This window comes from Varroa jacobsoni, unplaced genomic scaffold, assembly GCF_002532875.2.
Source record: "Varroa jacobsoni isolate VJ856 unplaced genomic scaffold, vjacob_1.0 contig01794, whole genome shotgun sequence".
NCBI lineage: Eukaryota > Metazoa > Arthropoda > Arachnida > Mesostigmata > Varroidae > Varroa > Varroa jacobsoni.
In genome coordinates, this window is record NW_019214695.1 from 1,178 (window position 1) to 72,114 (window position 70,937).

General features: G+C 42.6%; 1 protein-coding gene and 2 long non-coding RNA genes across 11 annotated transcripts in view; all 3 read right to left on the reverse strand.

Annotated features, from left to right (window-relative positions):
- The window catches only part of LOC147751889 (uncharacterized), a 3,318-nt gene extending 1,171 nt beyond the window's left edge, over positions 1–2,147 (reverse strand). Inside the window, exons 1-2 of the long non-coding RNA XR_015315642.1 lie at positions 1,806–2,147; positions 1–889 (exon numbers count right to left, since the gene is read on the reverse strand). The exon at positions 1–889 is cut by the window's left edge and continues 1,171 nt beyond it. This is a non-coding gene — a long non-coding RNA (uncharacterized LOC147751889). The remainder of the gene's footprint in view (positions 890–1,805) is intronic.
- Positions 2,148–9,061: 6,914 nt separating this feature from the next.
- Positions 9,062–14,116, reverse strand: LOC111272219 (oocyte-specific homeobox protein 1). Its single transcript, XM_086973203.1, has 3 exons — positions 13,903–14,116; positions 11,788–11,934; positions 9,062–11,296 (listed from the first exon to the last, which is right to left on the reverse strand). The coding sequence occupies exons 2-3, from the start codon at positions 11,918–11,920 to the stop codon at positions 11,106–11,108; spliced, it is 324 nt and encodes a 107-aa protein (XP_086829329.1). The 5' UTR covers positions 11,921–11,934; positions 13,903–14,116; the 3' UTR covers positions 9,062–11,105.
- Positions 14,117–20,470: 6,354 nt separating this feature from the next.
- Positions 20,471–55,469, reverse strand: LOC111272220 (uncharacterized). Of its 9 annotated transcripts, none has more exons than XR_015315648.1 (7): positions 54,981–55,469; positions 49,459–49,656; positions 49,042–49,206; positions 39,090–39,524; positions 38,366–38,514; positions 36,633–37,112; positions 36,201–36,419 (listed from the first exon to the last, which is right to left on the reverse strand). It is a non-coding gene; the product is annotated as an uncharacterized LOC111272220 (long non-coding RNA). The 9 variants fall into 9 exon arrangements; XR_015315645.1 differs by having other exon boundaries at positions 36,201–36,422; XR_015315644.1 differs by having other exon boundaries at positions 36,201–37,112; positions 38,366–38,452.
- Positions 55,470–70,937: the final 15,468 nt, after the last annotated feature.

A 70,937-nucleotide genomic window follows, 5' to 3' on the forward strand; every position in this document is an offset into this window, starting at 1 on the left:
GCAGTTAAACGTCGGAGAGGTGGCCGAAATCCTGCTGTCTTTTCCCGTCGTAATGTAGACACTATACAGCTTTATTATCGCAGATATCTTGTTAGAGATGCCTATATCCCGGCCGGTGCCGGTCGTCGACTAATAGGGAAGGAGCGCCTCACCTAACCGACGACGTCGACTAGGTGCTATGTTCGCTTACGTTTGCCGCTTAATGGCGTTGAGTCGCAATAGCACGTACCGCCCAAACACAGCCGTAGCAATACCGTGCCTGCGCTCCGATATCCCCGAAATGCCGTCCGGCAGAACTGAGATAGATACGTTATACCTCGCACTTTTTTCCTTATTCACGCACAGACAACTAGACACTCCGTTTTTGCACAAACGTGAATAGTAATCACTCAGTGAAAGTAGCGTAAAATAAATCGCCCTCGACCTATCGCCCTGCTACTCGCTGCTGGCACAAAGCCACCGTCGAACCAAACGAATTGCAAATGGCGGTTGAAGATCTCAGTGCGGCTGAATAACGAACGCCATCTTGGACGAATGAATGAATACTTTATTTACACATGACGCCTAAAGGGCGATTGAGCAAATGCTTGGAGAGGGAAACCCGCTCCATGTTGTCATCATCCGAGAGGGGTGTAGCTCGAAAAAACTACTACTACTACTCATTGCTGCAACGGTCACTCCTGCTTGTTTTCGGGGTGAATTGGTGGACTGGTAGGATTGGCGCGTTCATCGGGGGTGCCGCGCCACCTTTCGTCGACGGCCAGGGCCGTATTAGCCATTGGCGCTATTGTCGCTGCCGGGGGTGTTCGACTGAACAACGGTAAAAGTAGCCGTTAGCCAAGTTAGCCAGATTATTAGATATCTTGCGGTGGAAAAGAGACACCTGAAACTATGTTCAACGGCAGTATCGGACGTTTGTTAGTTGTGGGATTTGAACAATTACGGCATTATTTTTTCAAAATGTGCGACTGGGACGCTATTTGAGATAAATCGTTTATTAATATATATATATATATATATATATATATTTTTTTTTTTTTTAAGTATTTAGTTTTAGGTATTTTGTGCGAGCTTAAGGGAACTTACATAGTTCAATCTTGCTTCAAAAGTTTGTTATGATGGAATTGTTATTATTTGTTATTTTCATGCGGTCGGGAAAACAATCGTTAAGCAGGAAAATACCAGTAGTTATTTTTAAAACATTGAGCTAATTAATATGGCATCTTTAGCGTATTGACTGATGCTTGTTTTTTTATACTTTCTGTTATTATTGTATTGTAATCGACGTAATCCAGCATGTACTCTGTATACAGTGATGGACAAAGCAGGAACCAGTATAACTGAGTTTTCTACATATAGAACCATTTTGAACCACGTTCCTATTCCCTCTTTTCATTTAATTATCTATATTATTTCTTAGTGGAATTAAAAAGTTGCAAACGGTCCTCTGTTATGTTGGCTTCAAATTTAAAGAAGTATTTTTAATCAGGTTGATTTGATCATCTGTTTCCCGTTATTTCTACTCCCCAAATAAAGAAATCAACCAGCTGGAAATTGAATGGAAGCTGCGTATCCACGACCCACAGAATGCTCTATAAATATGCGGGCAAAGATTACCATCAAAAAGGTCATCACACGTTTAAGTCACGTCATGTTAGAATGAAATGCAGTTTACTTTAAAATATAGTTTGCTTTATCCATTGAGCTTCATTTGGATAGCGTGTTACAGCCAGGCAACGAACTCTAGCTCCATCTCTAGGATACATCAGGCCTCAGAATTTCTACTTCGGCGAAAATTATCCTACCTTTTATTGCTCAGGGCCACCTCCTGGCTTGTTTTGTTTTTCCTGAAATCACGATCTGAAACGCCCACTTGCATGACTTAGCTGTCTAGCAGAATATCTTATGATTCTTACGGTTGTAGTCGAAAAAGCTAGGCGTCTTATTGCAAAAATCTCTGTTAACCTTTGAAGTTGCCAATGGTGTTAGCGAGATTCGTAGATGACGAAATCTGAGGAGCACTCGGTAATACTTTATAGAGAAATGCACGATAACATTAGAGGGACCATCGAAAAAGCAGTTTGTGCTGCTGCTGCTGATTGTATTCGTCAAGGTTATGCGTGTTTATTGCCGTTTGCAGTAACGGCGTGACGTGCCTTCGTAATAATCACCAAAAAGCTAAGCGGAATTAAGCAGTCGACAGAGCAGTGTTTACATGTGTTATACAAGTGTTTGACTGAGAAGTTCGCCTTCCGTTCAATGGCGGCAAACTGCATTACGAGTGAGTGTAATCCTGGCTGTGTTGCAAAACCCTGTCAAACCTCATTCAAAGCCATCCTCGGGTCGGAAATTCACTCTCTACGCTACGTTCCTGTTCCTAACTGCTGTTTTTTTTTAATCGCACGAACCATAGCATATTCCCTAGAGAGCTAAAAGTCTCTTAGTGAGTTTAAATCATCAATGAGCAAAGCATCAATAACTGACAAGTAGGTAGCTCAAGTATATACAATATCTAAATAAAACAGTTCAAACAAGAAACAAGCAACGGTAGGACTGCATGATTCCTACTTAGCAAAACATACTACATAAACATCTGAAGCGACAGGAGGCCTTTATGAAGTCGGGAAGACAAAAAATCGATTTTTACATTGGCCCAGTTCTGTCTGCCTACTCTCTGTTTCTGTTGGCCCCAAATAACCCATTTTAACCACTATATGCACCCAGCATATGACAACGAAGGGTACATTTGAAAACCATGTACTATAGTCATGCTACATCATGCCGATGCGTGCACGACGTCCTAGAATATTAATGGAGTATAACCAACATCGACACATTCACAATAACCACTGCGTATGAATGAACAGTACATGTAGTGATCTTTATATTGATGAGTTACGTGTAAAGGTCGAGGTTAGTGAGGTTTTTGTATGCTTCACTTTCTCTGAGACCAATCTAGGTGTGGGGTAAAGCCGCAGCAGAGGAAGCTGACGTCAGCACCACACAAGATGCGGTTATTCTATAGATATAACTATTCTATCTGGGTAGTATATAAATCAGCTTGATACGGTCTCGGACAGATTAAGTCATACACGTATACACATGCGTTTGAAGCAATTATTCAGATCAGTTTGTTCGGAAAAATAGATTTGGGTCTCTTTGACAGAAGCGGTGCAATGATCGGTCACGTAGATATTCCATCGTAGCCGTTTAGTCACAGCTTCGGATTTTCCAAAAGATATAACCAAAACATTGTTATTTTCAGTCTCATAGACGACATATTCCCTATAGCTATAATGTTTAGCAGAGAAAATTGAAGAAGCCCAGCTCATGTCCGGCGTTGAGATAACACGAGCGACTTGTGCCATCGTCGCTCAAAATGTCGTTGCTTTAGATAATTGCGATCAGTTCAGCCATTGGTTTTGCACTCGATGGGTCACTTTCGCAGAAGTCCTCATTCATTTGCTATTGAGATAGTTGTGCTGGCGAAAAACATCTTAAAGACTGCATTTTTTTCAAAAACAATAATGACAATAGATAAGCAAAATGCATAAGCAGAATAGGTCGTCGTTGGGCATTAAAATCAACACTATAGAACTGGTAACAGTATAGTTGGGCACCCCAAAATTAGCTGTCCGTTAACTCATGCTGTTGTTAGGAACTAACGTTTTTGGAGCCGAGCTAGGTAATAATATAAAAAAAAAGAAAAATCTATACAGAATTCGTTTTACAACAGAGATGCCCTTTATTGATGTAGCCGATGTTGATAACCCGGATTATCTTTTTCATATATTACCGTTTCCTTTCCTGTCCTGTAGTGTATGTAATATTCTCATATAGAATATACTATATAATTATTCTACATGAAATGAGCATTACATTTTTTTTCTTCATTCTTATTGGCAAACCGTATCGGCAGACTCTATTTTTCTTCATTGATATCGTTCGATTTTTATTGCTCGCAAAATTTAGAGTTTATATATATGACTAATTGTACGACTGCCTAGAAGAATATAGTATGATCAATTGTCTTTTCCTTTATCGTCTTATTATGTCTATTGAATTATTATATTTCGCCATTGAACGACAGAAGTGTGTAACACCTCCGGCTCTACACCCATCTATTTTTGGCCCTATTTGGGACTAAATTTGGTCCAATTAAATTAAGATTTAGTATACTATTAATACCAAATGTCCCTGTCTGTGTGTCGCATTCAATAGCAATACCTAATTTCCCCTAATTTTTGCGTATAGCTTACCTCACAATTATGAATTTTGTTTTTGAGAGTTTGTAGCATGGCTTTTACTTCGGTGTTTTTACCTTGCTCACATCCTTAGCGTACAATCTAACGTTGATCTCCCTTAACATATTATCAACTTGTTTTTTTGTATTAGCTTTCGTTGTCTGGCCCCTTATGACATCTTCGCTTCCCCCACTGTAGCCTAGAAATTATCAACGGCGTTGAAAACGTGTAACGGGCGTTGGATCGCAAAACAAACCATTTCTCCTTTTCTATATTGGGTTTAAAATGCTTTCAAGTTACACGTCTGGTATTGCTATAGTTGAGCACGGCTTCGAACGGTCGGCCATTCCTAATCCGAATTCCGAATTTAGGCCACCGCCGGTGTGCCTACAATTAGTAGGCAGGGCCTTTGCCATCACTCTGGAACTCTGTATTGGGTTCAGACTACTCAGTCTGAACCCAATGTACGTGTTATACTCGGAATCGGTTGGTTTATGTCACTGCAGGTACAAATAAACTTTTCTTCTTGTTTGCTATAGATATCTTGCAGCTCCCATTCTTTTTTTTTATAGAAGTTGTTGGTTTTTACGTATTTTCTACTTCCTATTAGAAGGTACCCTTTTTAAAACGCCGGCATCATTTCCTGTTTCGGCTTAAGAGACAGAGTGAATGATTTTTCGGTATTTATTTTCGTATTTGTATTCTACTGTATTTCCCTGCACCTTGGCGGGTTCCCTTAGCTATTTAGTTTTCCTCGGGAATCTTATGGTCGCATACTTTGTTTCATGACGTTCTTTTTCAACCATTTCACTAGGTATATTTTCGTATTTACTATTCCATGTGATAGTTACCATACCATGAACAGCAACCATGGTATTATTTTAGTGTTGCGGTACATAGACACCCCTTGAGGTTACCTCTCCACAGACTATGCTTCTGCGGCACCCCTATTATTGTATACAGCTCTTTAAAGAAATCTATTTAGGCGGCATCCTGTTCACGATCAGGCCGGATATACCATATCGCACGCCTTTGTTATGCCTAAAAAAAAAAGATGAGTTTGTTTTTCATTCTGCCTATCGAACCCAATTTACGGTTTCCTTAAATACGAATAAATTCTATTTTGCAAGGGCTTTATCACTGAGCGAACCGAGCCAATACGTTCAGGTTCACTCAGTGATAAAGCCTTTTTTCCAGAAGTTAATTACCATGTTATAGCTAATAGTAAAATTCTACGGTGATCCGTTCCTTTCATCATTTTGGCAATGGAACTATGCCTGCCTATAATTTCTGTCTATTGAAATGGTGAGCTTTATACCACAATATTATTATTCAAAACCTTTATATTATTTCCTGTATACGTACAGTATGATCTTTGCGGTTTAGTTTTGGTGTGGATCAGTCGAATTCATATTTGATCAGACTGTAAGATAGGAACTATGAATAAGCAGTCCAGCAAAAGTCAAATTGATAGGATCCTACAACTGCAAGAGCTGTCGACTATGACCTCGGCACAGCTGGATAACGTCTTTTATTTAAAATGGCCTTATTATATTCTTTGTGCTACCGAATAATCGTAACACGTAACGCATCTTCGCTAGTAGAAAAATAAGCTTGTATAATAGGAAAAAAAACCTGCTGCTTATGGTGGTTATTAAGGTAGTTGGCGGCAACGAATAGAGGACCCTATAATTTGTATAATCTCTATTTTAGCGATGATCTATTTTAATAGTCCGCCAACGTAAGTGCCTCGTAAAAGATAACCAGGCTCGCCTATTGGTGAGCCGAATCAGTGAGTTATTTCATAAACAGAATTTTCACTCCATTTGCGATCGAAAACTCTAATACGGATGAACGAAGGTACAGTAAGTGACTCACGCAGGGACCGGCTGGAGATTGAAGACCCTTTTCAAAGTGACGAAGTTCTGTTATTTCCTTCTTCTGATTAGCAACGGTTTCGGGAAAAGGCCGACCATCGATGCTATCGCAGACGGCGATAACAAACCAGATGCGTAGCCTTATTTTGGTGCTGGGCCAGAAGAAACGTGGGCAGCTATTTTGACTGGTGCCAAAGCGTCAAGATGGCATAATAGCTTTGCCGAAGAAGAAGAAGAAGAAACAGCAACGGAATGAAAGGCTAAGCTTGCAAACATAGCCAGTGTACATTAAAACTGCGATAATTCGTCGTGAAAAAAACTTGACAGCCTTCTCGGTTCGAGGTTTGCTGAGGCGGTTTCCTGGCACAAAGCTTCAAACGCATACAGATAAAATCGTGTCGAGAACGTTGGTATTTTGATTTTTGGCGGCATCACAAGGAGACAAGGCATTAGCGTGAGAGTGAGCGGTCCTCGTGGACATAATCTGAATAGCTGAAAGCGTCGACCCGGCGCATTACACAGCTCGAAACCTATCTTTATTCAGAAATCCGATATTATTGGCCTCACGGCTCTGATTATAGCTGCGTACCCGCTTGTGCATGCAATCGAACGCGTCCGATTCGGCTTGTTAACTAATGATACTACTACTACTTGTAAAACACAATGCTCTATTCCCGATTCGTCGGGCGCTGTGACTGCAATACCATTGTCGCAATAGCGCCCTAGTTTTTAATATAGCGGTCTGAACCAATTAAAGTTGTAGTTAGTGTGGCACGTTCACCTATGGAATGGTACATTTTGACTTCGCTTAGATTTGTCGTGGTGTTTCTCGCCAGCAAACGAATAGGGCCAATCAAAGCAGCCAGAAAAGAAGAGGCTCAAATCGTATTCGCGGCTATCAGCTGATTCGAACGTAAACGATTAGAGGAGTCACTCTGTCAGGACTACGTCTCTCCATGGTAGGGTTCAGGCAGCTTAACTATTTATGCTTTTGCACAATTCAATTCAAGAGGTGAAAGTCATTCAACATTTGAAAATCTCCACACCAAATGTCGTACATGGGTGCCCCGTTTCGAAACCATATTGCCTTCTGTGAAACAGATAATGAAACTGTTTATTTTCATATTTCGTCAGCGTTCATTGATTTACTCTCAAGGTCTAAAACAGCAGTGTATGCATATGGGAAGGCTGTTTCAGAAATCCGAAGTCTTCGTCAAGCAACCCTCCGGTCAAGGTTTTGTCAATCAGCTATTCAATTCACGTCAAGTTGTATATGCTGATATATTATTACTATTGACATCAGAGCACTACGTAATCGGAATTATAACCAATTTATGAAGCTGGAGGTCGTACGAAACAATTCGACATAAAAAAAAACTGTATATATATATATATATATTTCACGCTGACAAGGTCTGAACAAGTCGTTCGCTTAAGCTTCGGATATGCTTAACGCCTGCTAAACTTGAAGGCATTCAATAATAAAAAAAAAAAAAATCCTCCTAGATCCTAATAAAATAAAATAGCAGCGCTACGTGCACGTCAGCGGATGCGCCACCTGGATCTACCATGTCCATGGTTGAAAGTCCACTTGGTGCGCAACCGGGTGGTCTACCTTCGCCCCATGCAAACTCTTGGTCCTGGGGACATTATTCCAATTCGCATTAATTGAAGCAACGAGGTCTGCATAATCAGCTAGAGCCTAAAGAAAAAGTGATGACAGGAAATCATCCATAATTAGAGGTATTCGAGCAAACGCAAAGCTAGTTTTATTTTGCAGACGGCTATTCTCTTCTACCATAGTAGCTTATAGTGATACGGCTGGACAAGACGGAGGAGCGCGATATGGCCGTGACAAATACGTCAGGTGTTTTCTAAATTCAGATAAATGCTGTTGAGTTATGACGCTAAACGGAACCTAAAATTTACGAAGGGCAGGATTTTTCTTAGGTGTTTTTTTTTGTCCATATATTAGTTCTTTGTTGCATATTTTCGGTAGAACTAAGGACATGATTGTACAATAAGTCTTTTAATAAACACCAGTACACAGTGTGTAAACAAAAAGTCATCACAAAGTTGAGTAGTTTATCTATGAGAGCCTACGCATAGAAAGGGGTTTACAGATGGACACAGTGAAGCTTACGCACGAGACACCTTGTAATAGCTCATGGAAACGGTATGACAGTGTTAGACAGGAGGCGAGTTGTAAACGGCCTGAAAGATGTACTTGAATTAGTAATGACTTCCTGAATGCTTTTTTTTTGTCTAATTATTAACTAGCATTTAGACTGCGTGTATTGACTGTCAATTCTATCCAATCTTTATTGTGGAGAAGCAGCGCAAACCGGTTTCATTTGAGGAAGCCTGTGTCCGGAAGTATAAACACATGGACCAATAGGATAAGCTATAAGATGTGTAACAGAACCTTTTCAAGATAAGCTTGAAAAAAGCCTTAAACAGTAAAATCAACGATCACATCTTTATAAAATTATAGGTAGCTACTCCCTTAAATAGTGCTTAAAGTAACTCTTACCTCTTTAGTCTTGACAACAATCGCACTACTTACCATAGTAAAGATGCGTGGATAGCAGTAACTTTTTGGTACCTGAATTGGTCAAATTGTATAAAAGCCACACCACTAGCTATCTACATAAGAAGGATAGTAGAAATGTCACTTCTCCGTTCCAAATTGTTGATTAGAAATTAAGATATTTTATGGAAATGTGGGGTGAGAGAGTGAGCGGCCGAAAAATAAGCGAAAGCTACCCTAATTTCGATGTGACTAAAATTATACTATGACTATTTTTAGAGTAAATTTTGTAAAGATATCTAACATGCCCTTACATAATTTCCGGTTTCATAATTTTCCATTAGGTACAAATTGCTTTGCGGTAACCAACACGTTTATCTACTACAAAAAAAAATAATCACTTCCCGGAGGTGTTTTTACGTACGCAACTTTTATCATTCAAACATCATTAGCACACTAAAAAACAAGCCTTAAAATAAAAAATTCTCATTGCACTACATTGTGCAATAGAGTTGTATACAGGGGGTACGTAACGAAGCATACCAGCCTTATATCTTTGCCTTATTTCGTTAATGCAGTTAGTTACATAGTATCGCAGAGCTCAAAGTTACTTCATCTATTATGCACAGAACTGTTGTTGCTTTGGGTCCACTCAGTCAATGAGTACAACATAGGTCCTGTTTTTAATTCTTGTATAGGGCAACGGCTTTAAGTTGCGCCTTTATAGAAAAGAAAAAAAAAACTAGCTTATTTATTTTCTAGGTTGCTTTCATATAATCATTTTGTGTTACTTCCACTTTATGTATCAAAAGCTAAAAAAAACACCTTCATGATGATGCGAATTAGATAGATATAGATGTGTTTTGATTGATCGATCGTGTATTCTGCGCCTTAGCCTAAATTTCGGTTTGTACTAAAGCTACTTCGGCAGCGCTCTAGAACTCATAGGACTCTTGGTCAACATCAGAGAGCCATGAGTTACCGGTTAAAGCTCTTGACCGAAATATTGGTATATTAATAGTAAATGCAATGAATTAAGGAAGCGAAGTGATGTAAATAATGGTACTAACAATAGCAATTATTATACATTGGTGCATATGGACACTTTGTATTTTAGATGTAACGATGCGGTTAAACTGAACTTGAGATTGAAGTTCCTTGAAGTCAATATATACATTATATGACACAAGAAGAGGTGGACACAATTCCGCTAAATTAATAACTTTTTCATTAGTTTACAGACACATTAAGGGGTTTGAGCAGTGTGGCCGCACCTTAACTTACAGACAGATTCAGGTCTTCTCATATTTTTGGCTAGTTTGGCTATTTACCATTTCTCATCATACCTGCCAAACAGAAATAGACGCACACGCGAGACCCAGGTTGTATCAGGCACAGAACTAACACCGAAATCCGAGCACGCCTGCTCGTTTCAGCCTGTGTTTTACTAACCAATATATAGAGCCAGTTCGGTGATTTTTCTTTCAACCGTGTCTCAAATACTCCAAGACAGTTACCAGATTTGACGTGTAATCTTCTCTTGCATTAACCCTATCTAGTCTACGGCTCAAAAACTAATGGAGACACACATTACAAGAATATTTTTTTTTTTGTTTTCTTCCTTAGATCAATTTATCTTTCGCTTCATCCGGAACATGGCAGTCTACACAGTATGTGTGCTTCTGGCTACGCACTAAATACGTGGACACATATGTAATTAAAGTACATTAATTACAAAATATTGCAGCGAAAATAGTCTGGGTTATGTGCCAGAAAAGCTCGAGTCATTGCACTTGCTATATTTGTACAAATATAAATGTATTATTACTTCGCTTGTAAACTGTAACTTCATTACTTGGCCAAGATACCTCTTTTCGATCATGAGATAACCTGAAGCTATTGTTTACCGCCTATGCAGACTTGGACTATATTGTTTTCAAGACATAAGTTTTAATTGTTATGAGTACGACAATTCTGAACCATTAGAAGTGGAACTTTAGTCAACTGTACATGGCTGTCATAGGAGTCGTCAGGCGGTTTCGGCGAACCGTCTACCTAGATCTCTTTAATTATTCAGTGACAGATTTGCTGTCTATGATTCCGCACATTAGCGGAAAAATCTGTGTACGGTAGAGTTTCCGACGGTCAGGGTGGAGCATTGCATGTGCCCCTGATGCTGGGGCATTGCATTTTCTTGTTGCTGCAAGTTTTGTTGCTACCCGAACATGAAATTGCCCTCTGGTGCGACTGTTGAATCACGCACAGTAAGTGTTATCGGCGGGAGCTTTTGAACGCTATGAATTGAGCCTTGAATCGCATTGCTGGTCGGGCCTGATGGGAGCGGAATGACGTTGGTGACAATGGACTACAGTTATATGGCTCCTTTGCTGAGCTCTGATCAGCGGATGGATGTATTACGATATGAACTTGTTGCTTTGTGACTGGCGGAGTTTGCTAAGTATTTCGCTGTTTCTTGAGCTTGGCTCGAAGATTTTTATATTTCATTCTCGCTGTTTCCAGAGTAACGCCGGCTCGTTTCGCTATCCTCTCTAGCTCAGTACGCCTCGGATTTTGGCACTTGGAAAATTCCTCCGCGAATATGCCATTCTGTTCTTTGTTGAACAGCGTCCGCTGGCGTTTTGGTTCTGAAATCGTACTCACGAGATAGCAAAATTAAATAAGACAAATGTACTGAGCTGAAGGGACCAATGAATCTTCTTATGTTAACATTGATGATCGGGCTTATCGTCGTTAGCTTGACAGAGTAGATAAAAAAAAAAAAAAAAAGGGGGAATTTAGCATATTGTAATTTTAATTAGGCTTGTCGCGTTTGTAACAAGTTTCAGCATCCGTATATGTTTTAATAACGTATAAGGTTTTTATTAAACCTTGCTACATTTACAGTAATTACCAATCGTGCGAGGAAATCTAACATGAAAAAACGGAAGTTGATCGGCTGGAAGCAATTAGATAGAAGTGGGCTAGATTAGAGAGAAGATGAGTCGTGTTTCTTGTTCGGAGTGTATTCAGCTGGTCGTCGTATAGTTCATGTAACCGTATCGTTACATTTAGACGCTTCTATGTAAAGCAAGCACCATACGTTTGTTTCTACCGGTAACCAACACAAAGAACTCACTTAGAATCGAGTTGATCTTTACTGATGACGTATCTTGTTGCATGTTTTCAGCCGAAGGTTCGGGTGAGCATGAAAAAAGTAATGCGCGTCGCGGAATCGCTTCTTCCGTATTCAATCGTACCACGTTTCCCATAACTTGCTTTTTCTCTGCAAGATTCAATATATAGATAATAATAATAATAATAATAATACGTTGAAGGTCTAGCACCAGTATAACTAAATTAGAAATTTAGAGAAACGTTGGATGTTTGTTGCCTCACTAAAGATTTTACGCATAGTTATCAAAATAACTCCGTAAATAAACAATAATAAAAGAAAAAAGTAATAAAAAAGAGAAGAAGTTCTCTATATAGCTCACCTAATGGCAACATTTTAGCCTTGCACGGGCATTAGTGAAATGCTTTCAAAGCACGGTAACGAATGTTAAAAGATCAGACCGTAACAGGCCGACATCTTACATCCCTAACCGCTCTGCAGATGTTTGGCTATAATGAGTGCAGCTCGTCTGCACGCAGTGGTAACATTTAGATGACTGATGGCTACTTGAGGTAGCGAGCCTACATCTTTGCACTGTCGCTATGAGCTAACAATAAACAACGATCCCTAACTTCGGCTACCCTCAACATTCCGAATACCAATTACCATGAAGTGATGAAGGCGATCAACCAATCAGCTGCAACAGCCCAATCAAAGGTTTCTGCAAAGCTGATCATTTTATCTACGACAAGAACTTCAGCTACTTTGATTGACTGATCATCATGCCAAGCCAGGCAGGTCGCAAGCCTGAATGAATCATAAAAGGTATGGTGGCAGTAACAACGTGGTGTGGGCACTCCACTGTTAATAAAGTACGGGAGGGACCTCGGAGTTGCACGATGTTGCTTCGGTGGCAATTGTAGAGTATGGGTACGGCAGAGCTTGGCGCTGAAGCTGCAGATAGTCTAGGTTGTGCCAAGGCCCGAGGCCTGGTAATCCGGATCAGGCATGGATTAGGAGAATGGAAGGAGAGGCCGGAGGGGTGCTGAACTGAGTAAGGACCTGGCCGAGACAAGCATCGCGCTCTGCCATTACTATTCTGAGTGCACTCACAACAGGCGCCAGTTCGTTCTCTGCCCAAATTCCTTTTTGAAAATGAGATTGGCTCAACCGCAAGAGGGCGCTGCGGTATCGGATCGTTGCAATGTCGTTGAACATCTTTGGCGATAAGTATTGCTTCTACAAGTTCTCCTAGGAGACTAAGAAATATCAATGATACGATAGGTTACAGTGTGGCAAGTATATTATTATAGCACTGGAGTACTATCTTTAATGAAAAATGAACATCGTCGAGTGCGCGAGCCTGGTGGTTCACCACTGGTTCTCAAGACGTAAGTCGTCGATGGCGACTGGTTTTTATTAGCAAACGGAACAGTCTATTTTTCACGTCCTACTCAGCTAGCTAGCTATATGGGGTCAATTCCGGACGTAGGTCGCTTGCCGTGCAACAGGGATGGAAGATACCCTTTTGGTGAAGAACCTATAAAAGACTCAAAACTATCGCTCCTGAGATCATCCTGACATCCTATTGTTCCAGTCAGTACGAATCTACTGAAAAGAAAATCCATACCATCCAGCGATCACCAACTCGAGTCGATAGGCACTGAAAAACTAGATGAAAACCTAGGAATGCTGTTAAAAACCACGATCCACCCAACATCAAAAAGAGCGGCCAAAGCAGGCAGATTAAGCCTATAGAACGCTTATTGCTGGATAGGTCCATCCAGCGCGACATTGTGGAAAACAATTTCAATAAGTGCGACCACCGATCTTCTTCACATCACCCTTTGATAACTGACCGAATGCTAATTTGTAAAAAGGCTAGTTTGTGTAATTGACTATTAGCACACAAAAGATAAAATACTCGGTATAGTTGCAGCGACCTGTATACGCAGGAAAAGAAATCATGCCTTTCGTCCATTCGAAGGGCTGCCGGATAACGCTTAGCACTCCCATTTATTCTATTATTTGACTCAAGAACTAATAAACAAAATCTAGAACTACACTGGCAGCGAGGATTAGGTAGAAAATGGAATATTGTATCTACGTGTATACGTAAACTAACAGTAAATTACTAACCATGAAATGAGGAAATACAGCCATCCGGGACAGCATCAGCTGGGCCCACATCGAAATAACAGGTCGACGAGGACGATAGGCTAAAATCATCATGCGGTGCGAGCAGCCAGTGGTCTTCAAATAAAAAGGACTCGCATAGTGAGGTAGTTGCGTTGTCCCCGGTGCCATGTGATGCTTTTCGTAGACCGGCGATGTTGTTGTAGTCGCGGTTGGAGTAACAATAGGGTGATGCATCACCGGTTTCGTCATGTAAGTGGCGGCAGGGCCTTCTTGGTACTGAGGTGCACTACCTAGACCTAGAGCATCACCCTGCACTGTACCCTCTGTGGACACATCTGCAGCCTGTGAAACAAGAACGCGATCCTGTACGGATTCGGTGTTCAAGTAAAGGGAAATTGCGTCCAGCCAGTCTCGGCCCCGGCCATCCAGATCGCATAAATTATTGGACACCTTACTACTCTTTTTGGTGCCGACTTTTGTAAAGGTGTATGTAGTATTTCTGCTCCTAGACACAGCTAGGCGGGTCTCATCGTAACCGGTCAATTGTACCTTCTAATTTCGTGTGAACCGACCACTGAAACGCCAAAAGCGCGGTAGCAATTACTTGTTAAATTAAATGGCAATAATTTAAATTGGCATGATATGAATGTAGAGGGTGGGTTCAATTGAATGCTTTGGGAGTCCAATAATAAAATAAGAGGATCGTTTGTGCTTGATGAATAAACGTCAAAGCACACTTATCTATGTTATATTAAGCCTATAGCTTCTCTGCTCCAGTTCCTTACTGACATACGATATATTACTTATAGTAACTTTAAACTCCTGTGTGGTCCTGTGTCATAGATATATTTCTTAGAAACTGTAGGGATAAAAGTTGCATAACTGCAAATGCGCTGCCTGTGCACTACTAGGTCGAAAAAGGCATCAATACAACGCCCATTTTTCGTAGCTAAAGGCCAGCCCATATACTTGGGCTTATAGAGCCACAGCCTCTGGTCGTTTGCTATTATTTGCCACTAACTATTTTCCAGAAATCGACAACTTGTTCTGTATACTGCAGACGCTTTGAAGTAGGTGACCCCTGCCGGTGTCGGTAGCACATTTCAGAGCGTCTGGAAAGTAGAAAAAGAACATATCTTTGCTGTTTTTTTTCTTTTTTCAGTGAGAACGCGCTACCGAATAGCATAGGTTACGTATTGTGCTCAAAATGAAGTCGAATGCTTGCAGGTAATGCTAATAGCGCAGAAGACAAGACTGCATCAGTCGTATCAACAGGCCTGAGACGGACAAGGAAGCCTTGCGGACAGTCATCGTATTATTGAATTAGCGCCGTTCACAACGAGTACGGACGTCACTATTGAACAATTATATTGGAAACTGATTCAGAAAATGCTGACGTTTCACCGCAGATGACGAGACGTAGCTACACTGCATGGAAAAACTGACAGGATCAGAAAAAATCGCGTGAAATCTGGCGGCGAAGGGAACGGCTAGAATTTGGACTACCGAAGTTGTCTAAGGGAATACAGTCGAAGGTAAGATACTAAAAACTTCTTAATTTTTCATCCCATCGAGATACAACAATTACGCATGGTTGAATCCATACGTAATGCGCCAAATGAATTTAGCACTCTTCCAATATGTAGTTTATTTACTGTGCATATAATTGTTTTAGGGTCATCTCTCGCGTTCGTCATATTCCGTAGTGTCACGTCTCAGAAAAAGAAGCTAGCTATCTCAATATTAAGTTAACTATACAACTTCCACAGCGTAAAGCGTATCGAGTTTATTATTACCTAATTTGTCTTCGTTCCATCGTATCGGTACTGCGCAAATATAACACAAGCAAACCAATACATAAGTGTTGTTATCGAGAAAACAAAATGTCACTGCCCTCGTGCACCTCACCGTTTCATGGACGTACACACACATAACCCGTATCCATAGGAGACCGGGCTGATTCCTGCGCAAAACCTCATGTCAGAATCGCGCCGTCGCTAGTACCGAGCGAATTTGCATGGCCGCTAGATTAAGTGCCAGCCAAATAGGTGAGAATCGCAGGCTACATCGTAGGGGTTCCGTTATTATGGCAAGACCAACTAAATATTTAATTGTTTTGTAAGAAGATTAACAAGCCTAACGGTTTAATCCGCAATCGAATTACAGTAATAGTTGTAGTGGCAATGGTTACCTAAGGTTGATGTCGACACTGGACTGAGTACGCTCGTAGGCGCTTATGCAAACAGATGTATATTTCTGTAAGAAGATGCGTCCCCGTATACGCGCGTTTCTACATATATTAACACGATTGGGACAAATAGTGTCCAGTGGTCGAATTCGGTAATCAGACAGGAGCTTAGTGGCAGAAATCGCCGTAAGCAAGAAGCAAAAGCAACAAAGAACAGGTCTATGCTAGTTGGGACCGGATAACTTTTGGATAACCGGATACAATCGAAGAGAAATAGTTTGGGTCGTAAGGGGATCTCATGAATGGGGTTCAGGCCCGAGACCAATCACTTGATAGAGAATCTATACGGTAATGTATAAGAATACCTTAGCGAAAAATTGGGTATTAACGGAAACGTTTGAGTAGGCCAATTTTTTGTGGAAGTAGCCAGTGAAAGAGGGCAACGATAGCTAGGATAGAACACATAAACACCAGGTCCGTGAGTGCGGGAGCTTGGGCTCCTGTAGTGTTTCAGTTGCACACACAACCGAACTCGCACACGCGCACAACGAATTTCTCAGAGGGGGCCCATTACTGCAAAAAAGCATTTGGACAAAGCCAAAACGGCATACAGTGACGAAGGGACACTTACAATCGGGCAGAACTGACATGTACTACGACACACACACACACACCCCCATGCGCCCAGGTAAGACCGAACAGACTCCCGAGGTACACACATTACAGAACCACACAACTGGTCAGATCGCCAACGTTACTTTCGCCAGCACCGCCGTTGCTGCAGCAGCAGCAGCAGCAGCAGCAGCGTTACTTTCGCTGGCTGAAGCGGTGGTCGGCATCAGCGAGCGTTCTCCGACCACGGGTATCGGCCCTACCAACCAGTGATGAGGGCACACTTTACTCCCCGCCCCTATGGCAAAGCTCCGCCCCTGCGGGCATGGCCCGCCATCCGTGTGCTCTATTCAGCAGGAGTCAGGGAGAGGGCAAAAAATGAGCAGCCATGACGAGTGTTTGGGTTTTGCGTGAGAGAGAGAACACCCGCCATTAGATCAACCGAAAACCTACCGATCCCAATGATTAGGGGCGTGACGGGGCAGTACGAAATGGGCGCGATGCTGCCAGTGGATAAAATTTGGATAAAAACGTTTAAAAGAGCTGGAAACGAAAACGTACCGAGTAACGACAACGTTGCACATAAAAGCGAAGCTTCTTACAGGAGACACTGATGGTTATCTAGATTGTTCTAGGTCTCTGCGACGACTTGCACTCAGCGGATACATTGATTATTACATTTGTACTTAATTGTTGATCAACAGAGATAACACAAAAAATGCAAACGTCGTTTCTGGGTGAATCAGGAAAATTGCGAAGTATAATTTTTCAGATCTTGTACATATCTATTAAGGAGTCACCTTGTTTTGATCCGTATAAGGCAAAATACGCGGTTGTTCCTGTGGTCCGCCATGTGATAACATTAAACATACTGACACTGCTTGTATACTGGCCCCAGTCGTGCCCGGTGAAGGTATCCAATCGTAAAAAAGCTTTAATGTTCTTATAAGTAAACACAGACTTTCTGTGCGTGAAGCTTGCTGACGATGTGATGAAGTCGAAACATATATGGACCTCTTACAAAATTTGCAGGCAGTTAAATTGGCCGCTAGTAACGTTTCGGTGTTAATATATTTGAACAGAATCATGGATCACGAATCTTACACATTGATTTAACTGGCCTTGCATACACTATAATTTTGAATATTAGTTCTTCAATAATGAGTTTCAACTGCGCGATGCTGGTTCGATTGCTAGAGTGCCGGCAAAGATGACTGCTCTTACAGCTGGTGGAACATCCTAATAAGCAAAATATTTGAATATATTAGAATATCTCTACATATATACCGATATTGATAACACTATGTCGTATATACTGTTTTGTCGCGCAATCAAATATCAAGCTTGAACTAATTTTAAATATAGAGATGAAGCGTTTCCTGTTTGAAACGATCGTCTTGAGCAAACATTTGGCATACAAATTGAGCATGCCTATCGGAGATTCGTTCAGCAGACGAACTACCGGGCATAGAGGAGGTTCGGCTTGTTTGTAAACAAACAATTTCGAAAAAATTATTTGTAAACACGCAATAAAAAGCGAAGTCGAGAAATGCACCTCGATGGGCTGTAACTCGTTCTGGTTGAGCAGGCTATGCACAGCAACGTACACGAGTCAGACTTCACCAAAGGCCCAGTCACCACGGTTATTCGCTCGGTCAAAGGTTTTCGAGTGCGCAATAGGAGCGTTCGTACTCGAAATCCCGCTGTTCGTCGAGGGTCTGCCAGTCCGCTGCGAAGCACTTTCTAGCTGAGCAGCCTTTTTATATCTGGGCGTAGCGGCGGGGGGCGGGGCGGGGTGGGGTACTGACGCAGTAATGTTTCCCAACGGGATTCTGTAATTTGAGTAGTTTGCCTCCCAATGACATCCCATGCCCAGCTTGAAACTGTTGCTTTATCCGGCAGTGTCTAATGGTACGCCGAGCTCCGACCATGGAGCTCTCAGCCGGAGTTGGGGAGTAGTACCGCTCACCCATCGAGCTGCATTCACCGTTACGCACACCTTTGTTACAGAGCGCTGTTTTTCCGCACGAGAAGCGTATGTGGAAATTGGTACGGGTACTGACGCCAATCAGAAAGTAGCAAACTTTTGATTTAAATGCGGCAAACTTTAAAAATCAATGAACAATTTACTCAGTGGAAAAAGGCTTGAAAGATGTGGCTGCCCGTTTCCACGTCGTGTTTGAGAGAAGCTATACTTGTATACCGTATTAATAATGTACGCCGTTTGCCATTCTATCGAAATAATAAGTATTTCTTATTTCATTGTACTCCGTAATTGAAGTCTATTAAAGTATTCTACTTAGATTGGTGTTTAATATATTTACTTTAACTATAGAGGGTCGGCCAAAGTGGGTCGAAGCCTCTAGATTCGTTGTGTTGACTGCCGTCTTATTGAAACGGCCAGAGATGTCGTCCCAGATAGAATCATGCCTCTCGTCCTGATGCATCTACATACATTTCGGCGACGTTCGCGCAAATTGTAGCGTACAGTTGGCTGTGGCCATTATATGAGAGAGCTTAGTCCTTCGGCATCCTTTCTAAGACCCTTCGGTTCGATTCCATTGTATGCCTAAGCGTAGGGGGGCTACCGAAGACGTTTATGGGTTCGCCGAGGTGTTCATTATAAGCATCAGTAACAGCAAAAGGTGGTACGCTTCTCTAAGCGTCACAGGAATCTCCGCTTGGCTCAAAGCTGCAGTTGAAAGAGGGTTACCAGCGGGCGAATCGTGGCGGTCCTGTGCTGATCGGCAAACGACGGAGTATATATAGGTCGCTTGAATTAGACGGATCTGTTCGAGCGATAAAGACAATCTGACTGATACGATATAGTCCAGTAGGAAACGGTGGCTAGTGGGGGGGAGTCGGGACCTTGTGCTTGCCAAGAACGGATCGAAATAGATGAATGGCAATCATCATAACACAGCAAATTAAATTTCAGAACTAAAACGCGATCTCTGATCAACAGTTCTATGTGCAGTGTCTTTCCGTACGATAAAATGCTAACTGGTTAATGTTTCTGAATTGAATTTATGATCAGGCATCGAACGTGTTGTTGACGTTATCTTATAACGACTCATGATACCGTTGATTGTTTGAGTATCCGTATATGTGACCATCATTTTCGATAATCGATGTGAGCTATGATGCTAGCCAGAAAATCCAAAAGGCCCTCCTTAAACATTGACCACAAGAGCAGCGGCAGTACTGAATTCGATAAATAGAACGCAGATAAGATGCTGTTAAATATTCTAGTGGTACGCCCGGTACTACCGTTACGCATTGTTTCAAGTGGTTCGAGATGGTCCTATGTTCCCTTGTGATTACGTAAGCAGTTGTCGAGGAATAATGCTGATATTGACCCTCCGTCATGTTTTGCAGCTGAGCTTTTAGCGAGACTTGACACTGTCGTGTGAAGTTCAAGTTTATAACCTTTACTTAGTACTCTTGGGCCAATTATTTAGCTGCTTATTCTCTTTTGCCACTTTTGATATTTATCCAATCCAATATACTTTTTTTTTTTCTAGCCTAGAGAAGTATGCTAGTAAAGATCGCACGGAATAGGCGAGTCCTTAACTTAGTCCTGCTAATGGTATTCACAGAGTGATCTGGCTGTACGCATCAGACTCTAGAGAAACAAATTTGTTGTCGATACGACGTTTCTACAGAGCATTTGGGATGGAATGTATTTTCGCGGATGACCAAAAACTCCGTCTATGACGTTTGGCTCTTTGAGAAAGAAATAAGTAATTCTAATTAAATCCATTTATTGACCTCTATACAATGATTGTCTGATAACTTCGTTGCCCACACCTCAACACTGACTCGACCTCGAAGGTTAACTTATTCAAAGGTGGACGTTCCATAACGAAACAGTATGAATACTTGCAAAGATTAGATCATAACGTCATTCTGAAAAAAAGCCAACAAAATTAAGAACGACAATAAACAACACGAATACTAAATATAAATAACATTGAATACGTTCGGTTATCTAAACGAGAAATCAACTTCGACCCTCTATAAGCGCTAAACCCAGTAGACTTTGATCCTCAACACACAGTCAGGTTGGGGGTGTTCAAAATATTAACTAGGACAACCTTTAATTACTTGATTTTAGATTAGCAAGTGACGTCACCAACGCATGAGATATAAATGCGTCCGAATAACCAGGATTACAGCGCCATTAAGTTATGTCTTAAGTTATTTTCTGGTATCCTGAACATGGTTTATATTGTGAAGTCGTTTGCAAATAAGTTATCTTCATTTGGGCACATGGGTAAAGCGGAGGACCCGAAAACATGATCACAAACTAAAAAAAACCGAGGGGCCTTTCGTGATTGCGACACACTTAAATAATGGAACCTTTGTCAAGTATCATAGCCGACTGATAGCTAAGTTCAGATAAGCTGAACAAGAGCCGAGACCACTGACGACGTATTAGCAAGTTGTATGCTTTACAGGAAGGAACAAACTTATGATAAGAAAAGTCAACTATTATCACTATATGGTTAATTACCTTTATTACGATATTATTATGTGTCCTTTATTGCGGCCAAAAGAGACGCTGCATTTATCTTGCAAACTGTTGGCTCGAAGAGGTAGCACTTGATTAGAAGTTACAACTTCCTAGATATTTTTTAAGGTTCCTACTAATAGGCTTTATGATCCCCATTGGAATTGCGATTAACAGGTGTTTATGACTATAATAATTTCCCTTTGCATAATCCCGGTCCTGGTAGTATTGAAGGCGCTATTATAAACGAGTTATGGTTCAGTCTTATTTCCCTTAAAATCATAATTATTGGATATTTATTTAAAATGTCGAAAAGGGGTCGAAAATCCAATAAACTATTCATTTTGTCAGTTTTTATTGTTGCATATTGGGAACTGCCAGTATAATAAGAAAAACTACTAAAGCAATCATCTTGGCCAATAAGAAAATGGTTATCGATTTATGCAATCACTGTTCACGCAAACAAAGGGTGGTGATCTTGATGACCTGCCTCTCAATAAAGTACACTCAAAAAAAACCACAACTCCTACAAATAGACTTTTCCTGGGCGTCAGCAAGCCCAGGCCGTACCGGTTCGTCGCACTGCGTGCGCATTTACGGTTGTTTGGCGCTAGCACTGTGCCATATCTCTACCTTCAACCATTGTCCGGGCAAAAAAACAAATGGCCAGTAGTAATAACGCATAAGCCGTGACCGACCCTGTGGAGATAGCATTGTTTACGATCGCGATTGGGCCTCAAGTCTGTACTGTTTCTGCCAAATATTGCAAGATATGCTCGGAGTAACATTGGGAAACAACCATGGAGCCCTAGAAAACTCATGAAAATTGTTTATATCGCTGACCGTCACGCTTCTCGGCATGTTTGATTTCATTTTGGATGGGGCGTACCTCTGAACTTGATATAGCAGAACAATACAAAAACAGATGAAATGCAGAGAGTAAAGCAGTTTTTGAACACGTGCTTCGTCTTCAGTACTGGCCAGAACATTTTATAGTTACAATGATTTGGCTGCCGCACATTTGGCCTTGTCGCAGGTTAATTTTTGGGTCACCCTCCCAGAAGCCACACCGAGGTCCTGTACTCCGCTAGTTCTGCAGATCAAATTCGCAGACCGTAGCAATTCGGTGCTATGATGACTCGTCACCTCACGACGAGCACCATTGTCTTGAGCCACTATTTTGGCGAGGGCCAGTAAAAGCTACACCTTGAAGCTGTGACCGACGCCATGGCTCTGATTCTTGGAAAAGCACTGCTTGGGTTGGCTGGTTTTCAGATAGTGGGGTTATTTTGACTGTTGGGTCTTTTTGCAAAGGCAGAGAAGTATTTCTCGACCTCAACCGACCCGTTTTTTATAATTCAGGTCGAAAACACCGACATCGTTACGGATGTCTGGTGGATATGGCTCGGTTAAGTCCCACAACGATGATGATACTCCAAACACGGTCTCCAACAAAAACGACAGCCACGACTATGATGTTACGAGCCGGAAGTGTTCAAGCAGCACGAAGCTGGCGGCGATTGTGGTCGATGATACTGATATGATAATTAGCTTGTCTTTGTGTGAACGTCTTCCATATAAGCCTGCATAGCCATGCAAGGGTCGAAGTAACGCAGGGATGAGTAAAGAGTCGCGTTTAATCTAGATGCACACTAGCAAGATCGACTAAAAATATCAATTTTTTCAGATACATTTATATACTAAGAGCCCGTGCACCTTCCATGTTAGTTATACTGACTTAGTCAAGCTACCCTCTATATGGATCTCTTTTCGAAGCTGATTTCTCTAAAAATAGAAATATTTCTTACGGCAATCTATTCAAAAGCTATAACGATCTATGTTATCTTCATCCTGAAGTTAAAGAAAAAAACACTATCAAATAATATTTCTATTGTCAATTTTTCAAGTTCACTTCCCTTTGCACGCTCGCTGCGTATCAAATTTTTGCCCCCTCCCCCCTCCCCCTCCCCCAGACAGTCTTTTCTTTTATCAATCAACTGGTACCACGGAAGGCAAATTGCACTATGTAGACGATAAATACTATGGTTCATGTTGTTACTGGTGGTAACGATGGCATATCTGGTGTTGTTACCATTACGTCGGCTTCCATCGCTGTTAACTTCGAAGGGGTCACTGTGTAATACTTCCATGACGATAATATGATTAACAAGTCGTTCTAACAGCTACAGACGGTTATCATCATATGTACTACGTGAAGTCGCCGATATCCGCCGGAGGTGCTCGATAGTGCGCGAGCGCCATGATGAGCTTTCTCCTGTCTAGCGCACACGGCTACCAGCTGCGTTTGGCTGTGTCGAGAATCAGAGCCGTTAATCTAATCTAATCCATTGATCCCCGTCAGTTTCAAGAGCGAATGCCAGGCGTGCGCCTAGGAAAGCTGCTATTGCCATCCACTCAGTCTTTTTGTAGCTTCTTGGTACTGGCTGGTTTTTGGAGCTGACACGAGGAATCGTTCGCTTACGTACAGGAATTATTGGACAGGCATGTCCAAGTAACTAAACATCATCGGTAAATATTGCAAACAAGTGCTTTGTGTCCCATACTAACTTAGACGGTCTTTAACAGCTGGTTATTGGCGCTGTTGCGCATTTGAAATAGACCGCGGGTTGATCATCATCTCTATCCACGGCAAAACACTAGCGAAGAGCCATCTGGTGGTCGAAAATGAGGCTAATCAAGTTTATAAAATAGTTTAGTGCAAGGCTACCCCTGCTACAGGCGAAAGGATTTGGATTAGGTTTCTAACAATTAAAGTAACGTGTGACGAATAGAAATGTAACGCATATTAACAGGGGATGTTTATGAACTGAGAAGCGGGTTACTTAATTACGTTGCACTTTGCCTGTTTGAGCCTTCTAAGTTATGTTTGCAGATGAAATTAAGGTTACCAACTAGATCTAGAGACACGTAAGGCAGTATAGGTTTGAAACCGAATATGTACGCAGCCGTTTCACTTCGTGCAGAAAGAGGTAATCGACCTAGGCCACTGCTTAACTAATACAGTAGCGGTCGTATTTAATTGCGCAAGCTACCATAGAACTTGCGCAAATATTGCATTTATCTTGCCTTTCAACACATTAGCATGAAGCTCTGCAACACATTAAATTCTGAAACCCATTGGCTTACGGGGCACGAACTCCATGCTCTAATTTTACCTCATCCGGCAGATATTACGGCAGATATAATCTTAAGCATTAACTTATTCTACCGGCAAATTTGCATCGGTCAGAAATAAATAAGAGCAGTTGGACGAGGAGTCCTAATCAAGTAAAGGCTCGAAGCTAAAATCCTCATCTTTGAAGATGGCCGTGAAATTAACGTCCGTAACGGACGATGCCAATTTCACGGAATGGACAATAATAAGGAATCGGAACTCGTAATAAAACGACAGAAAATAGTTTCTCGCTCATGAGCAACAGATGTAACAATTGGAAATATCATATACTGTAAACATCATAGCAGAAACTGCTATCACTACTCATAAACACACAAGAAGACGTTGTTGTTTGTCAGCTTGATTATATGGCTGATAAAGAATCATTTCATCAGTGAATAATTGTAATAGCTATACGCTAGTTCAAGCGTCATCTTCTAGCTCCAACGACTATACAGAGCTTTCCTCGTAGAGTTTGACGGAATATTTTCATCGCTTGAAACGTCTGGTTGGGAACTAAAGTACGTAACGTAGCCATAATAACGACTTATTTGTTCCGTGTGGCAGAAATATTCACTTAGGGGTCCTGTTCCTTCATTGTTTCTTGCTGACATCGCTGAGTTTGGGGCTTTACTGTCCCTCGGCCAATCGCCGAAAAATCATCACACCTGCCCAAGTCTCTGTCCTCCGTAGGTAGGGACACATGAGTGCTTCCGCTGAAGCACCGGGGCACTCACTAACCCCATGCTCACTGAGGTTGAACAACTGTGCAAATATTGAATTTATTGATGACTCAGGATCTCATCACGGTCTCAATAGACTTTATATCAGTCATGACGGTTCCTCTCAATATAATAATTTGATTGCAGAAAACTTTTTTTGATATTAATCTTTTACACAAGAGGTATGTATTAATTTCACATCCTATACACGCAGTATTTCGTAAATCACATATTTTTGCTGGATTGCGCAAGAAGCAGTTTGTCAGCATGTCGAAACAGGTAAGCTTTGAACAAGTGTCTAGAAGTCGTGATACTCTACAGATAAGGAACACTCACTGAAAATGGAATCTATGAGTATGACTATATATTAAAATCTGAAAGAAACCTTCGCACAGAAAGCGTGAAGGCTGAAAATAAACTTATCTATATCCTAAAATGTGAATTTGGTTGGGGTCCGATATACATTCAGCTACCATTACTGACTTAAATTAGCCTTGCATGATTCTTTGTTCTACGCCGCATCCTAAAATATGTTGCAATAAAAAAATAACAAAAAGAACGATGTTTATAGATTATGATATATAAAAAAAGAAGTAGAGTGGCCACGGTCTTATTTGAAGTGTTTTGGTCGGAAAAGATGAGCGTGCGATTTTGTCATTGCTTTTTCTACGCTAGAATATCACGTTGATTAAAACCACCGTCAGGAAGACCATCGGAATGTAACCAATCAGTTAGCTCAAGTAGCTCCAAAGTCAGTATAGAGACGTTATAGCGCTAAGAACACGTGCGCGAGTACTTTCACGTCATGATGACGCAGCTTTCCAGGCGATAGTTTAAAGCATTACGTTTTCTGTATCTGCCGAAGTTTTTGTAGACGCTGTCGCTGCTGCCACGACCGGAATCAATGTGGAAGTGAAGAACTTGGGGCGTCACCTACGGAACTACACCGCATCTGTGGTGTCGCAGTTCTGTGGTTTGCTTGCACAGAGGGGGGGGGGGAGGATCTGAGGGGGCTTTAGAGGCTCGGGGTCGAAGCTCGCCCAGGTGTGATTATTGAAGATCCACTGAGGCCCGTCGATGCAGAGGAATGTCACGTGCTCTACGTCTATAGTGCGGCTATACAGCCTTGCCTGGTGTTTCCACCTTTTGACTTTTTCATATGTAGGCCGTTCAGCGGTCTCGTCAAGCAGGTACACGGCTGAGCCGATTTCGCACGACCGAACTGGCCTGATGATCCCAGCCGCTGCTGTCCTAGTGGGACATAGGGTCGGTGCAGTAGGTTACGTATGGCTTCTACGGACGAACATACGCTGGCACAAACTTCGAATAAGGCTCAAACTGTTCGTCCTTCCTTGTCTCAGTGATTTTCAGCTCACAGTCATCAGGTGCAACAGGCTGAGGTGCTCTGTGCAAACATTTGCACAACCTTGGCGAATCCCAGAAGTCGACGGTCAATAGGTGTAGGTCCGTTTATACAGCGTCGACGGTTACGAGCCTGCCTCAAATGCTGTAGCGGTCATCCGGGACAACGGCGCTACGATCAATAAAGAAACCAGGCAGGCATAAGCGTAAAAAGAAAAGAGGCAAAGAAGTCAGAAAGGCGATTTTTTCCTTCAAAGAGAAATGAGCTTGTTCAAGCTTGTCAACTAATGCCCGCCATGAAACATAAGGTTAAACAGCTGTGACTAGGAATCAGAGCGAAATCGGCTGGCCAGTCACACACTTTCATAGGAACGTAGAATATCTGCGATACAGTTTTCTGTAGAATCGTTGACCTTTGGTGATCAATGGGTGAAGAGCATCTGCTCGCTTAGGAATGAAAAGAGCAATCGTTTTGTGACCTTTCTCAGAAACAATAATTGTTTAGAAACATATTTAAATGAGTTATTTAATGTTCTCTAAGTGAGTCCGTATTCTTATATAGAGTTAATTCATAGAGCTCAATTAGCGTCTTATTATTAAGTGTATTTACGCGGCAGTCCAGTTTTCTAGAAGGATACTAGGGTAAAAAGCAGTGGCTACTTCAAACTCCCCATATGATGACAAAATGCGCCAGTCATCCGGGCTGGTTTTTCTAGACAGCGAGGAGCCAGTTGTACTGTTGAAACCCTGCTGAAGTTGTGTTGAAGATAGATAGTCATCTTTTATAGAAAGACTACTCTAAAAACTGCGCCGGCCATACTCGTGAAATATATGGGTGAAATGTATAGAAAACTGAAGAAAATAATCGGTCTTATGGTGAAGAAAGGCCACGAATCGTTGGATGGAGACCAACTGAGGCGAGCGATTGAAAACTTATTTTAATGTTGCCATCTTAGCGTCGTAACGTTTCGAAGCAACAGATCGATTTATGCTAGCTTTCATTTCGACGGGGAGAAACGTAAACACTTTTGAACTTGAAACTTGAAGTTTTTGTCCACTTGTAAAAGTTGCTGTGAAGCATATGGTAGTGAGACGGTATCATATACATTATTGATACTTTTATCATCATTCGATTTATTAGGTTTGCGACAGTCCTTACGCCGCTTGGCTGTAGCATTTTGTAAAGGAAAATCTAAATGTAGGCATCCACAAAAAGTTTATAAGTTCGAAGTACTGAACCTCTTATGTGACTTCATGGTAACAATAAGCAGAAATTGGCAGTCTTTGATTCGACTGTCATTTGATGCTGGAAAATGTAGGGATTTTTCATCGGATATGCATTGGCCATAATAAAGTAACTTCAATGGTACGCTCAACTTTATGGGCTTGGTTAGATCTCTTTTTGGAGTCCAAATATGAACTTTGGTAAAAAAACTCTGGTAAGAGAGATTGAAGCCAACTCATTCGGTCGAAAGCGTCGATCTACTAGACAATAACAACGGCTACGCGAAACAACAAGTTATAATGCACCTGTTAAAGTTCCTTTAGAAATGAAACTTGGCTTTGTTACATTGACATTGTCTTTCTCTAGGCTAACAAATGGTGTAGCATTTGGATATTCTGTTGTTTCGATAGGACGGGTTAAGCTCTCAGGATTTTTCACGGCAAAAATTTCTCCGCAGTTCCGGAGTTAGGCCGATTTCTTGCAGTGCGTATTCACAAGCTCAAGTATAATATCAATACTGAGCAGTGGTACTATTTTGAATACTGATCTTATGCAGTGCCGGTAGACAGTAAATACCTTATAGCCAATATTCGACATTCAGTTAGCGGGTGACAATGCACCGAAAAATTTGCTTCCAATCTGTTCACGGCAAATTGCAGATCATTGACTTGATCGGCCTGATATTGTCCTACCGTACTGCTTTCCTGATGCATCGCTTTTTTTTCGTCGCGCTTTCTTGAATCTCTTATAGTTTCTTTGCTTAACAGTAGACGGCTTAGTTTTGCGTATACAAAGGACGGCTTACGTATGGATTAGGACGACTTCGGTGCCTTGCGTACATTGGTCACCAATCGTAGTCAAGGCGCCGGCCGTTAGTTGCAGGTATAGTCTGCAAAGCTCTCAGGCCAGTTATCTAGCTTCCTCAACTTTCTCGTTTTTTTTTTTCTTTTGTCAGCTTCTGCTGTGACGAAAGGCAAAACTTCTGCTATATCGTCGGCTGTCTCCGTCTCTCTGAGTCAAGTTGACTTAGCAGCTTGGACGAATTGGCGTTACTGTGAGTTATCTGTTCCACTAAGTCATCAATGGCGAATTGCCGCCACCGGTCCAAGGGATTAATCCGACATCATATATGCATACACATATATACATGAACGAATGCGCATATGGGACATATGCTAGCATTCGTAAGCCACCGATCCGTCCGTATGGGATCGTTCAGCTCACATCTCCTATGTTCAAACCAGATACACATCAATATGGGCGCGCATTTATACGGGCTGTGCGGAATGGGCCAAATACACGGGGATGCGAACACATCACCACCAATACTGGCGCAGCGCAAATTTCGCTAGCTGTCGTTACGATCGCTGAAATGATCCTAATCACTGCCATGGCCGCCCTCCCCCTGCCCTACAACAAACTACGACTGGCTTGCAGGTGGCCTGTAAGGCTTGCGAGGACAACGTTGTGCTGTAGGCCATCGATCGAAGCTGGTCATCTGAGCAGATCATCATCATCATCACCAATAACAACAATATCGAAGAAGAAAAACGAAAGGCGATGAAGACAGCAGTATATAGCGATGACGACAATAACAACAACGACGACAACGACGACGACGAAGAAGAAGATGTATACACACCGATGCGCGAAGCATCGCACGTAGTTAGTTAAAGTTAAGCAGGTATGAGGTAGGCAGATAGGTTTGAGGCACTCGCGGTCAGAAAATCTGGGCATGATCCGCTGCTAGTGGCGGACCAGGTATCAGTCCATAGGTAGCCAATAGTGAAACAGAAGTTGAAGCTGAAGCTGAAGTGATTGTGTACGGATAATCCGGATCGGCATCGGAAGAATTGACGAACGAACCATGAGGGAGGGGGAGTGAATGAGCCGGTTGTTCTGACCCAGCTAGTTGACGACCCACTGACTCCGTTGCTCGCTCGCCGACGCCGGCCACTCCATTCCAGCTGGTAATATATCGTATCGCTATACTCGCGGCTCTCGCCACCGAGCCGGGTAAATCGCCGATCCGAATTTTCATAGGGGTAACAGAAGCAGCAGAAACACCTATACAGCCGCTGTTGAACTCGCATAACATTCCCTCTGCATCAGCGCAACGTTTTTCGTTCCTCTTTTTGTAGATGCCGGCGTCGGCGACAACGACGCCGACGATAGCGACGGATGATAACAGCAGCGTCAAAGATTTGTTGGCCGTCCATGCTGATGCTTGGCGCTTGTTGCCTCCTTCCCCTGGCACCTTTTCCTCGACCTTTCAATATGCTGCAGCAGACTCGAAGCGTCAAGTAAAATGATCCATGCGGCGCAGCATCGTTAGATGTAACAGCCGTTGTTGTGGCTGCTCATCACCGGTGCCGAGTGCGGAGCGGGCGGATGTACGTGCGTGCGTGCGTGCATGCATGCTCGACAAAACACGCCATATGATACCAACACATTTTGGCTTAACGGAATTTATAGATTCTTAGCCAGAAATAGAACGATGCTTACCTGTACGGAATGCAGTGACCGTCAGATTGTATCCTGTTTGCAGAAGTTGAAACGTAGTGAAAGTGTCAGTCTCAATAAGCTTGCATATCGAAATGGGCAGACTTAGTAGCGAACACCTGTGGCCCAATCAATACAAGTAGATTACGAAAATCTTGCATTACCAATAACAAATTTTCTAAACTTGTTCCACTGGCACCCACGATATCTTAATCCGACCATGTTAAATACATAGGTTTGTTTCAATAACCGGCTTCTGAAGACGACTTCTGATTATAGTGACTTCAAAAAAGAACGCCCGCACATATCTAACCTGATTGTTAAGTTTGAATCTTAAGAGGTAAGCAGGGTACTTGTATTCTTACGTGCTCTTGCCCTCTAGGTAACTTTGCGCTATCTAAGTTAAACGGGGACAATGGTACGCCTAATGAATTAGTTAACTGCAAGCCAACATTTCCGAATTCAGTATAGCACAATTAAGCGTTGATACCCGCTTCAGTTTCAGGGCCACATACATTTCTGTGAGAGCTGTTTGAATTTGTTCGTCCGAAAAAGCATCAACACCTCTCCTATCTTTTTACTAGGATTCGCCGCCATCTTCTGCATTTCTATTACAGTTCTATTCGACGCTATTCGGGGCGAAGGCCCGGAATTCTGTGCATTGGCCAAGCTCGAGCTTCATCAGCCAGCAGCGAAGTGTGATCATTTGCAGTTATATACTTTCCTTGCGTTACTGCCTCTATAGCGAGGTTTGAAGGCCGTGGACCCGACTATAGAGGCCAGCGCCTTGACACGATCCTCTCTAACCATCTAAGAACCTCCGAGCGTTCTAGCGTGTCCCGAACTCCGCTATATTACTCGCACCGCGATACAACCCGCTGATGATACGAGTGCCATTGAGAGCGCAAATAAGCGTGGCAGCCTAGGGTACTAACTTAACTAGGCCTTTTTTTTCGCTGTCGTTCTAAATTTATGATACAGTATGTTGCAACTGCTCACACGGCCTAAGCCAACCGAGTCAACAAGCTCTCGTATACACAGGCGGATGGCAAATGGTCGAAAATCCACTAGCGTTAATGGAATTCAGGTGGATGGATCTACGAAGGATCATCCGGTGCTTAGCACTATTAATGCGATAAGCTCGGCAACATAATCCATATCAACATCAATGAATAAATAAATAGAGTGGCCTGTTTGCATAACTGGCTACGGTATCGAGGACTACCGATCACAGTGGCGAAAAAAGCCACTTCGAGACGATACCGATCCTTCTCAAACTAACGATGTAACCAGAATGGTGAGTTACCGTTAATGTCCTCATACAGAGCGGGTTCGTCGTAGATTCGTAATGCGCGGTTAGCGGGCTTACAAAGAAATTGCATTGGGTCGTGCGACCCGCGAGGCTGAGCGTGCTATTTAATGGTGTCAAATCAGATTTGGTGATAACGCGGCCTGCATGGAGAAGTCTTAATTACTTCAAGGGCGGCCTGAATGATTGCTTGAGACAGCGGTCCTACTCAGGGCTTTTCTATAACAAACTATTGTTAAGGGCCAAAGCATTCAGGCCCTGTTACTTGACGTATAGCAGCTTAAGTAGAAAATTACCTGTTTGAAGCATAGGTCTGAAATTATGACGTACACTTGCACGCGTGTATGAATAAAAAGTTCACTATGTGCACAGGGCTTTCGTTACTACTTGCCCCCTAAGCGTCAATGGAAGTTCGGCATGAGCTAGCAGCCAGTGAGTTGCGTTGAGTTACTTGATGCTTCTATTAAATGAAATAGTCAGCTTTTAGGTATCGTCACCAGTCACTAAAACCCACCAATGTTTAAATCTTTCTAGAAATAGAAAGCCATTTCTTCCAGCCAATCTTGTCTAGATACACGTCCATAACATAAAACCTGGATTCTCTCCCTTACTTTATGTTCAGCAGCCGAGAGAGGAATCGATCGAAACTGTTATTCTTGTTGTCATTACATAATCCAGATGCTCAGCTATCCGTAGACAAACAACGTAATGCCGTTGCGTTCGTCCAGGAAAGATATGGCTTAAAGATGGCGCTCACTTCTCCGTTTCCATACCTTATCGCGTATCGCTTCGCTTAATTAAGACTGTTAACTTCTGTTTTCAACATGGAACTTTATGCTGCTTCGACAGGCTTTTTATATTAAAACAGGAACAGATCAGTGTTTTTCAGAGCGGTGCTTAACGAAACCAGCTTTTATCCGAGCTGTTTCGAAGCACATCGTACAGATTCATTGAATTGATAGAGAGGCCTTAGCCAACTTTCTAATTATGATGCATTCGCTGTTTCACTGTATGTAGTAAGTTGGGAAAAGAATCCTTACATGACCCTCTGCAACCTAAAATAGGCTAACTCAAATGATTGCAGCCTAAGGATCAGATGGTATGTGTCGTACATGGTTAGTAAACATTAGCGAAGAAGTAACACATTGGTGAAACAACCATTTTTTAGAAGAAAAGGTTAGAAGTGGGCCTACTATGACCTGAGAGCTATGAACAGGATTCACTTTTGGTTCATTCCATATTTTTGCAGTCTGTAAAGATTATTATAATAGTACCTAATACTAATACTTAAACGTTAATTGTATCGTTAAATACGATAATTGGACCTATACATTTTTAGTCGTTCGACCATCTTGAGACCGAATCGAAAAGGCATCTTTATACCGTTCGTAGTATTTGCTCAAAGCTGTTTGTTTGTTGTAGGCAGTATTTAGTGGGCTCCCTTAACCCACTTATGACTGTCGTACGGAATCCCACCGTCCTATTCAAGGCTATTCCTTCTGTGACATAAATCGACCCACATTTGCGTTGCATGAAGGCAAGCATGGATCCATATTTGGTGGAATACTTAAAAAAAACTTATTATTAAAGGCTGAACGGCTCTTTGAACTTGAAGAACTCTTTGAAGCTTCTATTTTTAATCTCGTTTAATGATAACCGTTCAGAAAACTAAATCATGTCTAACAACAGCATGACTTCCTGTAAACTTTAGCCAAAATATATCCAACATTAACAGAACAGGCTACTCAAACCGTTTTATATGGCCAGCGTAAAGACCCCTCTACACGATTCTATATATGTCGAGTAAAAAACGCCTTCCCAGAAAACTTCAACTTAAACGAACAAATGAATTCTTGGCACCCAATATGCAGCGATTATGGAGTCGGTTTCCGGCACTGAGTTGGAGAATGGTAAAACTTTATATTGGGATAAAAAAAAATGATTAAAAAAAAAAAACTTTTTCTTGCTTGAACATCTTGAAGGCTTGAACAAACAACGAAAGATCTGAAATACGTTTTATTCAGTAGACCTTTTCATTGCAAGACAAAAATAACCGCGAGAGACATCAGAGTAAATACTTATATGTATCTATTTTAGTTATTAATATTTTTCATTCAAGTTTTACAGGTCATATAAACATGAGGAAGTAGAAATCAGCCGCGACGTCTTAATACATTCCAAATATCTATATTTTTGGAAATGTTAGAAATGTCGATACGTTTGTATAATACAGTGAAGTACATTAATTCATCAAAAGATAAATACTTTAGCCTGAACTCAAAAAAGAGCTGTTATCTGGAATAGATATACATACTAAATTTTCTCTCAATAAAAAAACAAAAGTTTGTGCCGAGAGCTCGACAATTTTATCGTACACACCTAAGCAGATGCGTCTTGGAATAATATTAGGCCGTTCCGCATACGGCGGTCCTTGGAATCGAATAAGTTTTTAATTACGACCTGTATTTAATTAGCAGACACTCGAGTATTGAAGTATAGAAATTTGCGAGTGAAAACCGGTTGAACTTATTCAAGAAATTTTGAAAATGAGCGCACGGAGGTAAAGGATTTCTAGTCACAAGGCTACAGCGCTGTGGAAATTTATCGCCTATTGACGAAGACATTAGGCAGGGGCCTTGAACGGACGCAGACTACATGAACGTAGTGCGCAGACGTATCACGAACGGAAATCGGGGTTCTGAAGATCAACGACGAGGTTATCTGATGTGGGAACCCGAAGCAGCTCATTACAGCAACCGCGGGGGCTTTTCGCGAAAGCACTTCGAATCGAAGGGTTGTGCTTGCCAAAACTCGCACTTGATCATATATCACGTGCTACAGAATTATAAGCTATATTCTGAAATCAGCTAGTAAAGCTTAGTAAAAAATCGGTCCCTTGAAACCGGTTAAGTTCAAGTTAGTTAAAATGCAGATGGTGTATTTCAGTCAACAAAAAAAAACCTCTATAGAGCATACGGTCACTGTAGGCGAGGCTTGATTCAATCTTTGTCTACTCAAACAGAGACCAAGCAAGAAAATGACATCGTTTGGAAAGAACTCGTTTGGTGGTAGTGTCGAACACGTTCGAACGTAAGGCGATAAGCGTATTTGGAGTGAACAATTGAAGCATCTACTAAAATCATACACCCCGAAAACAATGTATGAAGCAATTAATACAATCTGCCATCTTGAGACTTTAAAAAGACTCGTAGACCATTGATACGGCAATGAAAGCTTGCGATTTGGTTACTTGTTTATAATACCAGATCCTACCGTGATGTCTCAGTTACATCCTGGATTGAACGGACGAATGTCCTACGTTGGCTTCAACCCGCTTCTTTCGATCTATATCCGTCTGATAACAAGGCTTTCCACGGCCCAAAAAAACCAGCTGGCGGACAAGCATCACCCACTGGCGTTTCACCTTGAGAAGCCATTGAGAGAAATTACATAAGGAAACTCAAATATGGTTGTCCACAAGCCAATTGAGTAGTGCTATTATTAGTTAAGGTTGCCGATCAATCATGCTTTCAAACAATTTGTTACGCTCTTCCATAAATGTCACCTTGCATGATCTAAAATAAAAAAAATCATATGTAGATGCAATGACATACTTCCAGCCAGAAACGTGTTTCCTTTTCTGTCTATCAGAACGTAGCGGACGCATAGCCTTAATATTCAATCGGTTAAGCAATGCTTTCACTTAAGTGTCTTAGGGGAATGCGCAAATATATCGTTAGTAGTCAATACCAACCATGATGGACGTCAGTTAGGATGAGGCTGATGTATCTCCATTTTGTTACGTCTAACTAAGCATACATTCAAGCACCTAAAAGCTACAGACGTATTTAATTGAGCAACTAAGCATGGTAACGGTACGAAGCAGTATACATTTTTTAGAAAACATTGCTGGTCTAATATCTTCGCGTGATTCGGGTCACTTTCTACGACAAGGGCACGTCTGATCGACAGCAGTTAAGCGTTCCGCTTTCAAGTTTATCTGCTCGGCTACCTTAGGTCGGAATGTGATGTATGCGCCCAGATTAGTTAACCCATAGGTCGGCAAGAGCTAAGCCGCAGGAGATGGTTACAACGACGTCTTGCCTGCCGGATACTAACATCAACTTACTGCTCGCCTGATGTTTGAAAGCTCGATGAACAAGGATTAGCCAGTTGTGGCCTGCGTCGAAAGCCGCGCTAGCAACGAAACACCGGACTGCGTGGGAGATCCCATGAACCGCCAATAACAGGTCCACAGGCTGTCTCAGGACAGCGCTCCTGGACCCAGCGCTACTTTAGGAGTCAAATTGTAGAGGCACAGAACGTCGCCCCCTTCTTTGGTTGCCCTCAGCAGTCCCCTTTTTCCTCGAGTTTCTCTCCCAACCCCCTTGTCAGAGACCAGTGAAGATGTCACCCGCTTGCTTATTAGGGCTTATCGGAAGCTTACGACGTTTAACATGTTTCAGTCGGCCGATAAGGACATCGAGTATAAGACTGCCTTCAGCCAGATAGTCTCAGATCGTTCTTCGGCAAACATTCACTAATAGCTAATTGCTATCGAATTTCTTCTGTTCTAGTAGTTTGACTTACTTACTCTAGTATCGGCAGAACCGAAGTTAAGGAAAGGTAACACAAAAGAGACAAGTTCGTTTTGTATCTCAAAATCTTATTACTGATTAAATGTATATTAACTATACTCAATGGAGAGAATTTTTTAGCGAAGAATTACAGAAGAATTCCGCATATATTTTTTTTTAATCGCGTTAATATGAACTGTATTAGTCTTCTATGTCAAGCTTTGACAACTTGCTTCTGAAGATAACCTGCTGTATAGCCCACATGATCCAGTCTCAGGGAGGCGTTTGTTGGTTGCCGACTCGCCAACAATGGGTCGACGAGACTTGAGTGACTGCTGTAAGGAAATATGTATGTACCGATAGAAAACTTTCGACACGTGTCAACAGGCTTTTCTTCTCAATATTGCGATACCCAAAATATTGTTACCGGACATCACGCACAGTGCCGACGAAGAAGGAAGCTTCGTTTAATGCAGCGTTTGCTACCAAAATACCAAATGAACAAATAGCTAAACATCGGAGGAAGAGATCCATCAAATCGTTACCCTAGACACTTCGTTACTTTCCGTCCTATGAAGACTTCTTTATTTATCGCGAACTCCTCGGAGATCTTTCTCCACCCGATCGAGATACTTCTCGTCGACTGTCGTTTCTGCTTTGATGCCACGCAACGATGTCTTCTGTTTATCAGCTTCGAGGTCCAACCAATTCTATACAGACGTCTACGTATTGTTGCTAGATCCATCGCACCCATTACGGAGTTGTCGTTGTCATTGCCACTGTCGCTGCTGACGTCGTTGTAGTTCTCGATCATTCTTTGTACGCATGTCGTCGTGGATTCACATTGGCTTGTCTCTCGAATAGGATAAAAATGGGTGCCGCCGATCAATGCTGCTGCCATTATCATTTTAACGTTTCGATCTAACTCCAATGAGGTGCCGAGGGTGCGTTCGGCCGAGAACCGTGCCCCACTTTGAACCGGCCGTTAGCTACGCAACCAACTAACATATTGAGGGGTGAACACCCTGTGAACAAATACGTTGATGATCAACGATCAGTACGTTTGTGAGAGAGTAAATGCTTCATTTGCCACCAGATTACATGTTGAAATCGACAGGAACAAGTCAACCTTCTTTAGAGTGATCAGCTTCGATGCCTGTTGTTCATTATTGGACCAGCTGACATCGATGTCAGTTTTGCCCTTTGTTAGCAACTTATAATTAGGGTAGTATTCGAATGAACTACCAAGCAGCGTCTGAGAAAGCAGACTAAATAACAGGCAATAGTTAACTTTTCTCACCTGAAGTGAAGCTAGGTTATTTTGAGAAATACTATCAATACTTTACTATAATTCTAGTAGTAAATGAGACATTTTATGAAGTGGAGGGTACACTTTCTGCAATCAGGTCATACCATAACAATAAGCGGTCTCGTCTTAAACGCTGTAGCAGTAATCCCGCCTTCGTTCCACTTTGCTACATTTGGCGAGCATTACTTCAAAATCTGCATTAGCAGAACTTGTTAAGTTGTCTAGGAGAGAAACCCTTATTAATGTATATATATATATGTGTGTGTGTGTGTGTGTGCAGGTCGTGGCCATTGCCTCCACGTGAGATAGCTCACGCTAATCCGTCGTTTGATTCAGCCGGGTTGCCGGCACGGTACAATGTAACACCAATGTTTCGCAGCAGTGACGATCTCTACCACTATCGGAAGACCGAGCGTTTTGTATAAATTAGAAACACAACGTTCATTTTGATTCGCTGGATTGCTGATGAACGGTGAGACTCAAAAAACCCGGGGCTGGAAAGAGAAAACATTGAACGGACGAGACTACCCGTTGATGATGTATGCCGTTGTCGGTTGTTTTCCGCATCGCAAATCAGAGCATCGACTCTAATCGTAGCGGCTATGGTCGAGCCTGAACGCAAGCGTCAGCGCGAAGCTGTCAGTTTTGATGGGATCGGCGCTACGGCGTCGGGGCCCACCCGCGAAGTCCCCCATCTAACAAAGCAGAGCAAGCCTTTGGTCCTCTTCATTGTCCCTTACACCGCTAATTCTTGTGCGGTCACCATAGTTGTTCCTGGTACCGAAATATAGCGGAAAAGCGGGACTAAGAGAAAAGGCACACACACACACACACACACAACATGAGCTTACCGACTCAGGCTTATCAGACAACGGGACGTCAGCATGTGTGCTGGTATGTCATACACACTAAATATCATGTACATATGGCGGTAAAGTTTTAAATCTAATTGTCATAAACAGAACTTACTGATCGAAAGCGGAGGCTAGATTGCACGACCGCCAATTTGCGCGAGGGTATATGCGCATGATTGAGTCTACGTGTGTCACGATGACCCTAAAATAGTTGCAATTCCTTAGATTCTCTCAAGCGAACGACTGGGTAGGACCGATACAAAACTGTATAAAGAAAAACGGGCACAAGTTATCAACAACTAGAATTGTCCATAATTGGCAAGGACCGCACAGCTATATTGCAGCTGTTATAGTGAACCTTCTTTAGATAGTTCCTTTTGAAGGGTCCTGTCGACGTAAAGTCTGCTTTTGGGACTGCGAGAGTGATTAAGAGATACAGTAGAGTAATATGATTAAAGATGACTATTGTTGGGCACAAGAATTAGTTACTAGCGTTGCGTTGAATTTGGATCCATTTTCCTAGAGGGGATCTTTTGAAGTACGCGCCTGTTGGTCTAGAACGCATGCACAGGATAGAATGTAGCTTTCGATTTTTCTTGTCAACCAGATTTTCTACTAAATATTCGATGCGATATGTACGGGCTTGCGTCATCGTGTAGGTCAGCGGTAATTCTGATCAATATGATCCCAAAGTTCTATTATCTACTGACACTGCCATACGGTGTACCCTGCATTCGCATAGCAGATACGATGGGACCATTTTTTTCCTACTCCTGTCAACTGTTTTTTTTCTGTTGGCTAGAGTGCACTTGTGGGAAAACTATAAGGACCAAAACTACCCTTTGTGCAGCTACATGTATTACGGTGGACGAACCCGGCGAGTGGGTGAATTAGGACACGGTACGCAATCTGGCTTAAGAAGAGCCTAGCTATTAGCGTCGTCGTTCTTGGCCACTTAGTAGCAGTGAGCGCCTCGTAGACTGTAGGGAGCCTTTTAGGCTGACGGGGGAGAAGTTTTTCTGTTCACCGGAGCTTGGGCCATCAGTTTGCCAATGCCTGCTTTCTAAGCGAACAGTTTCATTTTATCTTGTGACAGGTCTGGCCTCAAGGCCAATGGACCCGACAAGTGAGGGACCCTGATTCTACAGTCATCCAGGCGGCAAACGAGCGTCTGATGAGCAAGAAGAGTCTGGAGAAATGGTGGCGGAGGTTGCTTGAAAGGTACCCAAGAACGCGAGACAAGCAGGCGGGTGTGCATAGGAAATTTGCGACTGCTGTAAGCGAAATGAAAAACATTCGTCGGTAAAATCTAGAAGTAAAAAAAAAAAGGGAAAAAACATCGGAATTGACAACGTGATCCATTTTCCAAAGATTCATTACACGGCGCAACCGGTGATCAGAACAGCCATTGTTTGTTTATCTGCAATGCCTTAGCATACAGTTTCTTTCGGTGTAATTCTTTATACTACATATGTTTGCAATCTTTTTTTGGTGACACCAAGGTTTTGGAATCACCTATTCTCCGGTATAACGTCAAGCATTTGCCACACGAAATGATATAGCTGATATGAATCTTGTTGCATCTGTATCTTTTCTGACAGATCTATGAAACGGCACACAAAGAGCTATGAACCAAAATTTTTCTACTGCTAAATTCCGGTATTAAATGTTCCACATGTTGAATTGTTGTTGACTAGTTTTTGCCGATGTTAAAATCTGAATCAACGATGCAACAACAATGCAATCAGTCAGATGTATATTAGCTATCCAGACCACGTCATCCCACTTGTGCAGTTCTACGAACTCCGATGATTTTTCATTCATATTTTTACCTTTCCAGTGCCCTCTCTTTAAAGAAACATTATTTTGCGAGCACTATATTATTGGACTGTTTTTGAAACAGACAAAAAAAAAACTACACATGAGACCTGCATACAACATCTGAGAACACCGCGATGATGGCCGAACAAACCAGTAGCGACATTCCTTCTATACGTATAATAATAATAAGGCATCTGGGTTTTTATCCGCATTGAGCATTCGTGCTGTGGAGGCCCTTATGGCCAGCTAAGTTGCTGTTTTGGAGAAAAGACATGATTTCTTTGTCAAGAAGAGGCAATCCGTCGACAACAATCAGTCATGACCTCACACGATCGTGGCCGAGAAAATGCTTACGTTGTAACGGGCTGAGGTTGGCGTCTTCATTGAGTTGTGACATAGCTACGTAACAATTCGTCTCTGCTATTCAAATGATCTAGAATTAATGGCCACGCATTTACGTGGAAATCATAACGTATTTTCAAAGGATATACCGAGTGCGATCCTTCAAATCATATGTTGAAAAAAAAAACTATTTTGTGAGACCGGGATGGAAAACACTTATGTATATAACGACTGTATTTACATAGGTCATAACAAGCCAAAGTGATACGGCTATTAAACGCCGTTTAAAAAGGCCAAAATCGGTTTAGTCAATAGACGACTAGGAAAGATCGGTGCTTCAAAGCGACCAGCTCGTTCTTTCATCAATTAAAAATATCTGGTAATAGCTCGATCCTTATGCTCGTTAGAATTACTACCATTTCTTCTTTAGTCATCGTAATTGTTCGTCATATCAAACATTTATCAACATATCAAACACTACGGAGTGTCCAACTGGTCCTTAGTAGGACCAGACGAAACCTGCCATGCCGCGCTCGGCCAGCCTAGACGACGTACACAAAATCTAAAGGCCAAGAACGTTATATAGCCATTGAAACTCCACAGAGCCCTAGCGACTCCAACCCGAAAGCTGATTATGTCTGAGAAATAAAAAGGAAATGATTGCGGATCTGTAAGGGAGGTCTGAGTCAGAGCGAGCCTAGCAACATATACGCAAGACACACGCATCGGGAGCGGCTGCTTGTGATGAACATCATGCGGCAAACTGCTCAAGCGCAGAGACGAATTCGGCGAAGATCGGTGACGTCTGTCGGATGATCAGCTCTGGGCCAAGGACCGATCGAAGCTAGCCTGATACTCAACAGCAAATATATATGATATAATGCAGTGTTGTTTCTCTCCCTTCATCGAGCGTTTCGTCTTGGTGCCTATAGGCTAAATAGAGTCCAGTTACTGTTACGGTATAGGAGTTCCACGCCAATTAGTACGCTCAGCTCTGAAGCGGCCGACGATTTTGGTCTACCTCTGCACTGATTTATTGGCTTGAGCCCAGTCAGTTGCTTCACGAGCCGCTGAACTCGACCGAGGCGGGGCCAATTTTTGATCGAATTGACCTTAAAGGGGGTCAAATCAGACGCATCTATCGAGAAAGCCCATGTTTTTATTGTATCAGACAGCCCTCAGTATGGACACTATGTGTCCTGAATTTGACAATTTCGAACTCGAACTGCAGTATGATAGTTTGCTTGCAGATGATGCTCTAATATTATTTAATGTTACAGTTACGGAAAAAGTTAGAATGGAATGCAACAAATCAATAACAATCTTAAGTTAGGGTGCAACGTTACAATGCCGTCAATTCGACGAACGAATGAATACCACTGATGTATCAAAGGCAAACGCCAATACCTACCCAAATATATTTTATGCCATCTAACACAAAACATTCGAAGTCGTGTTCTTGATTTTCAATAGAAACCCATGAGGGAACGGCTTAGGTGTCCCGAGCGCTTAAAATTCAGAATTTCACGGACTGCTTATTCTATTCGTCAGGACTCGCCGCTGTGGGGCAACGCGCGGACGATCAGTAAATCGCCACTCAATCTACACATTGTTGTTACCTTATTTTGAAGCCGTATTTTTTTTATTCTAACCACGTGAGATAGTGGTTAAGCACGGCTGAAGTTCAGAACGGCGAGGGCTGGCGCGGGGAACAGCGGCAAGCCAATAGAAAATGGCGTCTTCTGCCAAAGTGGGCGCAGCAACCGCAAAATGGTTTTACTTTTTAGTGTTGCGCCTGTTATCAGTGGCGTCGGGGTGACCCCGTGTCGTCTGCTTTGTTTGATTGCTCTTTTGGTCTGACTTCATAGTTCCTCTCCTTACGCTCGTTCTACACGATCCCGTCTGTCTCTGATCTTTGAGCCATATTTTCAAAAGATTGAACCGCTCAGATACGATCGGTGTGCGAATTTGTGGTCCGTCTTCGTCTTCTGTACACTGCGCCGATTTGTTGGAATGCATCGGCCACGGCTGCAGCTCTGATGACAACAGCAAGTGGTAAGTCCATATATCTGGCATCTGTTAACGGCTTGGAGGTTGGTCATAGGATCTCACATATGAAACAAAAAAAATCTTCGACCAGAACGCCCTCTAACTGCGTCGCTCATCGTTAATAACGATAATACTTAACAACGACTCGACGCAAAACTAAACGCGACTAAGCAATGATTGTACCTGATTTTTTTGTAAGTTTTGTCCGCCTTGACCACGCTGGTCCAAACTGGACTATAGATCCATAAACCTGCAACTAATTCAGGCCTTCAGCCTTGAATCGAGCACAGTCTCACAGAATTGCGCATGTGCTTGTCATTGTTCTAAAAAATTCACAGTACCATCATCTAGCAGAGTTTCTATACTCGAATATATTTGACAAGGATGTTTTGCATTGTTTCATGTACAAAGAAAGGTCGAAGGAGAACCAAATCAGAATCATACGGCTAACGTTGACACACGGGGATGAGTTGTCTCGACTATATTTAGCAAACCAGGTCTGGTTCGTTGCTCCCTCGTCGCGTACCTCGTCCTGCTTGAAAAGCGATCGTGGTCGCTTCTCGACAGTGCCGCCACAAGCTCCACAAAAAGTCAGACTTGCTCTCTCTCTCCCGGACCGAACGTGCATTTAGTCATCACCGTCAATACGGCCGCTGGGACGACCCAGCACCTGAGTTAATATGTCCCAACTTCTTTTCCCTTTTTTTTTTCTCTATGTTTGACAGATCGCGGTGATTGGTTCGACACCGGAAGGCCAACAGGGTAAGTCAGCTTTAGTGGTAGCGGTAGCAGTCTTCCTCGTACTACCCCAACCTGGCAGCAGCAGCAGCAGCCGCCGCGTCCAGACCAGACGATACCGGAACGTCACCTAATCTCCCCTACGTTTCGCGTCACTCCTAATAATCCTAATTCTGCCAGGGATTATCCCTTCACGGCGCTCTGCTGAAAAGACTAAGGCCTCCTTATGTGCGCCCCTTATGCTAATTATCGGTTCTTGCCTTGGTACATTTGTATGGGTATATCAACTGACGTTTTAGATATACGTTTTCGGTACTTTTCTATAGAATACTCTGTGTAAGTAGCTTTTAATGTTTGTCGCGACCTCATCTCACCGAAGCCATGACGACTGAGAAAGATGGGTATAATGACGAAAATAAAAACAATATGTAAAGATAAAGCTAAAAAGTCTCTACCACTTTATTAGTGACAAAATCTGCATAGATAGAGGGGCCACGAGGCAGCCTCTTGGTAGTAAATCCGGTAAGCTATTAATATCATTTGTATTATATTATCATAATACGACAACGGATCATATTGAACCAGCTAAATGGAGAATGAACCGGTGTTGAGATCACTGCCGACTGATTAAACCGCTGATGACAACTTCAATGGCTGTATAGCGCTTCGAGGTGCTTCTTGGACAGGTGAAAGAGAAGGAAGGAAGGATATCTAGACAATCGCAATAAGCTTAGACGATGAAGTAGTACATCAGATCTTGTAAATGTCCCTTACGTAAGATAGCCGCGGAAATTCTCGTAGGAATATGGCGGTGGAGATTTTCATTTTCAACGCAGAGTCTGAACTATGTTTTAGGAAAACTACATGCAGATTTTTAAAACACAGTGGCAGATGTTTAACAAAGTGCACAGATATTTTCGGAGAACACACACTAATGCGTGACGCTTTATGGCGTTGGCGGTTTACAATATTAAAATATATTATTTATTGTTATACTGGTCGCCATCGCTATCAGCTATACACAAGTAAAGATCGTGTGGGTCATATATACGTATCCGCACTGCTGAGTGCGACGTGACACTTTCGAACAATGGCTCATCATTGACACTCGACAAGAGAATTTTCCGGCTCTTACTCAAGCCCACCCGAACCCAATACTGCGTCTCCCTGACATATACCAGGCTCGGTACAAAATATGGGTCACGTGACGCAAGAAGACGTGCGCGTACTTTCACACATCACCGAACTGCCGAAGTTTGCATGAGGAACGTTAGATGAAAACCGGATAGGATACGAACTAGTCTTTGTGCTTAAACAAAGATTATGCTTAAACAGAAACACATGATAGTAAGAGACAATAAGGGCATTTTATTTCGCCCGGTTAGATAGACTCTAGGCCCAGTATTCAAAATTTCGTATCGAAGCGCTATAAGGTAACAGCATAATGAATGAAACATCTATGTTCGACCATGCACGGAGGTAAATGTGAAGTCTAAAACAGGTATTATCCTGCTCGCTTTTCGAACACACAACAAGAGATAGGATCTTCTTTGGAAGCGTTCGACGAGAAGCTTCTTCAAATATTTTTAAAAGTTAGAAGATGTGATTGATGGCATACCATCTGATATGAGAGAAGCGGGGCATAGATAGGCATAGCAACTCGATGAAACACTCGAAAGCTTAGAGACCAAAATCGGGCCGCTCAATATGCTGTTCGGGTCGCAAGCGAACTTGTAACCCATACAGTGTACATGACTGATAACGCTAAACTTTCGAGAGGAAGGCTAAGACGTATCAACTTCACAAGAAGCAATTTTATTTCTAAAGAAATTTATAAACGCGAAAAACCGCTTTCCTGGACAGACTTCCTCTAGGGTTGTCTAGCATTGCCGTAAGTCGGCGTATGTATGTGGACTTGAAAATAAATGTGAGCTTTGGATACTAAATTACTTTTTGAAAAGTCGCTCCTTTTAGTTGCAAAAGGTAAGGAAGGTTAAAAGAAAACGTATCTTCGTATCGAGTACTTGCGTCACCCGATTAAATCCGATAAACACTCAGTTGAAACATTACACAGTTTACACCTTAAACATAGGCTTCAATCAGCTGTGATTGTTTACCTGAACAGTGGCTATAGGGTGCAATATAGGGGTGCAGCATAGTTTCCATTTACACCGCCAGGGGCGCTGTGTGCCATACAGCAGGCGCCGATATACGTAACGTCTATTTAACGATGATTTGTCTTATTATATGGGCTCGTTCCTTTTACGTAAAAAGGCACATCTGCCATACACCGATTAATAAGTAGTACAACTTAACGATGTAGTATGTTCCGTACTGCTATCACGTATATTTCGTTGGACGCATATGAATCAGCTATATAGAGAACAAGAGACTTCGGTTTGTTTCTAACAGGTTTAACAATGGTACTGAAACGCTTTCAGCACGTTCATAGCTGGACGATAAATATCTGCTAGTAGTTGCTTTCTGTTAGGTCTAATTAGATCTACTTTTATCGCGATATAACGAAAAGTACATTTTCTAATGACGAGAAACGTCGCGTACGATCATAATATCGAAAGTATTCATTGTAGACCCCGCATCCTCGTGTGATATGAACGGGGGTTGGTTGTTCGCGAGACTTTGTTCGAGTGGCCTTCTGTCCTGCTGTATTCGCTTTCGAGTTAGTGATTTTTGCGTTTTGCTAATGCCAGGAACCTTGTCTCCAAAGCTGTGCAGGTTGTTGCCATGTAAACACTTACCTCTGTTTGAGGTGGAGAGGGGAGGTCAACACTGGTTGAGAACACGACAACAACCACAGCCGAAACTTCTCGATGCGTGGACTAGCCATCGCGAACTCACCGGCCATTGAGACTACAACAGAACTCGATCACCACTCGACTCGATCGGCGGGGTGTTCACGACATAGTCAAAACCCTTGTGTGGACGACTCGCGGTTCCGAGAGCGTTGTCTTGGGTAAGCCAAGCAATACCTGATCTGTGCGAGTGTGACTGACTTGCCCTATAAGGCGCGCTCGCCGGCTATTTAACAACGAGGAAATAGAAAAGAAATAGTTCACATTGAGGGGGCTGTTAACCCCTTCGCACTCGAATTTGAATAGCGATCAGGCTAGAGGGGGGGGGCATTGCAGTTAAGAAGCGGCTGTCAGTTTCGGGATACAACATAGTGGGCCGGTACGTATTAGAGGGAAAACCAAAACCTCGCTTGGGGCATATCTGTGAGAAAAGCCCAGAAAGGCACACCATACGATGGATTTTTAAACAAATTATCGTAGATATGCTGAAGCAGAAATCATCTGTACTACGATTGTATGCATTTACAATAGCCACATTGGCAAATCTGTCCCAATGTGCCTTTTCTGCTGAAGCATTCACTATAGTACCCTGATTGGATGCTTTACCTTGAGGTTTTGCTTGCAGCGTAAGTCGACAGTTTTTTCTCTTAGATAACCCAGTGTATTTCAAATTTTATAGGCTCAAACCTGACAATTTATATCCGCCAAAACCGGAAAGGACGTTAACGAGGTCGGGTGAAGCGAATTTAATTGAGACAAGCTATAGTGATATCGAAAATTTATCTAGGTCCTACTTACCGCACTTATTTAAGACAGTAATGCAACACAAGCTCGTGTAGCGGCTGTAACATATAATATATCATTTAACAAACTAATAACGTCTTTTATTTTACCGTATACAATTTAGTGAAATAGTGAGACCTATTTGTAAAACACAGAGTAATAAAATAAATACACTTTTTAGGGCACTCGAATAATTATACCGATAGGAACCTCTCTACCTATAGCGTTTGCGTCGTATTCTCACGGTGCTTTAGCCGAAGGCCTTTTTTTGTTACATTAGTCGGCACTTAAAGCAGCTTTGATATTTGCTTTAGTAACTATTGGATGCTTGTTTTTCAAGAAAAGAAAAGAAACCCATGAAAGGCTTTTTTCATCGTGTGTTCCTTTTTTAGAAAAAGAGAACGAACCATATGGTGATCAAACAAATTTGCCTTCACTGTGAATTTCGATCAGAAACTGTAGTATATACCACAATAGTATGTATGTACCATGGTATGGCTGAGAGTCATTTAGTAACAGTACAGATGATCTGATTTCCAATATGTATGGCGCTGAAATTTCCGGTGTGTTTATCAGCTGGCTTGGAGATAAAAATGACTCTTGACTTCGCGTCCCCCACGAAAGCAGATCTTACCGAGATACATACCTTATACGAACCGAGATCGCTAATACAATGCAACAGTGCATGGACCAAATCTCTGATGATCTATCACGATTGCTTTCTGTATGCGTATATATATGTATATTGTGATAAGTGAAACTAACTGGGAACGACAGGTGGTCCTTTTCAACGGTGAAGGGTGCTTCGATTCCCTGAGTTGTCTATGGATGGAGGCTCTTATCTTGAAGGGAAGACACTGAATGTGGTATTGGACCATTGCGCCTCCCTGATCTCACTGCACGCATTGTGTAATCATTAGAGAGTTACAGGTATTTATCTGACCAACAGCATTGACCTGTAGCAAATGCAACGAAACAAAAATGTCATATAATAGACTGCAATGTGATGTCGGCCGATCTAGATGAACAGATGGAGGCCTAGGCCTACTCTCGTTAATAAGCTTAAGACAAAGTGATTTTGGCGAGCCTGCAACTTCAACTAGTGTGCCTTCAAGTCGCACTCGGTAAATGTACAGTGAGGCAAGTATGGTATGCACGATGCAAGAACGGCTACCGGGAGCTAAAAAGGGCCTACTTGTGAAATCAATCAATTTAGCATGAGAATTAAAATCTATATTCTTTCACCTCATTGATTGGATAGACAGAAGGTATTATATCCATCTATAAATGGATGTCAAAACTCGAGTTCCGTATTAAAGGAAATTGAACGCTGCTGTCGTTGACGTATTAGCTATTATGGATTACTTTTTTAAGTAAATTTATTTTACCTATTACCCGGAAGAGCTACAATATTTACAACTTGGAAGTTGAATCATTAGCCTTAAAAAAATATGCCACCATTAGAAGTCCCACTGTACTTACGCAGCCTGCCTGTACGCGTTTACGATTATTCTACTTTGGTTGGACAACGGTCTGTCGCCGGCTAAGAAAAATCCCTTAACATCTACGTACTGTAAATAACTATATCAATTCAAGTTGACCCCTTCAAAATAACCTCTATGCGGAAGAATATATGCGGAAGAATGCCATTGCAGTTCCCAATCCTCAAAACACTTTTAGAATTGAGTCGTCGGGATAGCCTCCAGCTTAGTCAGTGATTTCTTCATTATCTTCTCCACAGTATCGAAACGCTTCCTCCTCAAGCCTATCTTAGTTTTGAAAACGTACGGTGAGTACGGGGTTAGGGCAACATGTATACTGGGTTTTTGAGGAGTGAATTATAGGACGGTGCACTGCCGGCATAGAAGTCTCAGGATTTGTTATGTCCTAGTTACCTTTTCAGTTTCCTTAGCTTTTCATGCCGAGGAGCTGGGCGGCCTAAACTCAATATGGACGACCCCCTGACGGACGAGCAAAACCGTGAGGCGTACCAGGTTCCCGTGCATGATCACTGTCAAAGGTTTTCCGTCTTCGACGTGCGTATTTGAAGCTTTTTTCAATGCATTTTCCTTTTGCATCATATTGCTCTAAAATCCCTCAGCAACGTACAACGCTATTCCAACTACAAGGGATTATCCACTGGGACCAAATAAATTTTTCATTTTGAAATAAAATTGTATCTTAATGCATATATTATACAAATATGAAGTAAGAACTATAAAGTTATTGATGGCTTTTGTCTTACCTTGTATAGAATGGCCGGTATCGGCTTCGTGTTCTTGACCTCTGTTTGGCTGCAGCGGTGAAGCCAGACGTTACCGCGGCGAGTTAACTGGCAGCGGCAACAGCAGAAAAATGCTTTGTACTCGGATCTGGTATAAATTTTTTTCGCTTCCTGTAGTTTTCTGGCCTGGTGGGACACAAATAAGGTTACTGAATTTTATCTATTTCCAGAACACATTCGCAGAGCAACCTACCATAATAATAGTAAATATGGAATACTTGGAAAAATAGATCCAGGCTTTCGAAGGCTCGAGACCTTTAGCTATAACCTATACAGGTTAATAACTTAGTTTCAAGCAAGTTTTTTCGGCTTCATTTTAATTACTGTAGTATTAGCTACGATAGACTAGATCTCTTTACTAGGGCACGGGGTCAATACCCAGAACATGTGAGTTCGGAGCTTGCAGGCAAACGAAAGTGTTTAAATTTTAGTCCGTCTAATCTGGTGATAATCCCAAGTCAATCCTTGATCCTCTTAAGGCGCAGAACCTGTTGAGAACCTCACTTATCCCACTTGTCCTGAGCCATGTCTGTTCATGTCTCAACGCCGGCCGGCCAACCGGAATTATGTGATGACCTAAAAAAGGCGCAAATCGGAAGAACATTTTTAATCGAAGCTGTTCCACTAGCAAATGTTTTAGAAGCAAGTACCCTTTAATCTATTAACCCATGAGCCAATATTCAGTTTGCCACCTATCTTTTTTATTTGTAACATAGCCGAAGACGTAAATATGGGATGATTTGCAAACGGTGTTCTTAGTCTACCGTTTTCGTTGGATATATGAGAAATATCAACGGAGGTCCTACAGATTTTTTTTCGTTTATTCGTTTATTAGGTGGCTCAGCGTGCTGCGGACCCAGCTACTACTGCAAATTTAATTATCAGCATTTCCATGTCCAAAAAGGCCAAATCGGCCTGTATCAAAAGTTCAGTGCTCAGAACAGTAGTAATGTTTGAACTTACATTTTTATCTTTATGATATTGGCACAGCAGCTATAGAATAACTGATAACGACTATGCAGAAATTTCATCTAAAATAGCAGATACACTTGTAGAAATAGTACATTATTGTATATATAAGTGTTCTAACTTGTACATTAACGGGTTAGTGTAGCCCAAGGCACAAGCAATCACTTTCAGCTGTGGGCTGGCTATAAGGAATCTTTGGTTGTGCGATCGCAAACTAAGCGTATTTGACAACTCCTCCATGTAAATGTATTCCTGAGTTTGTCGCCGTTTTTTTCTTTGGCACAACGATCCTCCGTCGTTGAATCCATCACCGGATCGACTCTACGGTCCTCTTTTCTTCAGGCCTTTATTCCTCGTATGGAGGCCGCCACGAAATAATAGTAGGCGTTCTCAGGAATTTCGACCCTATCGGTGGCAGTACACTGACCCCTTCTCTTGGCCCTGGTTCGTTCGTATCGAGCGAGCTTTTTCGGTGGCCTTTCCTCCTCCTGTGCTACCGTCGCCTCCATCGGCAGCAGCGACATCCCGACCAACCAACAAACATCGTCTGCCCTCAAGAAGCCTGGCACACTGGAAGCTTCCATCCCTGCATGTGCCTTCTGCGTCGTGTCAATCCAACTTGTGTCAATATTTGCCGTTAGCTCACGCCGCTAGCGCCTCCTTTAGCAGAGCTCCTGATTCTCACTGAAGTTGGTACCAGCCAAGCTCCCAGTGAAATAGCTCTGCAGCGCCTATTGACAGTAGTTTGACCAAGGTCTTGAACGTGGCGCGCAGTAGGCGTTCCCGTGTCCCCGTTATAGTGCAGCGGGTGAAGTGTTTGCCTGTTTAATGTGGTGGTAGGCGTAGACATGCTATTTCGTTGCCTGCTGGCAACCGTGTAGAGCAATGTCTAACGGCTAAAATACCGGACGTGACACAAACAACGTTGCTTAGTGAACTTTTACTTTTCGTAAAAATAGGTGGTCAGTGGGTAACGACAATAGTGTAGGCGGTAAAAACAAGAGCTAAAGAGCAATTTGTGTCTAGCTCATTTCTGCTCGTATTAGTAACCGCAAACAACTATGAGACAACCTAGGCTCAGCTAGGTTCTCCATTTTAGTGAATTCGTTCCATTAAGCTTGCAGACCGTTAGGCACATAGGAACCCACACTGATACGGTAAGCATCATATATATCGTTGACGTAGAAGGAAGGCCTCTATCCTCGATATCCAAACGAAGTACTGCCAAGTTTTCCTGCCCACCAAAATCCTTCTTTCGTTCGAGTGCCACTGCAAAGATAGCTTTTCCCCATTCACTCTCGGGTGCTCGTTCAGACTTCGCTTCTTATCGGCCAGGAACATTCCCGATGCTCTTCATTCGACTAATTCCGATTACCAACGACAACAACAAGCGTCGGCGCTCGACCGCATAAAAGGGAGTGGTGAACGTGGTCTCTTTACCAATACAACATGAGGAATTGCCGGTACCTGGGAGAAGCCGGTGGCTCTCGATGCTCTCATGGTCGGATTTCACAGTATGGCCGCAACACCAGGACTGATGTTGATATTAACGAGGTAACGGAGTCGGCTTTTAATATATGGAGATATAGGGGAAGCTACTTTGAACTAACGGTTAGGTGAGGATTATTCAGGCTGACAGCATCAAAAGCAGCAGATGACTGGGGAGTGATGATGAGGCAGTACTAAACAAGAGATCAATACGCAACATAGGAAAATTCTCCAGTGTCTTGACTTTTTTTTTTTTAAGTTTTTTGCAATTTTTCGCTTATTTCAGGGGACAAGCTTGCCTATAATTGGAAGCTCTTAAAAGCAAGCCGATTTTAATGTAACGAACGCGTAAAACAACTTAATCGGAACCAACTACCGACGCAGTTCGCCCTTTAGCAGCCTCTCTGGGAATTTGCCTCCATCTTTTTGATTTATTAAGGCAGATGATTTTGCTAGCAAAGAGCACTCGAGGCTTGCTCGTGCGTGGTATTCTGTTATGAATGAGTAATCTAAAATGGTAGCCTGCTCCCTCGTCGGCCATTTCCATGTCGGTAGAGGCTTGCTATAAAATAACTACGGTGAGCTCCCCTAAATGGTGATGCCGCTATCAACGTACCCGTATAGAGAAGAATGATCTCCTACAGAGGATTTTTTTTGCAGCTTGATTATGTTTAAATTTAATTATTTTTTTTATGCAACGATAATATCCAATGGTATGGTATAATTTTTCAACGTAATAATGCCTTGAAATGTTTTATCATCAACTTCCTTTCCTGGTAAATTAAACATTTTCCTTGGTAATTTCTCAGAAAGTTCATACTTACCTACACTATCCCTGTATAAACACTGCATATGGCTGTGACCTCTGTTTACCTGTTTACCTCAAGTGGTAAACAAAAATCAATGGAAATTGCAAGTGCGCAAATCATCCGTCTCTGAACGTCAATTTGGTCGCAGGAAGACCGACTTCTATGGACTAAGCGGTTGGTTGACTTCTGCATCGTCCAATCCACTATTTTTCTGCCGTTGTAGCCGCTTCTCCCGCGACGCGGTTGCTTCGGGGGTGCCTTCACCACCCATGCTGGTGTCACAGCATCCTATTACCACAATGAAGTGGCTTGATACAACCACGAATTGACTGACGGATCATGTTGTAATCACGGGAAGTTTCGACATCGAGCTTGTTTCAGATCATCCTCGTGCTACCGTTCGTCGGCCTAATCATTGGCTTTTTGAAGCGCCAGCTCCGATACGCCGAACTGCAGCAGCAGCAGCAATAGCATCTGAACCAAGTCCGAGTAGGTTTACTTGACGAGACGGAGCATTTGCCGATGCTCCCTAGCCCGTAGCGGCAGCTCCGCTGAACGTGTCCCGACGACCACCGTCAGGATTACCAAGCAATTCGCGCATCAGAGAGGTCTGTTGTGCATGCGGTGGCTCAACGCTGCGGTTCCAAGAGCTGACGACAAGGATTCACCGCCGTTAATGTCGATGACAACAGGGGCACCAGTGTAACGACAAAAACAGACAGTTCCGACCATTGCCGTTTACTGCCACTGCAATGGCGGCAGCGGTGTCTGAAACATCGCTGCTACAAGATCTGAGCAAACGGAGTGAAAAATGACGACGCTAGCGGTCGGCACGATAGCTGGACGAACAGACAAACCAGAGCTGTTTAGGGGCGGCGGCGGCGGCGGTGGTGGTGGCGGCGGCGGCGTCGTCAGCAGAGACGTTCGTCGCTTCGGCAATCTCTAGAATGTATTGTGGTAACAATAGAAGGCTTCCCCAGCCCGAGACAGTTATAGACGCGTTCAGTGGCCCGTCTCTAGGTGGACGACGCATGGCGGATCGAAAGATGGAGGCGGAATTGCATCAAAAAACAGCTAGCGAGTAGCGCGAATTGAGGCGACGTTGAATATCGCGAACGAGTACCAACGCGTCGGTTGGAGCAATCGGCAACAGGAACAAATTTCGCAGATTTTTCGTTTCCCAGATTCAATGCTGGGTTGCTTTGGTTCTGACTGGCCCCTATCGCTGCCGCCGCTGGCAAATCGAAGGCACGCACGTCTCGTGGGTCGCGCCTCCGTGTTTCGTGCGCTCGTCAGTCGCGAAGCTATCGCTACCGTTTTATTTTACTAATATATTAGTGACACACCACCAGCGGCTAGCATACATCGACATTAGGTGCGTAATTCAGTCAGACGATTGACACCAGCGCGCTTGACTAGCTCGCATTTCGGTCGGCGTCGCAACTGCCGCACGCCTTTGGGGCGCGAAGGGATTCACTGGCCCGGGTAGAAAACTAGATTAGTTAGGAGTTTGTTTTACGATTCAGCGTTCTCACATAGTTACGCCACAAAATAGCGAAAAAAGCTATACAATAGACGTACGAGCATGGCCACATGCATGCAGTAAACAGTACAAACAACATGAAAACGTCATAGACGTGGGACAAAAACTTCGGGGATGATGAAATAAGTCGAGTTAAGGTTAGTACTCACAGCAAAACGGTTAGACGGGACGCCAAACCGATTCATCTAAATAGTTCTGGATAACGAGCGACTTCAGCGGTGATAGCGCAGTACAGCGTCTGGGACAGACGTCAAATCTTCGTTTTCGCTACCGGTCGCCGCCTGATTCATTACAGCTTCACAGTTGCCGCGGCTTTTCTACGGTAGCAATGCATCACCTTCTTTGGCAGAATTCGCAAGCGATCAGAGCAGACTTTGTAGTAACGAGAGCAGAGTACTATAGGCGCAGTTGTGGAAAAATTGCTATTGCGATCTACGGAGATTACGAGCATGGGCAGCACAACACGACCCCAGCGACGCGCTGACAACACCAGCCAGTGACCATCGTCAATGATGATGCCAACTGGATTCACAACCAAGGAAATCATCCTCATCTTTGGAAATATGTACGTAAATTTGATCATGGTATCCAGCGTTGTTTAATAAAAATTCCAACTGAAGCTCTATGACGAGGCTATAGACAGAAAAAGAGTAAATATGGAGCGTGCCAATGTGGCTACAACTTAGAGAACGACACTGACTTAATACATCGCCTAGTGGCATTTACATAACTCGGTCACACTTCTAGCCATCATTTAACATTGTACGTCTAACACAAAACTCAAAACCGTCGCGGATCGATCAATTACACAATCAAACAAACTAGGGTTACATTTAAAGAGCGCTGAACGACCAACGTATAGCACGGAACGTTTAGTCAGCCGAGGCAGGTACTGGCTTCCTAACTCGTTTCATAATAACTTCGTTAATTTGGCTCTTGTGCTAGCTACAGCTTTTGTTTTCTGCATGCGGAGACTTCCTGCCAAGTCGTCCAACATTCGAAGGAGTTACTTTTCGTCAACAATGGATATCTTCCGTTCGGCCTGGTGCAGAGCGATCTTCTACAAAGCGATCAGCCAAAACAATACATACATTGTTCAATCAACTTTTGTCATCTCCAGCGACTTCGAACGACGTGGGCACAACATGGGCTTGAACCTGGTTGACGGTTAAACGTGTGCATTCAAAACGAATCCGCTTTTTTCCACACACAGATCGGCTGGTGACATTTCTGATATAGGCAATTTGGCCAGAGTTAGACTGGCGTTGTTGTCAATGTAAAATCGACTTCTGTCATTTGGTACACGTTTATTGTATTGAAATGAGTCCTATACGAGTTGTTTCACCGTACAATCCACCGATTGCCACCAAAGAATGGGTTCGAGCTGAAATTATAATTTTTTTGTCTCTACCGTCAGCGGAACTTTGAACAGCGGGAATTTTACCGCTGTTCAAAACTGACCAAAATTTTCCCATAGGCGGCCGTCACGTTTCGATAAACTTGTAAAGCGCTACATTGCTATGAATCGATCGTACATTCACACAAAGAATCAAAGAACGAGACACAAAATCACCTTAAAATACGATTGATAATTTAACTGCAGGTTATCTAGAATATTGTAAAGGCATCTAGCTAAATTGACGTAATTCGACAGGGAGGGGCATATGATAATAGGGCTAATACTGTCTGGGATAACTGTCATTAGGATGTAATACTTAAGTGGCAGTTCGACCCATCTTGCAATTGAAAAGGGTCTCAAAGTATCGTCTATTAAATGTTCGCTTATTAGAATGATATTTGTTATCTACTTTGTATATATAAGATATAGCACAGTATGAATGTCGTTTAGATAACGCTAGCGTATGAAACCAGATAACGAAGCTTACTAGACTAAGGCAACGTCGTCTGAGACTCGATCTATCCGTAAGTTGGAAACTGACACGGTGAACGATGGCTGAGAGGTGCATTACCGATTGTGAACTAAAGAAGTTTGCTGAGGAAAGCAAGAAGATCCTGCTAGATACCGCGAAGAATATGCACCTTAGCGAGGATTCCACGAAAAAGCTGGAACAGTTCTTCCTGAGTACGTACGAAGATATTAAGAGAAGAGGAGGCTGTCCGCAAAAGGGCCAGTGCGAGGATATTCGGAAGAAGTTTCAGGAAGATTCTATCAAATACCTGAAAGGTATTGTGATTGATCAAGATAAAGATCTTATCGAAAACGTGATCAAGGCGGCTTTTCTGGAGATCAACAAGCTACAAGCGTAACAGTCATTAACGAGGCGACACCAAATGAGATAACAGTGAGTGCATAGAAATAAAAACCCTGAGTGCAGACATAAAATTTTTTGTGTTTTCGTTTGGGTGAAACCTTATTCTTGTGGGTAAAGTAGGTGTTGTGGTCAGCGATAAGTGTTGGGCCCTTTGACAATGCCATGGCCACTATTCGTGAGACGCCCTGTGCGTGGACCCTATCATGTCCATCGTAAATCATCTTACAGCGTTGCATTTTTCTGTTCATCACGGTGAAGTAAACTTGTTCCTTCGGTTTTCAAACAGATGAAAACGCAGGCGACAGGGTCTTCGCGCTGCATTCCCTCTCCGACAATATACAGGTTAGACACATTCATATCTGTCTAATGACGACGGTGGTTAGTTTCCTGGCCGCAGTACAAATGTTAGAGAGCGGAAACTATCAAACGACTGCATGCCCGCAGTGGCCCCAGCGGGATATAAGTCAGATGTCGACTCGAATTTGACCTCTGTCTGAAGCCGGCAAAGGTCGGCAAAAACAACCAAGTAAAAAGTGAATATTGACACGTCGGCCATTAGCTGTTGAGGGCCGACGGCAGCCGTAAGAAATACACCGATGAAGTTGCCGGTGTACGTACTACTCACCTCGTGTACCCTACGTAGTATAGCCAGAGTACAAACGCGGGAAGTGTTTCACTCTGGACTATACTCCACTATAAAATTTCTGTAAAAAATTGTCGGAGATTTCGGCGCAGCACAATACCGGAGCGCAAAAAATGCAAGAGCTGCTAGATCAAACTGCTAGTTCCTGGCAGGGAAGGCAGAAGAGGAAAAGCGATATAATCTATTAGCCGTTCGTGAAATCTCGTGTGTAACCTTGTTAGGTAGGCCCTAATAAAACCCCTAAGCCCTAAAAATCCTAAAAAAGATTACCCCAAAACCGCTTGCTTTGTTTCGGACAGATGCTAGAGAAACACGATTAATTTGGAAGTGGACAAAATATCAACTTCAACGAAAAAAAAGTTTCGCCATTTTACTAACACGCAAGTCCTAAAACGTTCAGTAGTACTAGATTAAGCACTTTCTAGCTAACGCCAGAAATATATTTAATTTTCGACTGTCAAATCAGACCAGCACAGCATTGCAGACCGACATGGTTTTCATCAAGCCCAGTAGAGGTAACGATGTGGAATCTGATCTAGACACAGGTATGTATCTTTACACATCGTATCAACAGCACTTCTAAATGTTACTTGACCACAGGACTGCCTGAGGACCTACGTCGTCATCAAAGGGGTTTCACTGATCGATGATTGAAGTGTTCTATGGACGGTCCACTTTGCTGGTTGGTTGTCGCCTTTGAATTGGGATTGCCAGCTCCGTCTCTGTCGAAACGATGATATGAGCCTGATTTAAATGTGCGAAGGACGGAGATGGATTCGGACTACTGATTTCAACATATCCCACGATCTTACGCGGACCGATTGCCTCTGAAGAAAGATCCAACAGGTTTACAATACCGATATTGAAGTGTGGATTAACTCGACTATATCAACAAAACACTGATGTTTGTTGCCGTCCTTGCCCACCCGGGCAAACCGTTATGTGAATGGAAGTGAATAGAAAGTGAGCTAGGTTAATTGTCTTAATTCATGTTAATGTGTTAAAAGGCGAAGAGAAGTTTGGTTTTGCTGCCGCTATTATACGCTGAAGTAGCTGAAGGATAGTTGAAGTAGATTTCGTAGCTACTTCAGGTATGTCGACGTATGAGAAAGAGTATGCCTTTTAGTATGAGTATGCTTCAGATCGCTCTGTTCATAGTTAACTTCTTAGTTTAACTGGATTACGAATAGCTAATAGCTAATATCATTGTAGTAGTTTGCATTTACGAGACGATGTTACCTAGATGGACCTAAAAACACCCCGCTTGCCTTATATATATGCATATATTTCTCAGGCTTAATCATTTTCGTTCTGTCCACTAACCAGTCTGAACCACATCGTACGCGTAACGAGTCGCTCGGTTGGAGCTCATTTTGAAAAATTCTCCTCAGTTTGTTCTTTGTCCCCTTTTAGCTGATCGTGTTTACAAACGATAGTATTTTAAACTCATTACATTGTAACTTGTGATCCTCTAATTATCTAAATATATTTAATCTATACGAGTGTATGTATTACTGCTAACTAGTTCGTTTGAAGTTTTCGCGATCCAGTAAACGTGTATTTACTTGTATGGTTTAGCCTTCAGTTGCCCAATTATCCGAATGGAGGTCTACGAGGTTATGAGTGTTGGATACAAACAACATTCTCGATTGCATTGCGCATGAATCACGGCTATAAGGGATCGACTTAAAAAGCAACTATGTTACGTAGACATTACTTTTTACTATAACATAAAGCCTCGCTTGTGGCATCATACCCTCGCTTGTTATTAAACATCATTTTTTGCACAGTATACGCTTAGACTGTCCTCAAAACCCATAACTAGAAAGAACATTTCGGTGGTAGGCAGTTGATTATTTTTTTGTCTAAACGGCAACAAACAACACAACGGCAAAACCGTAAATTGACTCCCGTATTACGCACATATATCTGATTCAAACCTTCTATGTAGAATGTACCTACAGCGAATCTTCGTCTCGGAATCCTTCAGAACCTAAATTGAATAGATGTCTGAAGCTACGATAGGTTCGACACACTTCTGTTGCTGATCTTGCTGCTACCATTACGATCTGAATTCCTTGACGCTTACACAGGATTCGAGAAGACTGTATTGCCACGGGCGAAGTATTTTATTGTTGTTATGGTTATATCGATCACTAAACGCGCAGGTCAGATCGCTACGCGAGGGCGTCTGTCTTTTGTCGAAATTCCACATTTTTTCGTTATTCGAATGCTCGTCGCTGGAGACGTCTGAATCGACCTGAAGCTGCGAAACAGCTCTGGCCGTCGGCCAGGCTAACTCAGCTTGTCCTAAATCGTCTAGGTGTATATGGATAACAATGAACAGTGTAGAGTCGTACAAGATACGCAGTTATTATTCTAATGAATAAATACAGTCGCATGCGTATATGCCCTTTTCAAAAGATGTGTCATCTCACTATTGTTTTTGACGGTCCTATTTGACTTATTTGTAAAGGTAGAAATAGCGTCAAGATTCAATAGAATCCCTGTGATAAGTTCAATTTTCGGTGTGCTTTCTCCTAAGTTTATCCTTCGTTCCCGTGAGGTTTGCGTTACATTGTGTGTAGGGTCAACCAATAAATACAATAAATGTTGAAAATAAAGTTCCTTTATCAATAAATTGCGAAAACCAACTTCCAGTTTCTGCATGGTAGTCCTACTAACCAACAGTGGTAAGGTATATTAGCCCTTCAATCTTTCACTGCCCGTTGTATTAGTATTCTCTGTGGCGTACTCTTTCATGGCGTAAATTCATCTTATGTACGAAAATCTACCACAATCATTTCCTCGTCCTCGAAGCAGGCCTCGACAGAAACCGGAGGGCTTATGTATTTTAACATGAAAGGAAGAAAATACACGTCTGTCTTTGTCTGTGGAACAGAGCTACGTTTGGCGGAACACCCTTATAAACCTGACTTCCATCTCATATGATCATATGTAAGTACTTGTGGACGCTCCCCTAGCACCACGATGTGGAAGGTTCGGTTCTCCATGCTCTTCGTAGCCTTGGTTCCCGTTCAGCGTTCTCTGGGCATCCCCTGGCTGTTCCTTAATATTGTGTTGGGGGGCGGGACTATACAGACTCCGCCCTACGTCTCGCAATTACCCCAGAACTGCCACTGCCATCACCACCACCACTTACCACGGGTCGGGTCCTTTCTCTCGGTTGTGTCAAGCAGGGAGCAAGTAAGGGGTTTTACAAAGCAGCTATTCCTGTACCGCCAACCCCCAGGCGTTGCAAACACGCTTTCGCCTTCTGAGGAGCCGTTCAACGTCTCCGACGAAGGCAGGCAGCGCCCTCAAACGATGCAAAACCCTTTATCCTAGCAATCTGACAGGATCGGTTGTTGTCGTTTACGCTGTTTTTTTTTTGTCGTGCGAGACGTCTCGTGCCAGTCTGATAATTTGACTTGTTTGGGCTTGATCCGTTAGCTGCTAGTCCTTCCGAGTCCTCGCACTTAAGCGATGTGCTATCACCTGACGGAACATAAAAAGTGGACATTGCAAGGACATCGATACTGCGCAGCTGAATGCTTGAGCGTCCGTTAGCCAGTATTTCTTATCCACTCATCCATCTCCATGCTGAATACACTGATTACTAAACGGTAATATGGCGTTGTTCCTGTTTGTGCAACATAAGTGATGACCACGTGCGAAATTCGGTTGGAATTTAGATTGTAGGTAGTATATTTTTTCAATACTATAAATATAAGTAAAAATTAGCTTTCAGCATCAAAGGTTATGTTTTTTTTTGTGAACCCTTTTGATACCCTCAATAATTAGACAACAGGTTGCTACCGCAAAAACTACAAACGCAGTACAGGTCGACTACCAATTCTATCAAAGGAAGAGGACCAGAGAGAATATTAACACCTTTTTATCTAACCAGACCCGAAATTGCTAGAATTCTAGTTAGTGTTTACTTGTCGTGTACATGTATTGGATAGGGAACAGAAGCTCCCGTCGGTGGGGCACACCGGGCGTTTGAGATTAGCAACTAAGAGGCATTTATTAATTCGTTCTCTGCGAGATTCGAGTGTGGATAGCTGGTTTAGTTAAGCCCTTTAGGTTGCCCTTCACGTCGGTTTGCTTCTAATAGCTACTTTTGTGTGGTAACGAATTTCGCGCAGGTCTCGGAAGCGGCGTCGTGAACAACTAATATCCAAAGCTGCGTTTACTATTTGTTGAGTTACTGCCACGAAAACCCTGTATTAGACCGTAGTATATTTGTCCTTCCTCCTTGTCTTGTCCCCTCCTATCTCTGTTTGCCCCCGTCCTCGACGCAGTGACCTGGACGCTGTAAGGATATGGTCTTGGATGATATCTACCAAACATGTGCTAACCTACATTACTCATGCAGGTTTCACATAAAAATTACTGATTCACACATCGTCTCGCTCGTATGCGGACACCCAATTATAGGCGGAATGTATAATATCAATTGTAAGTGTGCCTATTGAAGCACACTTCTAACATGCACAGTTCACAAGGGCTCTCACCATGATAGCGTGTTTAATTTTCACTTGCGTACTTATAGAAATAAAGGTTATATTGATTTTTGCTTGTTTTTAATGGTGTTTTGGGCTAAATGTAGTGCATATTGCGTCTGTCTAGCTATAATGGATGATAAATAGTAAACGACTCTAAAATTTCTCGTTTTAAAACGATAATTTCTCTTTGAATGGTTCGATGTATCTGATTTACACAACGCGGGCTTAACTAACTTAATTGCTTATGTATGGTGTAACCGAAGAGGCATCCTTTTTATAAAAAAAAAAACATCGTCAATCTGATTTACATCTTAATTTTGTGATCAGTTTTCGAGCTGGGATTAGAGCAACAGATGTTTAATCGTTGTAACAGAAGTATCTACAAATAAAAAAAAATCTATGATCTCTGAACTGTCAATTTTGAGCACACCGTGTGTTTTTATAATTTTAATTAGCAATTGAATAAAAATTTACTGAATTTTTATTGGTAGTGGTGGAATATATTGGTAAAAAAAATTATAAAATCATACTAGCTAAATCATTACCTTATTTATATATCAATAAATTATGTTACTCTTATTATGTTAAAAAATGGTTTATTTTATATTAAAGTATTGTATAAAAATTTATTCAGCTTTAATTTTCTAAATAAATGAATTATAATATAGGATTTATAAATTTATCTACAATAGCTTGGTAGTCGCCTGTATAAACGACGTAATGCCTTTTTTTTTTCTTATACATCTCACATCCTAGTGAATTTAGGCTTAACAAGAATACCTGTTTTCGAGACGTTCCTATAAAGAAGTAATAATAGCTTAGTTAAGGTTGAAGATAATGTTGATAGTTGCACAAATATGATACTCATGCAAAATCGTATATAAACTTTTTTTTGGTTCACACAGGGCATAGGAGATCCTACATGTTGAAACCGAACGAAGCCTTTGTGCTTTCGCTTGCTTTTGAAGTTCCGTAATGACTTTTTACCTGCAGCGTAGGGGGTCGTTAAAGAAATTTTACAAGCGGCCCACGGTTGTACCGTCTGCGCTGGTGAAGGCGTCAATTTGATGGGAATCGACACACCTCCCGCGAACACGACAGCCTTAAAGCAGTTAAATAAAAGTATAGAAAACATAGCACAGGCAAACACTTGTATACAAAGTAGTTGTCATAAACAGAATCCTTACGACAACAAAAGAATGTGAGCCCGTTTATCTTTACATATAGATCGCCATTCTTACATCCCAATTTAGCGCGTGTTTTAAATAAAATTTAAAGTAAAATTTATTATTTAGTATCGATATGTAGTAATCGTTTATATTGCTAAAAAATTGTTATTTCTAAATCAAATTATCATTGCGAAAGCAGTCAAAATTGTATAGTTTCAACACGAAAGCGTACCTGGATCGATTTTTTTTGATTGGATATTTCTATTTTCGTCCTTGTGTTACGGACTTCCTTTAGAGACGGCCACTCAAGCTGAATTTCTCTTTTAGCAAAACGTTTTCTTAGCTAGGTCGAGGCTTCTGCTTGACGGTTCCGTCTAGCTATTTTCGGCCTCGGAACGTTGGAGTTTATTACAAGCAGTCACATCTTGACGCTGAAAACTGCTTCGGCACTTCGGCTTGAGCAGAAGCACTCTGCCGAAGCGGCATCGACCACCAAATTTACGGTACAACCATGTAATAATTGCAGCCGTTGAAGTCTGCTGAAGTGAGTGAGGCTGTGACAGAGCTAGGGATTTTGCTCACCGTGTTCGTATATTGGCTGCAGTAGTACATCTGTCTACTCAATAGGTTCGATGTTTACGGCCTATTGCGTAGCCTTTTATTAAAGCAATAAAATATTTGTCCTTAGTTAACATTTACCGTTTAACGTTTAGCCAATCTGCACATGCGGATTGGAGTGACAGTAGAACCGTTAGAAGATCTGCGTCAATTTCAGCTAAATTAGATATTTTCAAATAAAAATAGACAGACTTAGTAGACAACGTTAAATCTATTAACGGTGAATCAAAAATTAATTTTGGGCACTTTATCTACTGAAAATGTCAACCATTACAAATTTAGAGCCTATATGCTTTCGAAGAATGTCCAAGAATAAAGTTCGCATGGTTATATGCCGATATGTAAACTAAGGATAAGATAAGGACCGCAGACGACACGTGTATATGTTCCTTCAGGGCCGACGAAAAAGATCCATACAATTTGTTTCTTTTTGTTGAGAGCTTTATCGTTTTGGCCTTCTGTTGATAGTTGATTATCCACCTTTGTTTCGCAGACGGCGATGTCGGCAATGACGCTTCAACCCCCGTTGATGCCCTGACCTGAAGTTGTACAGTGAAGTACCTGCCGGGATTGGCTGTATTGGTCCGTATTTCGTGCCGAACGGGTCATTGTTGTATGGGCCATGGCTGCCATGGGGCGAAGACAATCCTGCCCAACCGCGAGGAATCGACCCACTTACGATCTCCATTTAAGAAATACGCTACAAGTCATCTCTTCCCGGTGACGGAAAAATATCGACAACAAACACGATTTACAACTTTAGTGCTATACGGCCTTGTCGATATAGACGAAATAGCCTAGCGGTGAAAAGCCTATCTAAAAAGGTTCTGTTTAGTAGTGATACGGTTGCAGTAACTTCAACAGCGATACCAACAATATAGCGTTCCTTCAAATTGATCAAAAAAATCTTCATGATGACCTTAGAGCGATCGAACAGACCGATGTGTTTACTTGATCACCTGGAGCCCTCCATTATTTTGTTTTTCAAAACGTCCATACGAGTACGTCGGTGCCACGTCAGAGTACGCTGAAAGGCAGTACTAACTAAACTAACCCTATCCAGTTTAGGTTTCGACGCATTCGAGTGAGGCGCGTACAGAGTTTACCGGAAAGCCCTACTTTCAAACAAAGTTCGTCGGTTTCGAAAGTTGCTTTCAAAGTTCAATTGCACACGAAACCGTTATCTACCAAATGCACACGGTCTTATATAGATTTACTATGACTTCGTATACCACTCATAGTAACAGGTTTCGCTATTAGTACTTTTTTTTTTTTACCAATTTTTAGTAAATTTTGTTCAGCTATGTCGTACAGGTTGGCGTACTCACTCACGCCATTTTTTCTTCTCGTTATGGCCGTCCGTTCTTGGATGGATATGGTAGTCTTAATCAGATGGCCTGATCGATTCTTCCTTTGACTGACGACCTCTGCGTTTTGGCGGCATGTGTCGAAAATCGTCAATATAATCTCAATCAATGCTATCAATAGCGTGAGAAGCAAATTCCTCACCGATGATGGCCCTAATGGAAGAAGAAGGTCAGCGAACGAGATCATCAGCAGAGCCTCTGTCCATCCGTCAACCGGCTAACAAAATTATAGAATTCCTATTGGATAGTCTGTTATATGAACGGAATGGATAACTTCAATTGAGTTGAGCGAATCGATTTTGCTTAGTAAAGCACAATTAGTAGTGTCCTAGTGCTTGGCCGTGACGTATAAGGCCATTGATTTGCAAGCTGAGGTAGGAGGCAATTAGGGTGGTCGGTTTCCCCTTGTGTTTATCCTGTGGCTATATCAGATCTCGTATAGTAGAGTATTTGTTAGTGCTTGGTATGATTAGTTTTAGTAGTATACGTATAGAGTATTTATCGTTGCAGTCATGAGGTCTTGTTTTTGCATCATAACATATCTTCACGTAAAGGAAATAGTAATCAGTTTGCATGAAGACAATACAGTGCTTTTCTTTTTTTTTTTTCGGTGACCAGCTCGTAAGCGTTCGTTGTTGATGCCAAATAGACGATAGTGATTAATTGTTATTACTGATCCTTCGCGTTTTGTCCATTGTTCGACGGCATAAGCTAGCAAAACATGAGTCGTTTCGAAGCTTCAGCCTAACAGTGCGTATTTTCGGAAGCACGTTTCATTTGCCCCACATACGTAAACTACAGCTGTTATACCGAATCCTGAGAGAAATTTCGTCCTGTTTTTCGCCTTCCTCGGACCCGCGATGCCTAAATGGATATCGTCCCACACTAGCGATCGCTTGTTTGTCGGCTTCGTCCACTATCATAACCAATGACTACTAAGCCATATTCAATGTCGAGTAAGTGGTTAACGAAATTAGCAACGTCTGGATGGTAGGCTGGTAGCAACGCGGTCGCAGACACAGCAAAACAATTTCTTTCTATCGCGGCGCCTATCGTTTTCGTTATCTCGGCGGAGCGTTATCACTACCACGGCGACTGTGTTCCTTCGTTTGGGCTTCGCTGTTCTCAATGTTTTCTGTATTTTTCTGTTCTGAAGCGACGAACGATACCGGCCAGGCCGAGCAGGAAAGATGGGCCGCTTTTTGTTGCTGCCGTCACCGTGGTGCAGTTGCCGTCTGTCAAGTCGTGTGTTATCGTCATCGCAGACGGTTTGTTAAATAGCGGTGCAGTGCATGGAGCACGGAGATTCCTCACTGTGGGTCTTTTTTGTGTCGGTAACAACAAAGACAACGACCAGACGACCACGACAAGGACTCGATGCCCTGCAACTTCTCCGCGATGTATCATACATATGGATGGGCCATTGCCTGACCGATTCTTGTTTTCGCTGAGACGGACCAGACTGCACGCGGTAGCTCACGCCAGTCCACGACTGCTAATAATAGTCAGTAATGTCGGCAGTGGTAGCCAAGCAATGGTATCATCCAGCCAAATAGATAGGCAGCGGCAAAGTTAGTCGGCTCCGGCTTTGATCGCTGCTCTGAGCGTCTCTCATGTCAGTTCCAAGTTTTTCTGTTCCGACTTCAGACGAAGATCTACTAGCCCTCGATTTCGTCCTCCGTTGACTCAGCGTCCGTTCAGCGGCTCGCTCGTTCTATGGGCCTGTCTGCTGTCTCAGATGCTCGCGTCTGGCCGGGTTTCCTTGCCGGCTGCGTCTGCTTGATTGCCGCTCGTTGACTGAGCTGTCCGGTCACAGGGTCGCCAACTTCATTCAGCGAGTCGGTGGTGTTTCGTCGTTCACGCGGGACTCCCGCCGCGCGCTCGTTAAGACTGCGTCGACTGAACGAACCGGCCTCATTGCCAGAGACGATGGAGTCAAGCAAAGCAGCCATTGCCTGGCTACCAGCCACTACTAGTGGAATCTCCAGGACGGCGCATGAGCGATGTTTCCCGACGGCGGCGCTGTAGCCGGCAGGACGAGACAAACAACCACTGGCAAGTCTGGATCAGCAGTAACAACAATAATTATAACAGTAGCAGAAGTCACCGTCACCACAGACGATCATAGACCACCACGGACCTCAGCAGCATCATCACCACCGCCAAATGCGCGACCATAACGCTACACTAATCTGGCGATACCATAACAAACGCTACGCCATACGTCACGCGTTATGAAACGTTACTTGAAAAAAATTGCCCAGAATGCTGGAACAAACAACAGCTATCAGAAGCTTCTGAGAATTAATGAGAAACAACTACTATGAAAATGCCATAGGTACGATGAGATGTACTCAACGTTACATGACATTGAATGTTAAAATGCCATAGAAAAACTGACGGTTACCAGACTAGGCAACTTGGCTCTGTTTCCGAGGTTTGAGTAAAAACAGAGCTATCTCTGTACCGAGTTCGAGTGACGGTCAGATCAGAGCTCAGAGCGGAGTAGCGAGACGAACATGTGAAAGTCTACGGATCCTCACGTGCGTTAATATAATGTATATCGACTATTTGGATTTGAGTAGGGGAGCGAAGTCCAACAGCGTACGTAATGTTCGACAAGACGCGATAGGTCGAGTGACTGCAACAGATAGCAAGCGGTTGGGAGAAATCATCGATACGACGTTTGCGCAGCGGCATCCGTCGGTGATGGCCGGGGCGTCACGGGTAGAGGCTAACAACAGCAAAAGAGCAACTGGCGCTCGCGAAACTTTATAGACGCGCGCAGACATCGGTAAGGTACGCTGCCGTTGAACTTATCCTGACCACCGCTGACGCTGGAGCGGCTGCTGTAGGTTTTACCGGTGATGGTGAGGAACCGGCTCTCCCGTTGAAAAAATGGTCAATAGATAACACAGATGCGAAAAGAGGATGAAAGTGGTAGAAAGGAAAAGAGAAAAAAAAAACGAGACAAGCCTATTCGTAGCAGGCAACGGGCATATGTATATCATCTAAAATGGTGAGGAGTGGTCGGCCTGTGCGTCCATAGGCTTAGACGACGACGCGCGTATGCCCGCATCCTGTATCGTCCTAACAGCAGGTTGCAGGACAGGGCGTCCTCTACTATGTCTCAAAGAGACCTTTTCAAACTTCTGAATATTATGCGTTGAATGCAGTAACAGGTGGGGTAACTTTAAGGTCAAGCTGGGCCTGAGTGTTATAGGCTAACGCGTACTAAGTGATAGCAAGCCGTTTATATTAGGTGCTACTTAGATTGTTTTCACATTAGCCGTTAACAACAGACCAGCCCAGCAAATCTTAATGACGGCTTTCGGCTTGAGCCGGAAAGATTTTGAGCATCGGCAGAACTCCGTGAAGCCCTAGCGCTTTCTGTCATCTATGCTCAATAAACAATATTGAAGCAACTGAAACGGGTCAAAGTTATATGTGTATTGTTACCGGCCAAATTGTATGTATTTGTGTAAGTTTAAGTTGGCATAATCTTGGCTCATGTGAAAGTTCCTGCGGTCCGTAAAAATCGCGTTATAAACGTCAATGTTTTGTTTGTACCAATAAAATAATAAGCCATCATACTACTGCTAATAAGATGAGCACAGTTGAACTGGCCTACGTGGACGCGCAAAAGGCTAAACGTTTAATAGAATACAGTGAAATTACATCCTCAGGAGCTAGAATCGTTCGTAAGCCAATATCGTTATCGATAAAGTTACTCCGTTATTCAATCGAAGATAATCCGGGTAGAGAAACGCTAACGTAAAAAAAACGTAGTAGGTAGCTTTGGCTAATCCCTCTCAGAATCGAAATATCCTGGCAAATGAAACCTAGTCACATGAATCATCAGTAAACTATCGTCCCGTCATTGATCGCTTTTATATGTTAATGATGAGCTTCTGATAGACATGCGGTATTTGAAAGCTATTTTTGATTGTTTAGTTGCTAAGGTACGTAATCTTCTTGGTTCGCACTGATAGATTCACATCTGACGCATGCGGGGAGGCTGGGATGCATGCGGAACTACGCCGGGTAGCTGTCTACACGCGTTACACCCGTCCGAGTGTTGCTATCAGCACAAAGACCATCGGTCATTATAGGAATTGACCATTCAAGGAGTTTGCCAATAATTAAATTGGTCCTGCCGGGCCTACAAGGAGCAAGAACAAAAATCACGCACCGAACTTTGCCTCAATTTGCAGTCAATCTATACGTGTTTATTAACGAATTAGATTACTACATTTATCACTATCATTAGACACTCAGGGGCATCGTTGTGCCAATCTATTCCAGACAATATGCCCCCATTTTCCCACCTGACTAACGAACGTATATATGTATGAGGATTAATTAGTGATCCACCAAAATCAGTTCTGTACCACAATCTATTACGATATCGGCCGACCAGCTAAACATGTCGATTTAAATATCAGTCACACAAACAACGGTTAAGATAACAAATTCAGGTATATCGCCCCCCCGCCTTCCCTAATGTAATCGTCTGCCCCTCGGGACGAATCTTGCGCGATCATAGCGGCAACGCCACAAATCTCTATATTTAGCTTCTCCGATAGGCAGATAACGGTAGCTAAACACAGTTAACTATGTCAGTCCGCTAAAACGCTTCGAAACCACCTGCCCAAAGAACCCCGTGCCCGATCTATGCGCCTACGCTACGCTACGCTAGAGGTGTCACTTTTTCGCGTAATTTGTGACTTGACCTATTAGGTCGATTTAAGTCGGAAAACGTCTCGTGCGCCTGCCTATGCGTATGAGCTTCGGTTCAGAAACGTCTGTAAAGAATTACGACAGGAGCGAAGCAAGAGAAACAACTAACTGTGTAGACTAATCAGGAATATCCCCCTTTACCCTCTGGCTAAGATACAACAAATAAAATTTATATGTATGTCTTCTAAGCCTTTAGCTAGACGAGTAGATTTTAACTCAGTCATATGAACACCTTCGGATAGTGAATTTCAATGAATTGATAATGCAGCCGACCTAATTATTATGTATACATTGGTATCTCACACTCCTTTCTCTACTATATTAGTCTGAGCTTTGCTCATTGGTAACCGAGAGCTTTACCATGTTTTGGGCAAAATATCATGGTTCAAGCCAAACGCATCGCTACTAGTGAACGCAGGTGAAGAACTGAAAGCTTTACCTCCGGTACTTAAATCGTAACATAGACGCGGGTAACCCTAGCATCAAAGGAAGCGTGAATTCGAACCTAGACACAGTGCATCCCTAATCTTAGCCGAAAACACGTTACTATTGCACAACGTATGCCTATCAAAGAAGAATTTCCCTAGTGATGCAATGGACTTAATAAGCCTGATCTGATAACCATCATTTTAGCCTGTTAAATTTATCAATCCATTTTGAACTCAGCGTGAGGCCATCCTTACTTAGCAGATTTACCTGTCACACACACACACACAGCCAGCAGACGTACGTCTCGGCATAGTTCTACTTACATTTCATCATCGTTCTCTACTCGGTTGAAAGCATCAAGCTTACGGAGAGTGATGTGTGACCAAGTCAATGGCAAAATGCCTTCTTCAAATTCAATCAAAAGGTCACCCGCCCTAGTCGGTTACGAATCTCCCTCTTGTCTCCCCTTCAGTCGGCTATCCTGGATTTCCGATAGCTGCGAGGCTAAAAGCGATACGAATTCCCTTGAATCGACCCCTTGTCAGCAGGTGAAAGGTACTCATTCTGTACGCAGACAACAGCAGTGGCTGCAATGAACATTACCAGTCGTCCCAATCTCTATTTCGATGTGATGATAACATGATTACATTCGGAGGTGCTGCCGTCGGCTCTTGCTTGTATACGATCGCTTCGGTAGAACTGGCAAGCTGGAACCCTATAGAGCGCGTTCGGTAGTCTCGTTGATTTTGCTGAGTCGGGGGCAGGCACTCTGTTCGCCCTGAAGAACACCTCAGTAGAGAGGAAACGGCGCTAAAAGTCCCCATTATCCCGGGGTTGTAATATAAACAGGTGAAAGAGTGAAATTTGAGCTAAACAACCCCATTAAGTCGTACTTATGCTTCTCTATCTATCTTTCGCGGCCGTCTCCTGTCCACCCATTACAATCCTGCCTCGGTGCCAGGGGCTGCCAGTGGGCGGTGGTATGGATGCGTTCATTTGATTTGGGTGAGTGATTTTATTTGAGGCAAACTATAGTCCGATGCTGGGCGAACCAAACAGTGTCCATCAGTTGAAGTAGAGCTCGAATCCCAGTCAGTTTTTAAGCTATCAGTACCTTAAATTTGTTTCCGTATCTGATCAAAAATAATTACAAAATAATTTTAAAAAAAACTCTTTCGCCAGTGGCTAAGTGCTAAAGAACTATGCGTTAATGATAGTACGTTTGGTGAAGGCTTAGCGCGTACATTTCGCAAAGTTCGGTAGGCACATAGGTTGCTTAACAGAACCGTGAGCTATAT

Coding starts and splice junctions, on each gene's coding strand:
- LOC111272219 (XM_086973203.1), bottom strand. CDS start 11,920: ATGGGAAACGTGGTACGATTGAATACGGAAGAAGCGATTCCGCGACGC. Junction 11,297..11,787: donor AAAGATCAACTCGATTCTAA/GTGAGTTCTTTG, acceptor GTACGATTTCAG/AACCAAAACGCCAGCGGACG.